Source organism: Calliphora vicina, chromosome 1 (genome assembly GCF_958450345.1).
Source record: "Calliphora vicina chromosome 1, idCalVici1.1, whole genome shotgun sequence".
Lineage (NCBI taxonomy): Eukaryota > Metazoa > Arthropoda > Insecta > Diptera > Calliphoridae > Calliphora > Calliphora vicina.
In genome coordinates this window covers 98,869,462-98,941,550 of record NC_088780.1, presented here as the reverse complement: position 1 = coordinate 98,941,550, position 72,089 = coordinate 98,869,462, and the positions used below count along the sequence as shown (strand labels likewise).

The window sequence follows — 72,089 nt, the reverse complement described above, 5'->3', positions numbered from 1 at the left end:
GAAGATATTTCGATGAAATTTGGTACATATTATTTCTTCAGCCCAAGAACCAAGCCAATTGAAACTGGTTGAAATCGAAGCATTATTTCACCTAGCCCCCATACAAATGTCCTTCCGAAATTGGACTTTATCGGTCATAAATGTTTAATTTATATACGTATCTCCACAAATTCCGCTCCAAATAAGTTTTATATACACAAAATTCATGTCACCAAATTTTGTCCATAGTTAGTCATAGGTCCCATATAGACCCGCTTCCGAAAATCACTTTAACGTGCATAAAAATGTTGGTAACACACAAAATTCAACATAGTTAACTTTAATATAGACATAAATCACACGACCTAATTTCATGGTGATCGGTCCAAATATAAATTATTGAAATTTTAAAAGAAAAATATTTTTGCTCTTTTACTTAGTGTAGGGTATTATATGGTCGGGCTTGACCGACCATACTTCCTTGCTTGTTTTAAATAAAATTACACAATTTTGTAAAAAGTTCATTCCGTTTCCTGGGAAATCCCAAACCCTAGTGGCAATACATAAAAAAAGCAACCTCGTTTATAAAAAAGTGAATGTAAGGTAAATAAAAAGGATATTAAACATTATAATGATGACCAGGCGCAGATCCAGGTCAACCATTTGGGGAGGGTTAAATAAATCAACATTTATTTTACATTTTTCTTTTTTTTCCTCTTTTTATATTAAAACTTTTCGGTTTTGGGGTTATGAATTTCATTGTTTCACTCAACTGGATCCGCGCCTGGTTTTGACAGTTCTACTAAACTAAATAAACAATAAGCGAATAAAAACAAGTAAGAAAGTATGGTCGGTCAAGCCCGACCATATAATACCCTACACCAAGTAAATGAGTAAAAATATTTGTCTTTTAATTAATTAGGTGGTATGATTTATGTCTATATGAAAGTTATTTATGTTGAATTTTGTGTATATACCAACATTTTTAAGCGATTTATGCACGTTAAAGTGATTTTTGGAAGCGGGTCTATATGGGAGCTATGACTAATTACATGGCTTATATACTTTATAGGGTCGGAAAATTATATTGTGGAAATTACAAACGGAATGACAAACTTATGTATACCCTTCTCAAGAAGGTGAAGGGTATAATAAGGGGAACTGACGATTAGTCTACTTACTTATTATTTTATTGGAAAAAGTACTTATTTTGGTTCGCAATGTCCCAAAAGTAAGCTGTTTTAATGTGTCCTACAATAAAGGGATTATGTATGTAAAACAAAATGTTTTTGTCTGGGACACGACTCGAACCCATGTACTTTAACTAGTTTTGTTTGTTAATCTATTATCTTAAACCAAGACCTACTTATTTTGTTATTTCTTATCAACTGGCTTTCACTGACATAGAAAAATCAACATAATTTCCATTTTTTTAAGTTTTATTCTAATTTATTGAGACTTTTTGATTGGAACAGAATAGCGACCCTTAAATTTTGAAAGGGCATGTTGAGTAGATCATTTTTGTAGAATAAACTTATAGTCCACCTGGTCAGAATTTTGTTTACAGTGTGTCAAAGTTTTAATTTTTTGATCGAAGGGAGCATTATACTTATTGAAAAAAATGTTGTAAGTTAATGTCTAAGAGAATTCTTATTGTCAGAGTTATATTATGAAATTTCATGGGGATAATTTTTGTGGAATATCTTAACCCTCTATCTCCTCTCTTTAGGGGTCAATTTGACCCTTTTTCGAGAAAATTTCCTTTCAAAAAGGACATTTAAGAATTAAAATATTAAAAATGTGTCCCAAATAGTTTAGATAGTTTAATCTTTCGAAAAAAAAAAAAATTTTAAATCAAAAACTTTTTGACTTTTTTTTCAAAATGGTCCATTTTTTGTCTTAAAATAAAGCATAGATATTTTTGCTTAGTGGGATATCTATCAAAATAAATATTTTGTAACTCAAAACATACAATTTTTGATCAAAAAAGTTTTTGATTTCGGATAAAAATATTAAAATTTTTTTATTTTTATTTGGGACACATTTTGCTAAGAACAATAGGTAATAAGTTACATGGATAAGAAAAAACACCTGCTTGGCCAAAATGTCAAATTTTGACCCCCTATAACTCAGAGAGTTCTCGATCGATCTTGTTGAAAAATTATGTCTGAGTTACTATAATAGACTAACCTTGGTTTGCACCAATTTCATCGCGATCGGAAGACATCGATTTCAAAAGTTGGTTTACTTGACATGAAATGCCCCATATTTATAAATTAAGTAAATACTAATGATTTATCACGCTGAAATCAGTTTTTTCCCACTCTAAACTTTAACATGGAAACACCAGCCCTTTAATAATGAAATTTTGCGGTTTTTATGCGGGACATTAAAAAGTTAAACAAAACGGAAAATGTCAGTCAAATATTTTAATCGTTCGTTTGGTCGATCACTCGTTTTATTCATTCATACAAGTATGTACCTACATTTTTTATAAAAAAAAAAAATAAAAAATTTACTAACTCACAATAATTTTGTTCATTCACTGGATGCATGAACATTTGCAAATTACAACAAAGTGTAGAAAAAAACCTACAAAAATTATAAATTGCCAAATGTACATTTAGCTCTAGGTACTATTATTGTTAGACAAAAAAAAATCTGTTGATTTTTCATTTTTAGGTTTTTTTTTTTTGTTTTTCTCTATTTTTGCCACCTCATGTTGTTGTTCATTAGATGATGATTTGTTAATTGTACAACGACTTGCATTTACTTCAATTTTTTTATTATTATTATTCGAATCATTTCAACAATAAAAAATTTTTTTATATTTTTGCAAGAATTGAATTTGCAAGCGTGATTAAAAATTTGTTAGTTACGAAAAACTGGTTACTAAATTGCAATCAAGGGTTTGTATTTTATAAATGTATCTACTACTTGTTGCTGTATAACTACGACTAGTTTAAGGAAATACATACTTATTTACTGATTATGAAGTTTTAGATGAGAAATTAATTAATAAGAATTGTAAAACGTAACAAATGAAATTATATAATTTGTTCTCCACGTAATGTCTCTAAATTGAAGTTTAATTATATTGTTACAAATGAACATATGAAAAGGAAATGATTCTTATATACAATGGATATATTTTCAAAACTGGTCTAGTAATGCCCGTAATTTCAATAAATAAATATCTACCAGTGCTTAGTTACCTATGGAGTAAAAATATTTGGTAATTTTTACCCATAGATATTGATCTGTAATTAATGTCAAGTTAACTTTTAGTTAAATGTATCTGCTGGGCATTTTACACCGTAGATATCTATTTCTTGAAATTACGGGCATAAGTGTTAAAAAACAATAAACCCATCTAATTTACTTGTGTTCGAAAATTTTTAAATTTTAATAATTTTAAAGATAAGCAACAATATAATGTATAAGCCCACCCACTGCTTTAATAAACAAAATCTCTCCAAAACCTTAGAAGAAACTTCTTATTGAAAAATACATAAATCTGAGAATTTCTTAAATTTCATAAGAGAGTGTTAAATTTTTGTTTTGTTTTTTTTTTGTAAATTGCTTTTGACAATATTTATTTTCCACAGTGTGATCTTAATTTCATGGCTAATTTCCCTTAACAAACACTGCCTTCTATTCAGAACTTAAGTGTTAATTTATATTTTTAAATATTAGTCATAAAAGTTAAATAAAATTTCAACTATTGATATGACTAAATAAAATAATATTTAAAAATTTTCTCATAGAAACTAATTGTCAATTAACCCCCTTAATGTTTAATCAATATTTATTTAACAATTATTGAATAAATGTGTTAAATCAGTCACTTAACATTATTTGTGACATGTTTTACGCATTACAAAGTATCATTTACATAAATAACTAAATAAATAGTTAAATAAAACACAAATTGTTATCATATTTAGTCGTAGCTATTATAATGTATATTTTTAATAAATTTTTGTCTTAAACAACAAAGTAATTGACAAATTTTAAAAATTTCGTTTGAAAAATTCTTTTCGAAAAAAATTTCATTCTTCTGAATTCGATAACATTTGGTATATCTACATGTTTTCCATTGTTATATAAAATTGAAAGTTCTTCAGAAATTCGAAATTCATTTTAGTTTGCTTTTTATACAGGTTCAAAGTTCATATTTTTTTAGTAGATGCATGCAAAATATCTAAAGTAAAACTTTTAATAACTTTATAACTTTTAGTCAGATTTCATATTCTTTGATCTCATATTAAAGCTAATGAATGCTTAATTTTAAAGTTTTTTTTTCTAGAAATTCATTTTTCATCAAAACAGGATACAGTATAGAAAATCATCCTTGAACAAGTAAGAGAGCTATATTCGGCTGTGCCGAATCTTATATACCCTTCTCCATATTATACTTTATTAGGTAAACAATATTTATTTTTTTCCAAAGTTGTTTTTTTCATTTTTTTGAAAAAAAAATTTTCGAATTGTTTTTTGAAAATTAGTTTTTTTTAAATTTTAAAATTTTTTTTTTTGGTTTTTTAATTTTTTATACCTTCACCATGAGTGGCAAGGGTATATATATGTAAGTTTGTCATTCCGTTTGTAATTTCCACATTTTTCATTTGCGACCACATAAAGTATACATATTCTGGATCGTTATAGATAGCGGAATCGATAAAGCCATGTCCGTCTGTGTGTTGAAATCAACTTTCCGAAGCCCCCAAATAACTTACATACACGATTCATACATCAGTATCTCCGAAATACTTCCGGCTCGGTCGCTATTTAAAATCGAGAAAATCGGTCAACAAATGGCAGAGATATTAAGAATAAACTAGGACAACCTCGATTTTTAACCTATTTTCGACCAATATCTGGATTACTAAGTCATTAATATAGACAATATGGATATCTAATGATAGATATTTCAAAGACCTTTGCAACGACGTATATAAGACCATAGTAAGTTGGACATACAATGGGTCAAAATCGGAAAAAAAATTTTAACCCGAATTTTTTTTTGTCATAAATTCTTTCCAAAAAAATTAATTAAGAAATTTAAAAAAAAAATGTAAAAAAAAACAATTCGAAAAAAAAAATTTTTTTAAAAATTTTAAAACATTAAAAAAAAAATTTTGATTTTGTTTAAATAAAAATATTTAAAAAAGAATTCCGGAGATATTGATGTATGAATCGGAGATATTGATGAATTCAGAAAGAAATTATTAGCTTGATTTGGGTGCTTTAAAGAGACATATTTCGAAATTCATGTCCTTAATTCTATTGGGTGTATGACTTAGAAATGCGGGATTTACTATAGATGGCGTATCTTTTGAACGCAGTTTTTGTTTTTAATAACTTATATGTCATTTTGATGGATTATTTATTCTAACTTAGTTATTGAACATTATAGTGTAAAAAAGAGAGTTTTTTTTTACTTCGAAAATATAGAATTTTGTGCCAACAAAGTGTCATATGCGGGAAGTTTTGCTTTACTTCTGTAATTTGAAAAAAAGTGCTTCTGAAGCACACCGATTGCTCACCAAGTGCTTGCAAAATCATTGGGAGCTACTCAAGCAGCAATTTCATAATGTTTGCGAGCAGCAGGATTCATTTAAAAGAAGAGGAATTGGGTAACATACGAATTGATGCCGAGATACCTTGAAATACGATTGTGAATATGTCCGAAATGATGTTTGAACGCTATAAAAGAAAATCATTTTTACATCGTAACTTGCGATGAAAACTGGATCCCTTGCGATAACCTGAAGTGTATAAGATCGTACGTTAAGCCCGACCAACCAACCGGATCGACACTAAAGCCAAACATTAATGGCGCTTAGGTAATGGTATCCTATTTGATGGGAACAAAAAAGTACTATCTATTATGAACTGCTGAAATCTGGCCAGACCATCACATGGAACCTGTACCGAACTGATTCATTTGAAGAATCAAAATTTTTTGGAAATAAATCTGGAATATCTAAACGGCTGATCTGATTTGGATAAAATTTGACGCGGGCGTAGCCAAGGAGTAATCAAGTTATTTAAATGGGCTCAGGAACGGCGCTATGGGGGCTCAAAGTAGGGTACCTTCGACATGTAAAATTTTTAAAAACGTGCCATTTGTTTTCTCCCATCCGATTTCAAAGATTTTTATATTTTTGGAAAGCGTTGGGTTAGGTCTCCTTCAGAGCAATATCGATTATGAATCCAAAAATTAACGATTTTCAATTTAAGATTTAAAAAAATAGTGTTTTTCAGCGAAATGGTGGCTTAACTTATTATACCCTTCACCTTCGTGAGAAGGGTATCAAAAAAAAATTTTAAATTTAAAAAAAAAAATTTTTAAATTTAAAAATTGAAAGAAAAATTTTTAAAATTGAAAAAACACAATTCGAAAAATTTTTTTCCAAAAAATTAAAAAAAAATAAAAACAACTGGAAAACAAATAAATTTTGTTTACCTAAAAATATTAAAAATTTTTATTTTGAAGTATAATTTGGTGAAGGGTATATAAGATTCGGCACAGCCGAATATAGCTCACTTACTTGTTTTTATTAAAAACAAACTTTCTTTAAGAACATATAACAATTTTATGTTTTTCTGTTAGGTATCTTTACGGAGAACATTTTGGTATAAAAACATGTCCTATTTTTCGCCCTTAGCAATTTGACCTATTTTTTTTTATCAAAATTTCAACTTTGGGCCACATGTATTAAAATCCATATCCGTCTATCCGTCTGTATGTTGAAATCAACTGTCCGTAGTCCTCCCGTCTCGGTTGCTATTTAAAATCGAGAACGACCCACAAATGGATGAGATATAAGGAAATAACCGGGACAACATCGATTTTTTAAATGAAATATATTTGAATTCTTTTATTTATTTGAAAAACTTATTTTACTTAGGATGATTCAAAACAAAAAATTTTGTTTTATTTTTTTTTACCAACAAAATTTGTTTGTCATAAATTTTTTTCAGTAATAAATTTAAAAAAAAAAAATTAAAATAAAAAGAAATTTCAAAAAAAAAATTGAAAAATTTTCAAAAACAATTTTAAAAAAAAAAATATTTTATATTTTGTTTACCTGAAAATATTTAAAATTTGTATTTTACTATTTCTTTATTGTAATGAGACTTAATAATAATGAACTTAAAATTACGACATTAGGCACACATGATCCTGGATATGTTAGAATCTACAAAAGATGTCTTTAGTAATACCTTTCTTCCTCATAACGGTACTTTTGAACGTAGGACAATATCATTACAATACGGAAGGCAAAAGCACATAATATGCTATATTAGAGTGCTCCAACAAAATAAAATTTCAAATTTTGATCTCGCCTCTTCTAAAACACATATAAGCATATTTTTTGTATATATTTTCATCACTTTGCGATTTTTGATAAGACAGCAGATAAAATATCACAAAAATTTCAATCATTGAGACAAAATTCATGTTCACTAAAATGTTTCAATTACAATTTAAAAAAAATCTAAATTTTTGTGATATTGAATTGGAATTCAGTTTGTTAAGTATTGGAGTTATTGACGATCAGTGTAATTTTTCACATTACACTGTTGAGTAATACAACAAACATTTCTTAACAAACACTTTTAGCAAAATTTTTCTCTTTTATTTAAATTTAATTTTCAATCATTCATAGTTTATCTGCTTCGTAGATTTTTTTTCTTTCTTGCGATCTCGATAATGTGCGCTCAAATATTTGCACAATAATTTAGTTGGTAAATACTTACGCGTATTTTACAGCGTATTGATAATTTATGTCAATTATAACTAAACAAAAACTGACAACAACAACAACAACCACAGTAATAACATCAAAATTCAATAATGACTTTATTTGATTTGTAATGACAATATGAAATTGAAAATGATGAACTGAAATAAGCTAAAAAAAACAAAATGTTTGAAATATTCACACTAATATCGTACGATAGATAATAAATACCGCTGTAACTACAATAACACTCCTCTATGGAAATTTAAGTAAATACAAACACATTTATGTACCTATGTATGTGTTGTATATTATTATTATAATTATTTCTAAAAATTAAAATTATCTATTAAAATTTTTGTAGATAGTTTGTCAAATTTCAATTTCAAATGATGATTACTTATTTTGTTAAAAAAAAAAACTGTATATCACATCTCATTTATTGCAAATACAAACAGTAATTGCAAAATTATTGTATATAAATAATTAATAAAACAATGGAAATTTTGGTATTGAGTATTTGACATTTGTCAATTGTCAAATCTGTATGTTTATGAATGAATTTTATGCGGAAAGTTTTGATGAGTTTTAATTTTCAGATTAATGCTAATAATTTTACGCATATTTTAAATATTTTTGTGTTAAAAGCTTGAAATTTATTTATTCTCTGTCAAAAAACTATGCATTAGGATGGCCCTTAATAACCAAAAGTTGGATTTTGGCCAGTCTAACCCCCCAGTTTGGTAAACATTGGTAAAAAAATATCATCCTGAACAATTTTTAGGTAAATCGGTTGGGGTTTGGACGAGCCGCAAGCCCTCCGAAGTTTTGAGATGCATTTACAAGGGGAAAAAATGCAATTTTTCAGTTTTTGTAAAAATTTTGCCATTAAAAAATTACTTTTGCAATTTAATTTAATAGAAATGTGTACGTAATTGTCGTTCTAATGAGACATAAAAACAAGAAATTGGTTCAAAAATATTAAAGTTTTATTTTAACCCCAAGTGCCATTAAGGGTTAATTTCCATTTTTGTGCTGTTCTTACAAATATTAGACTTCATGTTATAGTTTTCGTAAGTTTCATCAAAATCGGCCCAAAAAAATATATAACATTTCGCTATCTTTCCATTAGAAATTCCAAATATTGAAAAATTTAACATTTGACCTTTACCATTTAAGGTTTAACGTTTTCCAATTTTAGTACAACTTTCAAAGCATATTTAGAATTATCTTGACTATAATATTTTGAATAGATTCTACTTAAAATTCATAACAGTAAGAAAATTGAGTTCATTCGACAAAATATGGCCAAATAAGTAAATTGTTTTTCTCGAAAATTACATTATTTAAATCGCAGGTACGGAAAAACTATAGCAGATATTTTTATAATTCTTTAATATGTTTATTCCTTATTATATTCTCAATAAATCCCAAATGAGATGATCAAAAAATGTTTAACAAAATTTTTAAAAAGTTGATAATGCCGTTAAAAAAATAAATTTTTTGGTCATACCTGCAAATAGGTTAATGCTATCCTACGAAGCCAAAAACTCATATACAGGTTAATATGGATATATTTTATGTAAAAATGAGCTTTTATTTTAATATTTCTCAAAAAGTGTTAATTTTGTTCCTACATTTCTTGTTCTAGTGGCATGAGACACGTTAATGGCCTGGGGAATTTTTAATAACTTTAAAATTTTTTAAAAAATTTCTGTTTTTTATGTCTCATTACAACGAAAATTACGTACACATTTTTATTCTTTTAAATTAAATTGCAAAAGTAATTTTTTAATGGCAAAATTTTTACAAAAACTGAAAAAATTGAATTTTTTCCCTTGTAAATGCACCTCAAAACTTCAGCAGACTTGGGGACGTCTTAACCCAATCCAACTTTGGTTTATTAAGGGCCACCCTACTATATATACGCTAATTTAACAATTATGGATGTTTTTGAAGTTGGAAATTTTTAAAAATTTTGTACATTTCCACCGACAACCTTAAATACAAAATTAAATTGTGTTCTCTGAGTGCTGTTTAAGATTTCTGTTAGTACTACAAATTGTCTGTATCTGACTAAAAATTTGAAAAATGGATTAAATTTTCTTTTGATTCAAATAACCATAGTCTGTTTTGTTTGCAGAATAGCAAAATATGCTTTATTTAAGGTGTTAGAATTTATCACAAAATAACACAAAAAAGTAAATTTTAATAGAAAACAAGTAACAGAGCCGAACCTTATATACCCTTCACCAAATTATATTTCAAAATAAAAATTATAAATATTTTTAAATACACAAAATTTATTTTTTTTTCAGAGTTGTTTTTTAAATTTTTTGGAAAAATTTTTTTTTTTCGAATTGTTTTTAATTTTTTTTTAAATTTATTTAAATTTAAAATTTTTTTTTTTTTATTTTTTAAAATTTTTTTTTAATATTTAGCGGAAAAAGCAACTTTTGGTGAGAAAAACAAATTCGGGTTAAAAAATATTTTTTTTCCGATTTTGACCCATTGTAGGTCCAACTTACTATGATCTTATACATATACGTCGTTGCAAAGGTCTTTGAAATATCTATCATTAGATATCCATATTTTCTATATTAATGACTTAGTAATTCAGATATAGGACAAAAATAGGTAAAAAATCGAGGTTGTCCTGGTTTGTGGACCGATTTTCTGGATTTTAAATAGCAACCGAGCAGGAAGAATTCCGGAAATATTGATGCATGAATGGTGTATGTAAGTTATTTGGGGGCTTCGGAAAGTTGATTTCCTCAGATGGATGATTATGTGAGCCATAAAAATCAAGAAGTCGTCTATTTTGAGCGAATCTATGACTGATTTTCTAAGTAAATTTGTATAATTTGGTAGCGTTGTTCAAACGTAAATCTATTCATGATAACTTGCCAGATTATACTGATCATAAATGTCAAAAAAGTGGGGGCAGTATAACAGTTCATTTGACAATTAACCCTTTCGTAATTTCGATCGGGACTTAAAAAAAACACCCTTTACTTTGATCAAACTATGTACATATCAAAACTTGTTTAGTTGCTAAGCTCACGCCTTCTCAACTTATGAAATGTTTATAAACAAACATTAACTGCAATTTGCAAATTAATAAACATAAGTATTATATTTATATATTTTTATTTTAAAATATGTATGTCAACAATGCAAAAGCTATTCAAGCTCTTATTTCAATACATATTCAAAGAATCATGAACAATTATGAAGTTAGAGCAAATAAATAAAGTTGATGATAAGTCACCATATTTCCTAATGAGATTTAAAGTTAGTATCCGAACTTGTATATCCGCCATTAATGTGTGACAATAAAATATTTTTCTGATATAGGGGTTATATGGGGGGTAGGGTCAATTATAGACCGATCCTCATAAACGTTGGTAGAAAGATTTAGGTTCATATAAAACTAGTTTACGTTCAATTTCATCTTGATATTAATTATTATAAGAAAATTATGAGTGTTCAAGTAATTTTCGGAGGGGGGCCTTGTTGGGGAACTAGGGACAAATATTGTTCGATTTTCGCCATACTCTATACTATCATTTTAGAGTACTTAGAACTAATTTGTGCAAAATTGTGTTTGGATTGCCGCATAATCAACATATCTGTGACTGCTCAAGCAGTATTCCGAGGGTACATTTATATGGGGGATATGTGAAATCATGGACCGATATTGTCAACAGAGAGTATTTATGAAAAATTTCAGCCAAGAGTTTCTTTCGTCTGCGGAGGTGAATTTAACTGCTTAGACACGTCATATAATAGCCACTCATTAAGAATACTGGCGGTGTGATTTGGGTCTCTGATGGTGTTGGCGTATGTCAGCTGCAGGACCTGGAAATCTTGCATTCATTGCAAGTACAATGAACAGCCAGACTACTTACAAATTTTAAAGGACAATTTGAAAGTAAGTGTTGAAAATTTAGGTCTTCTGAGTCAATGGATCTTTCAGCAAGACAATGACTCAAAACACACCGCCAGAATTGTTAAGTAGTGGCTATAGTATGACGTGCCTAAGCAATTGAATTCACCAGACGTTAAATAGAGCACCTGTAGGAAGAAAGACCGGAATATTGGAAAACAAACATTTCATCTAAGGACTGTATATTGGCTGTTGACATTTGGAGTGAATGTTCACCTACAAATATTTAAAATGCTTTTTCATGCATTTTAATAAGCAGCTGGCAGGTGTTAGGTACTTTTTCGAAATTCTAAAATTTTAGCCAAAAAATACAAAATTTTGAATTTGGTACTTTTTTTATGACCTTAAGTGGTAAAAATTGTTTTATATATTTTTGGTACTTTTTCCATAAATCCTTTCCATATAATTGTCATTATATGCTCTCACTTCGACACTGAAATTTATTTGAATAAAATTGTTATCATCTCAATGGTGACAAAAAAGTACGGTATCTTACATTTTACTCAAAATTATAAAGCCAATTTTCAGAAAATTTTAAACATGCGGTCTTTCAAATATCAGGTTGTTATTTGAACTCGAGTACGATGGAGTAGATTAGGCAAAATCCGGGTAAACAGTTTGGTACTTTTTATACCCTTCAGCTTCGTGAGAAGGGTATATATAAGTTTGTCATTCCGTTTGTAATTTCTACATTTTTCATTTCCGACCCTATAAAGTATATATATTCTGGATCCTTATAGATAGCGGAGTCGATTAAGCCATGTCCGTCTGTCTGTCTGTCTGTCTGTCTGTCTGTCTGTCTGTCTGTCTGTCTGTCTGTCTGTCTGTCTGTCTGTCTGTCTGTCTGTCTGTCTGTCTGTCTGTCTGTCTGTCTGTCTGTCTGTCTGTCTGTCTGTCTGTCTGTCTGTCTGTCTGTCTGTCTGTCTGTCTGTCTGTCTGTCTGTCTGTCTGTCTGTCTGTCTGTCTGTCTGTCTGTCTGTCTGTCTGTCTGTCTGTCTGTCTGTCTGTCTGTCTGTCTGTCTGTCTGTCTGTCTGTCTGTCTGTCTGTCTGTCTGTCTGTCTGTCTGTCTGTCTGTCTGTCTGTCTGTCTGTCTGTCTGTCTGTCTGTCTGTCTGTCTGTCTGTCTGTCTGTCTGTCTGTCTGTCTGTCTGTCTGTCTGTCTGTCTGTCTGTCTGTCTGTCTGTCTGTCTGTCTGTCTGTCTGTCTGTCTGTCTGTCTGTCTGTCTGTCTGTCTGTCTGTCTGTCTGTCTGTCTGTCTGTCTGTCTGTCTGTCTGTCTGTCTGTCTGTCTGTCTGTCTGTCTGTCTGTCTGTCTGTCTGTCTGTCTGTCTGTCTGTCTGTCTGTCTGTCTGTCTGTCTGTCTGTCTGTCTGTCTGTCTGTCTGTCTGTCTGTCTGTCTGTCTGTCCGTCTGTCTGTCTGTCTGTTGAAATCAATTTTCTGAAGGCCCCAGATATCTCCGGGATCCAAATCTTCAACAATTCTGTCAGACATACTTTCGAGAATTTTGCTATTTAAAATCAGCAAAATCCGTCCATAAATAACGGAGATATGAGCAATAATCCGAGACAACCTCTGAAAATTTCGTCAAAAAACACAATGTATTGCATGCTTTGACAAAAAAGCAACAAAACGTATGTTTTTGGATGTACATGCTTTGCGTATTTTGTTTTTTTTTGTGTTTTGTTTCTTTTGGAGTTGTTGTTGTGTTTTATACAACTAAACGTTTGTTTGGTTGTGTGTTGGTTTTTTTGACAAAAAAGCAACAAAACATGCTTGGATGTGCATGCTTTGCGTATTTTGTTTTTTTTGTGTTTTGTTTCTTTTGGCGTTGTTGTTGTTTTTTATACAACTAAACGTTTGTTTGGTTGTGTGTTGGTTTTTTTGACAAAAAAGCAACAAATCGTATGTTTGGATGGCATGCTTTGCGTATTTTGTTTCTTTTGGCGTTGTTGTTTTTTATACAATTAAACGTATGTTTGGATGTGTGTTGGTTTCATTGGCTTGCGTATTTTGTTTTTTCTTTTGGTGTTTTGTTTCGTTTGGCGTTGTTGTTTTTTGTGTTCTTGATAAATTTAGGATGCTGTACGCTGAAAGTGGGCAATGTACATACATATATACTAATTATAAAAAATAATAATGCATCCACAACAAAGGTGAAGGGTATATAAGATTCGGCATAGCCGAATATAGCACTCTTACTTGTTTAAAACACATTTTTTCTTGAGCACATGAATATAGCTTTGAATCGTTTGTGTCATTAGCAGCAGACAAGCTATTTTTGTTTTGTTTTCCTATTTTTATACCCTTCACCTTCGTGAGAAGGGTATATATGTTTGTCATTCCGTTTGTAATTTCTACATTTTTCATTTCCGACCCTATAAAGTATATTATTTTGGATCCTTATAGATAGTCTGTCTGTCTGTTGAAATCAATTTTCTGAAGACCCCAGATATCTTCGGGATCCAAATCTTCAATAATTCTGCCAGACATGCTTTCGAGAAGTTTGCTATTTAAAATCAGCAAAATCGGTCCATAAATAACGGATATATGAGCAAAAAACCGGGACAACCTCGATTTTTGACCTATTTTTGATCTATATCTGGATTACTAAGTCATTAATATAGACAATATGGATATCTAATGATAGATATTTCGAAGTCCATTGCAACGATGTAGATACGGCTATAGTAAGTTGGACCTACAATGGGTCAAAATCGGGAAAAATATTTTTTAACCCGAATTTTTTTAAAAAAAAAAAAAATTTAAAAAAAAAAATTTTAAAAAAAATTTTAAAAAAAAATTTTTAGAAAAAATTTTTAAAAACAATTTCAAAAAAAAAAATTTAAAAACTATTAAATTTTGTTTACCTAAAAATATTTAAGAAAAATTATTTTAAAGTATAATTTGGTGAAGGGTATATAAGATTCGGCACAGCCGAATATAGCTCTCTTACTTGTTTTTAATCTTTTTGTTATTTTTGCATATTTTGCTAGTTTTGTTGTTGTTAAATGTTAACAACCTTTTTACCTTTTATGTTTATTTGTACAATATATATTTTTAAATTAGTGTTAAAAAAAGTATTCGAGGGCCTATATTCAAAATCCTCTATCTTAAATAAACACAACTTTTTAGGAGAGCCTAAAAACTGTTTTTTTTTCGCGTATTACTTGAGTTATTAAAATTCGGTATTCTACAATATTTTTTTTTAAAGCAACTACTGAATCGCACATATAGTTGGTTTTTAAAAATGTTTCATTACTGACTTTATTCACATGATTGTATCAATCATATAGTATATAGTTACAGTAAATAAGGATATCTTTGTGACAACAATTTTTATGATAAAGGACTTACCATATTATATTGCTCTGATGATTCATCATAAAAATGGTTGTTACAAACATATCCTGGTTTACTGTAACCATGTATATGGTTGACACAATCATCTGATTCGTAAATTAACCATATTACGATTACCACAATCATGTAAACAGTTACTGTGACTATAATATTATTAAACAAATTGTAACAATGTTGAAATGGTTACAGTAAACATGCAAAACTATATTTTTTCTCTGCGTGTAAACACGGCTTTAGGTGTTCTTTGTCTCCTCTGGTCATAAGAAATCTCTCAAGAGTTTTTGAAATTTTAATCTTAGCGGGTGTTTAAGAGGAAAATTGGTAATTTTTCTCTCACTGGTACTTTAACCCTCTAACCGGCAAGGCTGCCTTTACGTATTTATTTTTTTTTCAAACAATAACCTGGTATATTATTTTACCACGAAATAAAATTGGCCGGTTAGAAGGTTAATAATATTTTACTTGATTGAATTCGTATTATAAACTTTTAATAAATTTAAAAATTAATTATGAATAAGGCCTTTAAAATTGAACTTGTCGACATTAATTGTTATGCTTCTGAGTAGGGTTCTTAATCGGGAAAAAAATTTGGTTAGAAATTTCTGTATTTCCAGTATTATTTCAGCACAGATTCATTTTGATTTGTTGGCAATCGAATGTATCCATAGATCCATACATTTTTCTATACAAGAAACAGAAAATCATTTGACTAACAATAATTTCGGTTACCACAACTAAAAAAAATCGATGGATATAATCAACAAAATCACAATGGTTCTCTGCAGCTGAAATAATACTGTAAATACAGAATTCCTGGGAAATGTTTACCGAATAGGATCCCTAAGTAAGTATCAAATATAGGTGTACCAAACACGGATAATGGTACTTTAACGATGATGGTACTTTTAAAATTTTCTATAATAATGTAATAATGGATTTAGACATATGCAATTAAGCATATATAATAATGTCCTGAGTGAGTCATAATTAAGTATCACTGTATTATCATATGTATTCTATAATATGGGAATATTAGAATAGGACTATCCATTTAATAATTACAGATTTATTTTCATTCCCCCACTATGCGTTCCACCAATTTATTCCATCGGGAAATGAATACTTCTTCATCACAAACTAATTTCACTGTTGGAAGAATCCATATCAAAACGACAATGACTTTTTCACCCGAAACCCTCTCCATTTCAAAATTATCGCGATTTGAAAATTGGAAAAGTTGTCTAAAATTATATACACTCAGGTCTCGTTTTATGCGATAGATACGTTCCAAAAAAAAATCGCATAAATTCAATTCGCATAAAACTATACTCTAGCTTCCAAAATTCTGAAAATTTTAATTAAAAAATAAGCTTCCAAAATTCTACAAATTTTAATTAAAAAATAAGAACAAAATCGCATAAAAAAAATCAACAAAAATGTATTTATTTAATTTACTTAAACAATAACAACAAAATACATTAAAAAAAATAAACAAAAATATAAAATTAATTCAATCATTACAGAAAAAGTGAAAATGATCCAAAAAATTAGCTATCACATTATTTAAGTAAATTCTGTAAATATGTATGATTAATCTGAATCATTGAATAATTGTCTGCATCGTTTTGGAATTGGTTCAACGTCACTTTCATCACTAGATGATATAATCATATTGTCATCATATGATAAAATATCATTTTCATCACTAGAATTAATCTAACGAATAGGGGACGAAATCAAAGAATTTTTAGGAGCTTCAATTGCTTATTTTCTTGCAAAATAATTTGTCATTAAACTTTGCGATTTTGAATTTTTAAGTTGCTTATGCAACTCTTTATATCCGGGAAACAGATCAGTCAGTACGCGATGAATCTTTAATGCTCGTTCCGTATCTGAATCCATATTAAGAATTTGATTTTGTAAAAAATAAACTGTAATCATTATATCAGTTATGCAAAATTGGTTTAATTTAAAAAATGGTAAAAAAGCTTTAAAAAACATCTAAAATTTTCTTTTAAATTTTAAAATTCTAAAAAAAAAAATTATTTAAAAATCGCATAAATTTGAATCCGCATAAAATGAGACCTGAGTGTACACATAATTGCCCATAATTTTGAAACTACTCAAAGACCAGCATAATTTTTGAATCTATTTTAAAGCCAAAAATATTGTCCTTAAAATGGTGCTAATAAAATTGTTTACTTCCAAAAGATTAAAGGTCAATTTTTGGATTAAATATTTCAATGTAAAAAATATCAAAGATAGCGGTGTTAAAAATTAATGAAGAACATGCTATGAGGACACCAAAACTCTCTACTATATTCGTGCAAAAAAATGACGATGGAGACTCGATTAGTTCAGGAGTTATAAGGAAAAACGTTATTAAAAGTAAGTTTTTCATATAAATTCATATAAAAATTTAAGCACCTGTGTTTTACTATATAAATTTAAATTGCTTCGAATGTTTTCTGTTTTACTATTTGCTTAAATTTTTTATGAATTTATATGAAAAACTTACTTTTAATAACGTTTTTCTTTATAACTCCTGAACTAATCGAGTCTCCATGCAAGGATATAGTAGACAATTTAGGTGTCCTCATACTGTGTTCTTTATTAATTTTTAACTCCGCGGTCTTTGATATTTTTTACATTGAAATATTTAATTCAAAAATTGACCTTTAAGCTTTTGGAAGCAAACAATTTTAGTAACACCATTTTAAGGACAATATTTTTGGCTTTAAAATGGAGTCAAAAATTATGCTGGTCTTTAAGTAGTTTCAAAGTTATGGGCAATTATGTGTATATAATTTTAGACAATTTTAAAATTTTTTTCAATTTTCAAATCGAGACATTTTTACATCGGAATGAGTTTGTATTGAAAAAGTCACTGATATGAGGAACATCTTGGATATACTATGTATGTATGTGGTAAATTTCATTAAAATCGGAGATGGCAAATCCGACTGCTGTCCGCTTTCACATTTCAAATTTGTATTGCAATTTTATTATTTTTTTTTTCAATAAATTTCATTATATTTTGTTATATTTATAGAACATTTTTAAAAATTTGTTTGGATTACAAAAATGATTATTTCAGCTTTTAATTTTGTTTAAATATTTCTTATGCAGCACATTTTTATTACAATTTTGTATTGCTCTTAATTATTAATTAATTATTTATAGACTTTGGCACACGTCTCTTGAATTAACACTTTTTTTAGGTCATGCATTCTTTTGTTTTAAAATAGTTAAATTTTTTTCTCATATAATAAATTTTTTTTTGAAAAATTTATAAAATTTCTGTTTTGCATTTGGTAACTTTTTACTAATTAAATGTATGATTTTTTTTATACGTAACACTTACTACTTTATTAAAAATTATTTTTTAAAACTATGTATTTTTTATGGTTTCTTAATTTAAATTAAACCTAATTCGCGGTTAGCTTTTTGCGCTATGTATCTGCTCGATGTTTTCGTTAATAACTAAATACTTTAATTTTGAAATTAAGTATTTAATAAATATGAAGTAGGTCTTCTTCTTCAAAAAAAAAGAAACATAATGCAGTTTTTTGCTGAATTGACAATTTTATCATTTTATATTGCATATCGTCAGCTCAAATACAAAATGACGTAACATCATTTAAAAAATGTTTAAAGTGATCGACAAAAATCCATTGCAAAATGAAAACTATATTTTATATTAACTTAATTTCTTCTATTTAATTTTTAAACTGAATGACACACACATTTCCAAAATAAAGATTTTGTTTTTTTTTGTCATCATATGTTAAGTTATTCATCATTACCCAGCAAAAACTTTACTTACTTAGGAAGCCAGCAAGTAATATTGGAGCAAAGGCATAACTACTTATTATTTGACTGAAACACTACTTACCGTTGTTCGAGATTTTTAAAAAATTCATGGGTCAAGCTTACAAATGTACTTACAATCAGTTAAGAAATATGTAGTAAATTCACAACAAGAATATGTAGCTAAAAAAAAAAACACACAAAAAATATTGCCTTGTGTGGGAATCGAACAGTCACATTATTTGCTTGTGTTTGATAGTCAAGCTGCTAACTCACTGCTGTACGAGTTATTTTATTGTAAGTTAACAATAGTTTTAACATCAACATATAAATGAATATGATATGAACAACAAATTAATGTCTTTGACAGGTGGCGAACCACTAACCTCCCGTTTTCCAGTCAAACACACTAGATAGCTGTGCTAAATGCAAAAGTTCATTACCAACCTGTATAAAAATAAGTACTTATTCTAGTATATAAAATAATGTGCTGGGTAACCACCACTCATTACAAAATAATGCATGAAATAACTAGTGGTCATTACAAAAATTCTCAAAATTTTTGCTGGGTATCTGTCAAACATATGATTTTGATATTTTAGTTGTTACGTTGTTTTGCATTTTATGTGACGTTATGTACTTTAATATCGTTTGGTTTACTTAATTTATTTTATTTGCACTTCATTTTAATATCATTTTCTTTAAATCAGTATGTACAAATTAATGTGAAAATATCAACATTTCATCTATTAATTCATAAAGTATCACGTTTTATTTTTTTAAGGAAATGTAACAAAATCGTTCTTTTAGTTTTTTACTCTGAACTGTGATTAATTGAGGGCGGATATAATTTCGTTTATGTGAAAAATACGACCTTCATTTTAAATATAGTTTATTTAGTTTCCGCTTTATATTTCAGGCCTATTCGTTTACATAATTTAAACTTTATATATTCCTGATGCTAAGTGTAAATAGCAATCTATAATTTGTCTATGGGCCTTTGTCATCTTTAATGGGACTCTGATTGTCTGCATCGTATTCAGTTATTATTAAGAATATTCGATCGGTTAATCGTTTTTATACCCTTCACCTTCGTAAGAAGGGTATATATAAGTTTGTCATTCATTTTATAACTTCCACAATATAATTTTCCAACCCTATAAAATATATATATTCTGGATCCTTATAGATAGCGGAGTTGATTAAGTCATGTCCGTCTGTCTGTCTATTGAAATCAACTTTCAGAAACATCCAAATAACTTACATACACGATCCATACATATAGACAATATGGAATTTTAACACGAATTTTTTTTCACCCAAAGTTTTTTTTTGCTAAATAATAAAAACAAATTAAAAAAACCAAAAAAATTTTAAATTTAAAAAAAAAATTAAATTAAAAAAATCAATTCGAAAAAATTTTTTATAAAAAAAATGAAAAAAATCATCTTCGGAAGAAAAAAAAATAAATTTTGTTTACCTAAAAATATTTAAAATTTTTATTTTGAAGTATAATTTGGTGAAGGGTTTATAAGGTTCGGCACGAATATAGTTCTCTTACTTGTTTTCATAACATTTGTTTGTACCTCTTTTTACCGATCGGATTTTTACCATAGTTATTATCTATATTATTAGAAGATAAGTGTTTGTTTTTAATCCATAAACAGAAGAACTACTGCACCAAATTGTTCAAAAGCGTTTCCAAAAAACCGATAAAATACAAAATCGCAGTTTCAGATTTATAATAATTAAAAACCTATCATCAGTTTCTGTTATTTTCGGTCCAATCTATGAGATGTGGGAAATGTTTCAGTTCGAATAACGTTTAGATCCTTTTCAGATAAATATAAAAATATTATTTATATTTTATTTTCTGTGTATCTACTACTATTTTATTTATTTTTTATTCATTCATCGGTTCCAAGTCCAAATTATATAAAACAAGTAAGAGAGCTATATTCGGCTGTGACGAATTTTATATACCCATCACCAAATTATACTTAAAAATATTTTTTTTTAAATATTTTTATTTAAACAAAATTAATTTTTTTTAAAAAAAAAGTTTTTTTTCAAATTTCTTTTTGAATTTTTAAAAATTTTATTTTTTGGAAAAAGAATTTAAGACAAAAAAATTTTATTTATGATTTTTGACCCATTGTAGGTCAAACTTACTATAGCCTTATATACGTCGTTGCAATGGACTTTGAAATATCTATCATTAGATATCCATATTGTCTATATTAATGACTTAGTAATCTAGATATAGATCAAAAATAGGGCAAAAATTGAGGTTGCCTCGGTTTTTTCCTTATATCTAAGCCATTTGTGGGCCGATTTTGTCGATTTTAAATAGCAACCGAGCCGGAAGAATTTCCGATTTATTGATGTATAAATCATGTATTTAAGTTATTTGGGGGCTACGGAAAGTTAGCTATATATACTTTGTGGGGTCGCAAATGAAAAATGTAGAAATTACAAACGGAATGACAAACTTATATACATATACTAGGGTATTCAATTAAGCCGGTTTCTCGTTTAATCGAGCAAATAATTAATCGGGGTTTAGATTTAATCGGTTAATAATCGGTTAATTTTAAATTATTCGATTAACCGAATAATTTCTATTTAAATGTTAAACTGAAACTAAATCACGAATTTTGTGTACTTATTGAAGTATGTATTTTATTAATAAAAAGAACAAAAACATAAAAAATAAACAAAACTTGTTATGTTCAACCAAAAAGTAAATAATTTTCTTTAGTTTTAATAAAACTCGACTTGGAAAAAACTCTCTCGCTGATTGTAGATGTTGGAGTAATCGAAAGTAAGACATGATAAAGAATATCCAATTTGTCAGTTATTTTTTTAGTTTTTTCTAAGCATATAAAATCCTCCATTACACCATTGGAGTCCTTTTTGGACTTTTTAGATTTTAAATACTTTTAATAATTTCGAGAAGTTCTGATAAAAACTCGTTTCTCCAGTTTCGTCTATTATCATGTTCTCATCCGACAATTACATGTAAATTAAATACATATGTATGTATATCAGTTATTATACTCACTAAACATATTTCTTGACTGTTCGAAAAAATATGTAATTTTACTTTGACATTTGTATTTGAATTAAAATGGAATATTAAAAACAAAAAAAATTATGTTAAAGTGCAAAAAAAAGAAATTTCGGTTAATCGGTTAACCGACACAAATTACTCGGTTTATTCGTTATTTGAAAATTGCCGGTTTTGAATTATTCGAAAAGTTAACCGACCAAAATTAATCGGTTAACCGATTGAATACCCAAAAATATACCCTTGTCACTCATGGCGAGGGGTACAAAAATAGCAAAAAAGGCGTTTTTAATTTTTGTATTTTAAGCGGATCCTAAGGTGGGTAAAAAACGCCATAGCTATAACAGTAAAATGCTTATGATATGACTACATATGTTAAAGCACGACTAATTAAAAAATTTGGCATAATTTATAATTTTCTATATTCCCGAGGTACCCGTTTTGGGCCTTCCCTTGGTGTTTAAGGCGCACATTCAAAACTTAAATTCAACTACTCCTCCTCTATAGCCATGGATTCAGCAACGTAACTTTGATAACATTGAAAAATGCGATTCTAATGATGTGTCCCAGCACATAGAGACTACTAGGGTAAAATTCAAACAGAAAAGAACAATTCGCTTTAAAAAGGAACCGGAATGACATTTCGAAGCTAATAGCGGTTCAATTTTCTAGTTATTCATTAATAGATACACAGAATTCTGAGCATGCATATATTGAACTATCTAACTGGATACATTGTGTACCAGACTTTGTAATCTATTGGTTACCTAAATTCTCAGTTAGGTTGTAGGGCGAAACTTTTTTGGATTATTAAAATCGCGATACCGTCATTGTTATCTGCTATCCTAGACTTATATTGAAAGGATTAGGTTTAAATATAAATATCTATTAATTAATTTCCGTAAGATACCTATTTGCAGGTATGATAAAAAAAGAATTTTTTTAATAGCAATTTCAAAATTCCGTTATCAAATTTTTAAAAATTTGTTTAAACTAATTTCAGAATTTTTTGATCATCACATTGGTATTTATTGACAATATAATATAAATAAAAATTTAGAAGAAGTATGGCAATACCTCCCATAGTTTTTCCGTACCTACGATTTAAATTTTTCGTTTTTCGAGAAAAACTATTTTTTTGGCCATATTTTGGCGAATGAGCCCAATTTCCTTACTGTTGGATTTTAAGTAAACTAATTTTAAATATGGTCTGAAAGTTTTACTAAAATCGAAAAACATTTACCCTTAAATTTAATAAAATTGGAAAACGTTAAACCTTAAATCGTGAAGGTCAAAGGTCAAATGTTTCAATATTTGAAATTGACAAGGTTTTTTATGATTTTAAAAGTTTGGGGTAATTTTAACCCCAAGTTAAGGGTTAATTTTCATTTTTGTGCTGTTATTTGGAATTCTACACTTTATGTTATATTTTTCTTAAGTTTCGTAAAAAAAATCGGCCCAACAATATATAACATTTCGCTATCTTTCCATTAGAAATTCTAAATATTGAAAACTTTGACCTTTGACCTTCACGATTTAAGTTTTAACGTTTTCCAATTTTAGTAAAACTTTCAGAGTATATTTAGAATTATCTGGACTATAATATTCTGAATAGGTTTTACTTGCAATTCGTAATAGTAAGGAAATTGGTATCATTCGCCAAAATATGGACAACAAATTAGTTTTTCCCGAAATAGCTAATTTTAAATCGCATATACGGAAAAACTGTAGGAGGTATTGACATATTTTTTTTCATATTTGTATTCCCTATTATATTATCAATAAATCCCAATATGATGATCAACAAATTCTGAAATTTGTTTAACAAAATTTTTGAAAATTTGGCAACTGCCGTTAAAAAAAATAAAAATTTTTGGTCTTACCTACGAATAGGTTAACGGTATCCTAGGAAGCCAAAAACTCATATACAAGTAAATATGGAATTATTTTAAGTAAAAATTAGCTTTTATTTTAATATTTCTCAAAACATGTTAATTTTGTTACTATATTTCTTGTTCTAGTTTCCTGGGAAATTTTTAATAACTTTAAAATTTTTAAGCAAGTTCTGTTTTTTATATCTCATTAGAACGACAATTACGTAAAGATTACTATTCTTTCAAATTAAATTGCAAAAGTAATTTTTTAATGGCAAAATTTTTCCAAAAACTGAAAAAATTGCATTCTTTCCCCTTTAGAGCGCTTGTGGCACATCTTAACCCCAACCAATTTATATAAAATTTTTTCAGGATGATTTCTTTACCAAAATTCACCAAACTGGGATGGTGAGACTGGCAAAAATCCAATTTTTGTTTATTAAGGGCCACCCTTCAGGAGACTCACAAAACCTCAGCTTCTATTGAAGTTTTTTACCAAACATGGTAACCGAAAACTGGGTTTTATAAAAAGTTCTAATTTTCGGTTATCCTGTTTATTATAAACTCTTATTTAAAGGCACAAGTTCTCCGCTGGTTCTGGTATTGGGTCGTCCCATCTGTTTCTGCCAGGTCGATTGATGTTGGTGTGTTTCCAAATCCACATTGAGTGGTCTAATGGTCTATGTTTGACTTCATCGAAGCGGCTGTGTAAGTTTTCTTAAATTTTTTCTAAAGAAATACAGAGTATTACCTTATCGCCATGGATATTTGGCTTTGGTGTCGATTCGGCTAGTTGGACAGGCTTCACTTACGATCTCTTACGCTTCGGGTTATGGTTGTCTGTGTAAGTTTTCTTAAATGTTTTCTAAACAATTTTAATGAAACTCATTTTCTATTACTTTTTTTTTTCAAAAATAATTTTATTTAACTAAATCAGCCGAAAACTATATAAGACAATTAAGTATAAATTTGTTTTACAATTATTTTCTCAACTCATGTTATTTTTCGCTCCGCATTTACATGAATTTTTCTCTATTGAGGAAATGATTTTTGGGCATTTCTTTCTCTTCTTTGCGAGCGAACTCATTAATGCAATCCACAATGGGGCGACCCGTTTCCACAGCTTCCGTCAAACCATTGCGCACCGCAGTGGAGCTTATCGTACGCAAATCCTTGGCCATATCCAAAGCAGCGAATACTCGTATCATGGCGGTAATGCAGCCAGTGGCATAGTTGCCAAATTCACCACTTTGATAATCATTGGGCAGCATATAGTGATATTGGGGCCAATAGCTTTTGGTAATAAAGAAAACACTATTCGAATCGGAGGGCTTGAAAGTTTTATCCAAACCCCAAACCAAATGAGCGGAATTAATGAGCCAGCAGAGGTTAAGAACAATCATGTAGCGCAACGAAAAGGCCACCACAATAGAGGCCGACAACGAATCACCCCAGTATTCGAGAGGGGAATTAATGGGTATTAAAACATGGAGGATAATGTATAAAACCCAATAGAATCTGTTAGGAATCAGGATGATATAGAGAGAGTTATTACAATTTTAAATCTATTAAATGAGTCGTACCTTTTTTGAAACATTACTACACCATCTTTTTCCAAATCACTCATGTCCACTTTTTCCAATAATGCCTCCTGCTCGGGGTGATAGTTCAAAAGTTGAGCATAAACATGAGCCGACATAAAGTCACGATTGCTGAAGTAGGGGTCTTCATTCTTACGGAACTTTTCATGGTGCAAACGATGAGCTCTTACCCAGTTATAAATGGAACCCTAAAATTGAATTGAAATATTTAAATAAATGAAATTGAAGAATAATCTTTATTTTTTCAATTATTGCTAACAATTTACTGAATGAGGTGAATTTTGAGGGTTCACTTTTATGATGATAAATTTTTCTATGATCCGAAGAAGGTAAATAAAACTATTCTCCCAGTAATTCTAGAGTTTCTTACTCTAGATTCAATAAGCCCCTCCCAACACCTATTTAGTTGAAAACAGTTGCTGGGAGGGCTTACTGAGACCCTGCTCTTATACAGGAAATTCAATTATTCAACTGTCTTGTAAATTACTTTGTATATTCCTTTGAAAACGAAATCTAAACATAAAGATTTTTAACTTTTCAGCAGTTGATTAATCATTTCCTAATCATGGAGATAAAATTAACTACCAAATACCTTGACCAATATTATTTTTTTTATTTTTTTCCAAAGTTATTTTTTAAATTTTTAGGAAAATTTTTTTTTGTTTTGTTGAATTTTTTTTTAATTTAAAAAATATTTTTTTTTGTTTTTAAATTTTTTTTGTAAAAAAAAAATTCGGGTTAAAAAATATTTTTTCCGATTTTTACCCATTGTGGGTCCTACTTACTATGGTCTTATATACGTCGTTGCAAAGGTCTATGAAATATCTATCAGTAGATATCCATATTGTCTATATTAATGACTTAGTAATCCAGATAAAGGTCAAAAATTGAGGTTGTCCTGGTTTTTTCCTCATATCTCAGCCATTTGTGGACCGCTTTTGCTGATTTTAAATATGAAACTTCTCGAAAGCATGTGTGACAGAATTGAATATTTGGATTCCGAAGATATTTGGGGTCTTCAGAAAATTGATTTCAACAGACAGACGGATAGACGGACATGGCTTAATCGACTATAAGGATCCAGAATATATATGTATACATACTTTATATGGTCGGAAAATTATATTGTGGAAATTACAAACGGAATGATAAACTTATATATACCCTTCTCACGAAGGTGAATACATAAACATTTCAAAAATATTTAAACCTAACACCATTTTGAACAATAATTATGCACAAACAAAGCATTCTAGCCATGCACCAATCTAAGGTTTTGTAACAAACTAAAGGTTTTTGTCTTCACTTAATGAAAGAATCAGTGTTGTAAAATGTTAAAAGAAATAGAAAAAACGATAACATAAATCAAATCGATCACAATTTACCTGGCCAGCTATAGTTTGGCACAACATTAAGAAAACTCTCAATGTGGTTGAAGCGGTATAAGTACCATGGGCCCATAGTCGGTGGGCTCCAGCTGTAGCGCCCAAAATACCCAATACTGTTAAAGTGAAAGCTGAAATTTGAATTAAAATTAAAGAAAATTGTTGTTAAATTATTTAAAAATAAAATTCAGGCCCTCATTTTATAAAACGAAACGACAAACGTTAAACAAATTTTGTATGGAAAATATTCAAGTTTCAAACCCTTTTCCCAGTATTCTTCATAGAAATTGCTTACGTTTCTGAACGCTTCGTTTTATAAAATGAAGCCCTCAAATTAAGATTTATTTTAAATCTGTAACCCCATATTCAAACAAATTTTGTTTTATAAACCTTTGATACATTTTGAAACTGTTTATGAATAAAGGGGGAGGGGGATAGTGTTTTATTTTCTACTTACTGAAAATAATCGTCAGCCACGAAGCACTTGTGAACATTACAAATATACCATAGAGTCCAAGTATATGTAAATGTATGTAAAATAATACCGATGGCCAACTGGCTTCACGTTTCAAAGTAGTTTTCGCATTATCGACCGTCGTTTCTGGTTTGTTTGCTTCCGCTACGTTTGGTTTCTGCTGCATTGTGTCCATGGTTCTGAATGTGTTTTGTGTGATTGATTAAATTGTTTTCTGAAAAAAGAAATCGGTATTATTTTCTTTTTTTTATTATTGTGGTTCGTTGAATTTCTTTAAATTCAAGGTGTATTGGCTGACCTCTTGCTTTGGAATTAATTAATTTTGTTTGAATAAATTCGTAATTAAATGAACTTTTTTCAATATGCATTACATAAATATATTACGTATTGTGTTTATTTCCAGGAAAATTATAATTTAAATAAAAAGCGAAGAAATGCTTTACTAAAATTATTTAAATTTTTATAATTTTTTTTCACTGATAAATATTGGGGGTATGACGGAATTTTTTAAAATTTTTAGCTTTTATTTTGAAACATTTGTCTATAATAAATTTATTCAAGCTATGACCTGTTCCCACTTTTCTAGCAACATATGGATTCCGCTAACTGCTAATTTTTTGAAACCACATAGAGAAAACAGATTCGTGATAGCAACCGAATTTGTTGCCAATCGAATGATTCTATCTTAGTGACCGAATTTTACAGTTATGAATACAAAATTTTAGAAGTGGTACCAAAACTTTGGTTGCTTCTATCGAAATTCTTCTTTCTTGACTGACAACAGAATGATAGAACCGCAAAATTCTATGTGTGCAACTGAATCATTCGATTGGCAACAAATTCGTTTGCTACTACGAATCTGTTTTCTCTGTGCAAGAACGAATCAAGCCAATTTCGGATACTCTGTTCTGAAGAGAGAGCAGGCTACATCGATCGTGACAAATATTAGTCGAACGTGCACGGTCTGGACTATAAATAGGGTGAGGCAAAGCTTCCCAACCACTTCATTCTAAGCGCCTCATTTTATGAAACGAAACGACAAACGTTAAACAAATTTTGTATGGAAAATATTCAAGTTTCAAACCCTTTTCCCAGTATTCTTCATACAAATTGCTTACGTTTCTGAACGCTTCGTTTTATAAAATGAGGCCCTAAATACTTTTTAACAGGTATTACATAATGTGGGCGAGCGTTATCATGCGTTATGGAATTATAAGTTTTCATTATGTGCGTTTTTCAAACGAATCAGTTCCGTTCGGTACTGGTTCCATTTGATGGTCTGGTCAGATTTCAGCAGCTCATAATAAATAGGACCCCTTTGTTCCCACCAAATACAGATCATTACCTTATCGCCATGGATATCTGGCTTTTGTGTCGATTCGGAAAGTTAGCCAGGCTTCACATACGATCTCTTACGCTTCAGGTTATCATAATGGATCCATTTTTCATCTCAAGTAAAGATTCTGTGGAAAAATGATTTTCTTTATAGCGTTCAAACATCATTTCAGACATGCAAAATCGCTCGGCTTCAATTCGTATGCTACTCAATTTCCCTGCTTTTGGATGAATCCTGCTGCTCGAAAACGTTTTGAAATTGCTGCTTGTGTAGCTCCCAATGATTTTTCAAGCTCTTGTTGAGTTTGACAATAATCTTCATGGAGTAATGCCTCCAATTCTTGGTCATCAACAAAGTTCTTTTGGCGATGACAAATGTCAAACCAAACATTGTCAAGTCATGCCTTGTTCTTTAAACATTCTGGGCATGATATTTTATCAGTACACCCCTCATAATTCAATGTATTTTTGGATATTTTTAACAATGTGACTTAGGGTCTCATTTTATAAAACGAAACGTTTGAAGCGTAAGAAATTTGTATGAAAAATACTGGGAAAAGGGTTTAAAACTTGAATATTTTCCATACAGAATATTGTTAACATTTGTCGTTTCATTTTATAAAATTAGAACCTTAATCTTCTATATATAATTCATGTTTGTATGTTATTTGGGGGCTTCGAAAAGTTGATTTGAACAAATTGACAAGCGGTCATCGCTATCTATCAGGCCTGGAATACATTTTCGATTGATATTGGTTTCATTCCGAAAAAAATTTCGTTTTACTCTTTCTGTTACCCCACTGTAACAGAATTATATTTCAATCGAATAGAATTCTATTACAGTGGGGTATATTTTAATACCACTCATGGTGAAGGGTAAACATTTACTTTGATTATTTTGAATGAATTTTATTGTGAATTAATTTAACAATGAATGAATTCTATTCCAATAAAAGCTTTGAGCTTAATCCGAGGCAAAAATGTCAGCAATTAATTAAAATAAATCAAATTCGGCTTTTATTTGAATATAATTATAAATAAAATTTAATTAATTCACAATAAAATTATTTCAACCTCTAACCTAATCCAAACTGAATGAAAATGTGTGTATACCCTTCCCCTTCCGAAGCCCGCAAATAACTAACGAACATGAATTATCAATATATCGGTTACACTCCCATTGCTATATCGCTTGCAGATCAATCAAATTTTAAATTCTGAAGCCAAAGATGTTTTAAAACTCTTCAGTATATAGGGTTGTCATTCGAATAAAAATTATCGAGGAAAAAATATATTTCTTTATTAAAATGAATAAGATTTTTCCAATGTAGAATACAAAATTATTCGATCAGTAATCGTCGATTAATCGAACAAATTTATTTTCCATTCGACATAACTGACCAATATCAGAACATTATGAAACTAAAACGTTAGGCAAAATTTGTATGCAAAATAGTCAAGTTTCAAACCTTTTTCCCAGTATTCTTCATACAAATTGATTACTTTTCTGAACGCTTCGTTTTATAAAATGAGGCTTGTAACGAGACTTAGGAACTCAGTTTTTAAAACGCAACGTTTGGATGCGTAAGCAATTTGTATGAAGAATACTAAGAAAAGGGTTTGAAACTTGAATATTTTCCATACAACATTTTTTTAACGTTTGTCGTTTCGTTTTATAAAATTAGACCCTTAGGATATCAGTTTATAAAACGCAACAAAAATATTCAAGTCTAAAACCTCTTTCCCAATATTCTCCATACAAATTGCTTACGTTTTTCAAAGATAGGGCCTCATTTTATAAAACGAAACGTTTGGAAGCGTAAGCAATTTGTATGTAGAATACTGGTAAAAGGGTTTGATACTTGAATATTTTCCATACAAAATATTGTCGTTTGTCGTTTCGTTTTATAAAATTATACCCTTACCCCCATTTTCTCCATCTCTGGTTATTTTTTATCGTGACGATAAACTGACAGTTCTCATACAAAAATAATGTTAATTGGAGGTTTATCGTTACGAAAACCAATATCCAGATATTGAGAAAATGGGGGTTAGTTACTTAAATTTTTTCGAGGAAATTTTAAAAATTAAACGATCACTCGAATAATGAAAAACATATTAAATTGAATTCCATTAAAATAAAATTCATCTGATAAACAATGCTATTAGTATTATGTCTTAAAATCAAACAAATGAGCCCATAACTGGTCGAGATATAAAAGAATATTTAGGGTCTCAGTTTATAAAACAAAGCGGTCAGAAACGTAAACAATTTGTATGAAGAATACTGGGAAAAAGGTTTGAAACTTGAATATTTTCCAAACAAAATTTTTTTAACGTTTTTCGTTGTGTTTTACAAAATGAGGCCATTTAAAATGTTGTGAGTGAGATGAGATATTTCAAATTTTCAATTAAGAACTTAAGCCCCTATTATTTTTATACCCAACACAAAAAATATGGGGAGTTTGTCATTCGGTTTATTGAATATCGAAATATTGGTCGTTGAATTAAAATGTTTATATATTCTTGGTCCTTCCGACTGTCAGTCTGTTGTTTTCACTATAGGGTTTCAAGAAATGTTGGAAATGGGCAAAAACGGTCAAGTAGAACCAGAGGTATGGACCAAAATGTGGAACAACTTAAATATTTAATATTTTTTTGAAATTTTGTTGCTGTTTTCTTCAAATATATTGCAAAAAATATCATGAAATTTTGCACACATTTTTCTTTTGATAAAAATTTTGATAAATAAGCTGTGTTGAAAATGAAAAGAATCGGTTCATGATTTCTCACAGCCTGCATAGAAATATATTCCAGGAATATGGCTCTATGGTACATAAATGCAAGAAAAAAACAAGTTCCATGTAAAAACAAATCACAAAACGTTGGGATCGTTCCATATTTGACTATAGCTCAATCTTTAATCTCATTAAATACGCATAAAACTCTTAAAAATGTCGATTGGGTGCCCCGATAGACCAGTCGATAGTGTACTGAACTATTAATCTGAGGGTTGCGGGTGCGATTCCCACCAGAGACTCTGGGTGTATCTGCAGACAAGCAAAACGCTTCGCAGTTTGTGTTTGTTTTAAAAAAAATCGATAATATATATAGAAATCGTCGTGCCGAATTTTATAAAGATCGCCTCATAACTGATCATAGCTCTCATATAAGAACCACTTCCGAAAAACACTTAACTACACATGTGAATATGGATCCATAATTATAGGTAGCTCATATAGAAGACCCTATGTTGGAAAATACATTCTAGGAATGTTAAATTTACCAATACCAAAAATGGGATTTTGCCTATATTGACGATAAATGACGTCTGCATAATATTTAATAACATATTGGAACATTTAAAACAGGTTTAAGAAATTTGTAAGCTTCTATGCGATTAGAGAAAATTTTAAATTAACATAAAAAACTAGGTCTACTACTCTGTACCACGTTCTACAGTTCTACAAATTGTTTCTTGTAATCATCACATCACCTAAACTCAACTACATCTCATATCCATGAGAAATTTTATTGAAATTGGAATAGCCATTTAAAAAATACAGATTTATTTCAACTTCTTTTTAAATTCCCCCACTGCGCATCGTTTGCGCAGCAGATAACACATTTTTATACCTTTAATTTAAAGCAAGGATCTTAATGAAAAAAACAACTTTTAACACTCTCTAACACTTTTCACTATTGCGCCACAATAATCCAACCCAACCAGCACACGTCCAAGTTTAGTAAAGAACTAAAGTTTAAATTGGAAATTCCAACATAAAATTAAAACAAATAATTAAATTCTAAAATCGAAATGGAATTCGATTTAAGAATATAGCTTAAAGTAAAATGAAACAAAGCTTTATTTTCAATATTTAATTCATTTGGTTTCTTGTATATATATGTACAATAATTTAATAAGTTTCATTTGCAAATAGGTACAAAAACATTATTCATTTATTTATATGGAAAATACAATACAAATTATTTCGTTATTTGGTTGTTTTAATTTATTATTTTTTAAATGTTGTTGAATTTGTTTTCTTTCTTTTCATTTAATACACAGGCTTTTTAAATTAAATTTGGGAATGTTAATTTTGTGGGTTTTCTTTCACACTCAATTTTTATAATCACACACTTACGAAATCTACAAAACTTAACAACAATTTAAATTAAATAGTAGTAATAACTAATTCATTTAATACAATACAATAAAATACATATACAAATAAGTAGCAGAGAAATTAAGATTTCATTTTCTTTAGCTCTTGTAAATCTTCTTGTGGCAAATCTTTATCGCCATAGCCCCAGACTTGATCTTTGTGGGCGAATTCATCGCTAAGGAAACGAGTTCCATCACCGCATTTTAAGGCACGTCTTTTGATCATATCAGGCGAAACAGATTTACCTAGAGGAGAATAGAAAATACAATTAAAAATCGAATTTTTAAATTACAGAAGTTTATTCCTCTCAACATAATTTTTGATCATCAATTTCATTAAGCCAACTTTTCACTATTTGAGTAGATATCTGTATTAAATGTCAAACTAAAACTGTCAACCAAATAATGAAAGGCGCTTCGAACAAAGTCCCCAAACCTTAAATTATTTAAAACCCCTAAATTGAGAGCTTAATTCGTTATGAATTAAAACCCAAAAGTTATAAATGAAATAAATCTCAAACCAAAGGAACTAAACCCCCAACCAAAATTAAAAAGCAACCGTCTTCGCATGCTAAAAAGTTTTTGCATTGCCGGTCTTCGGCCGGGCGTAAAGTTTTTCTCCTCTGGGGTGTATCAAAAACCGGCTTCGCCCAGAATCCGCAATGCAAAAAAACTTTTTTGAGCGAAGCCGGTTTTTGATACACCCCAGAGGAGAAAACCTTTGCGCACTGCAATGCAAAACAACTTCTCTGAGCGTAGCCGAGAGGAGGAAACCTTTGTGTCCGGCCGAAGGCCTTCAATGCAATATAACTTCTCTGAGCGAAGCCAATTTTTGATACACTCCAGAGCAATTTCATTATGAATTAAATCCCCAATTTTAGAAATGAAATAAATCCAACAAAAAAAAACTAAGTCCCTAAATCTCGTTGTTGGTTTCTTCTATATAAAATATTGGGGCCTTATTTCATTTGCGGTTTGAGGACTTTGTTCATTGGGGACTTAGTTCGTAGCGCCTGTACTTCTTGAACTTGGGTAGTGTCAAGGTGCTTTAATTGATTTCAATATCAACACCCCTCAATTAAATACTTACGTCCTGTGGCCAAACCCAAACGAGCACACACATCAATAAAAGCAGTTGTCACATTCAATTTATAGCTGCCAAATTCACCAGTTTTATAATCCCAGGGAAATACATGATGATAGTTGTGCCATCCTTCACCCAAAGCCAAAAACGATACAATGGGACTTTCAACTGGGCTAATGCTCCTAAAAAAAATACAAAAAACCCCAAAATTCATTATACAAAATTTCTTATTTTTCATTTCATTCCTTTGAAACCACTTACTTATCATACGGCTTACTACCCCACATATGAGCCACACTATTCACAAAGAAGGCCACATTAAGGGTGCAAGTAAATCTCATATTGAAATTAATCCAGAACGAACTCCACAAACATTCACCCCAGAAATACCAGGGCACCAATACGGGCAAAGCAATCGAGCAAACGGCAAATAATGGTATATAATATTTACGTTGGAACATCACCACACCATCATTTTCCAAATCAGACATATCGATAACCTTGCGTTTCTCCTCCACCTTAGGATGAGCGGTTAGGAACAGCCAACCGACATGAGCAAAGAAAAAACCTCTCTTGGCATTGTGAGGATCTGCCTCAGTCTCCGAAAATTTATGATGAATCCGGTGATCCAAGGCCCAAGTGTAGGCATCACGCTAAAGGAGGTTAAAATGATAACTATTAGTTTGGTTTTAAAGAGTAATTTAACCACGAAACACTTACCTGACCCGCTATGGTGAATAGAAATACTAATAAGATACGCAGAGGTAAAGAAGCGTTGTATGATTTGTGTGACCAGAGACGATGTACTCCGGCTGTGATGCCAATACCCGAACCCCATATGGTTAAGACAACTAGAAAAAAAAAAGAAAAATGGAATTTTTAGATTTTTTAATCGAGGCGACATATATTATTCCTTATTATACGGCCTCATTTTATAAAACGAAGCGTTCAGAAACGTAAGCAATTTGTATGAGGAATACTGGGAAAAAGGTTTTAAACTTCAATATTTTCCATACAACATTTGTTCAACGTTTGACATTTCGTTTTATAAAATGAGGCCCATAGAATTTTAAGCAAATATGGTAAAAATATTATTAAAACATTTTGTTTTGATTACTTCTGCAATCTGTCACAAAAGTTATCAATTTACCCACTCCTAGGACATCGTCATATTCAAGTGACAGGATCCTTTCATATAATATGTTAGAAGTAGAACCACTCCCCATATTCCTATCCCCATGGAACCATTCTGATCACTTCCCTTCTCTCCAGGGATGTAATAAAATAATTGAGGTAACTAATAATAAATGTAACTAAAGACAGTAGGATATATAATCACCATTCCCTCGAAGGGAAAATTGCTATCGTGATACTCCCATGAACTTTTCATTCACAATAGTCGATATAGTTCGTAACAGCTGTTTCAATCTAAAAATGTCAAAACTTGGCGAATTTTTTCACGTGAACAAAGTTTACGAAAATGTTTAATTTTAATGTGAACCAATATATTTGGTTTTTGCAACCAAATAAGAAATAGAACATTTCAAGAATAATTTTTTAACCTGTAATCATTCCATCCCATATCTGAGTATAATGGAATGATTAATTTGAAAAATAGATAAAATTAGCAAGAGAAACAATTGGAAATATGTCAAGGATGCCTTTTAAAAGAGAACGCCAAAAGATTGATATAGAATACTGGAGATAATATCATGAGCAAAATAGAGTAGACAATAGATACCTCAAGGTCGCCAAAAGTAGATCATTTGTGAATGAGTTGTTAGGTCTAGAACACAAGAAAAATTCACATTCAACTCAAAATCCGCATCGATTTTAATAGAAATAGGAGAAAGGCTAAATATACTGCAAACAATTGGAAAACATATGACAAAGTACTTTAGAAAATGCAGCTTCGGAATCCCTAGGAAGCCGCTTCACTATTGTGAATGAAAATTTCATGGGAATATCAAGCTCTACTTTTGGCTGCAAAATGAAAGAACTAATATCTTCATTGACTTGGTTTAAAACATGGCAAAAGGAACGACAAAGTATTATACAAAGACAATCAAACAACTGGAATATATTCCGGGTTATTGTAGAACTTGTGGATGTTTTCTGTCACTGCCTGAGGTTCCAAGATCGTTTTGGATCGTTTGGATGCAAATTAGAAAATATCTGCTGTTCCATCATTATAATAAAGTTCCTTAATAGCAAATAGAAGGTTACTTGTGATAGAGATTATTAACTTATTTTGTCTCCGCTGAGGCATTCATAATGGACTCATTACAGGTCTCCGAGTACCTCCTGTGAGCTTACAATTTTTTTTTCTCCATTATCCCTCTTGGGACCGTTTGACTTCCACAAAACATATCCATCTTATACGATTTGTTTGCTGTTATTTTTCGCGTATTTCCCATGTAGATTGCACTGCCGTAGTTATTGGAGTATCGTGCGTCTCCATATACGTTGTTGCCATTAGAACTAGTCTATTGTTATTTTAGATCAGTTCCGTTAAACGGTTGTTGTTCCTGCTAAGAAGATGATTGGTCTGCTGTCGCGGGTTCAAGGATACCGGTACGATGTTGCCATAAGATCCAGTCTATTATTATTTTTGCCTTGTGTCAGTTTCGTTAATCGGTTGTTGTTCCAACTAAGTAGATGATTGGTCTGCTGTAGCTGGTCTATAATAATGGGGCTGCCATCTGTCGTTGTCTAGAAACAACGTCCTCTGTGTATTTGGTGTAGTGGTGGGAAACCTTGCTTATTCTTTGATTCCTATCTTTTTCCCTGGGGGCTTCTTGGATGGATTGTTTTGAGGGGGATTAATTTTTAAAAACACGAAAACCATGATGAACATTTTTCGTCCTCTGCCAGGGATCGAACCTGGGGTGCTTGGTTTTGTAGGCAAGCACTTTAACCACTACAACACACAGAGGAATGGCTTCATACAATTTTTTGCAAAAATTATAAGGAGTGGTAGTAGAGCGCTGAAATTTGGCACCGATAATTATATGGACCAAACTAAGAAAAATATTAAATTTTATCAAAATCGACCACGCCCAACGCCCACTGCCCATACAAACCAAATAGATATTTTCGCATAAAATTGTTCCTATCCAAGTAAAAGTCTAGAAATTTAGTACATATATTTTCTGAAACAAAAGATGAACGTATGCTGTTTTATTAAAATCGGCCATGCCCACCGCATACCGCCCATGCAATACATTTTTGTGCAAAAATTATAAGCAGTGGTCGTAGAGCATTGAAATTTGGCACCGAGAATTATATGGACTAAATTAAGAAAAAAATGAAATTTTATCAAAATCGACCACGCCCACTGCCCATACAATCCAAATTGATTTTTTTCGCATAAAATTGCTTATATCCAAGCAAAAGTCCAGAAATTTGGTACATACATTTATTGAAACAAAAAAGGAACGCATGCCGAGTTTCACGAAACCCATACATAGATAAGAATTTTTTTGATATTTCGTTTATTATTCGAAAACTATTTTTTCTTTTAATTGAAACAAGACAATCCCACCTTTCATTTTATTAAAAAAACAGCTTGGGGGAAAGTGGGGCAACATTTTTTTTTCTCCATGGAAAATCAAAAATAAAATAATTTTTAGAGGCTTATAAATATGGCCATATCTTTTTAACAGTTTATGAAATCCCCATAATTTTTTTTTGGTATTTATGGAGAAATGCTATATTTGTGTTAAAGATAAATGGTATTATTAGGAAAATTATACATAAATAAACCACTGAATTGCGTGAAAATATAAGTAAATTATTGCTTAACACCCTTGCATGGACTTTACTTCAATTTTTTTAAAAAAAAATAAAATTTTTCTTAAAACTATCAGTGTACATTTCATCTTTAAACATTTCTCTACAAAACTGCATCATTTTATTTTTGAAATTAAGTGTTTGAAAAATTGACTTTTTGACACCAAAATCCCTCTGTACACCATGTCGCCATAAGCTTACATGAAACGCTTTCCAACATGGCCTGCTTTTAACCTAAATACAAAGGCTCGTGAAAGATACGTCCCTAAAAATACAAAAAGGTGTACTAATAACAGAGTGAATTCTATATTTTCGTTTATAATAAAGCTCTTAATCTTCATAGTAATAGATAAAGAGGCTAAAGGTATTTAGGAACTGCCTGAAAAAATATTTAAAACAGATGTACTGGATTCGGTCTAATCATGGAATTCAAACATCATAATGTTTTTTTATCAGAGACCGAAAATAACTTTTCTATACATCCAAGTTTTTCCGTTACAAGTATTTAAAAAAATGGAGTAGAATCATTGGAAACAAATCCTTAACATTAAGAAGAAAACTTATAATAGAATTTCCAAAATTTCCCAGGGTGTTCTAAAAAATCATTCCCGGAACATTTTTCCCAATTAGGAACCCTATTTGGTATATGTTTGAGAGTGAAAGTAGATGAGTTTTTATAATTTATTTATTTGTTCTCTCCAATAAAAATCAATAACAATTATGAACTTTCGGGTTAATAAACAAGACTGAGTATTATTCTATATCAAAGTTTATCAAGTCCATTAATAACGAAAAACCATTATCAGATGAACTGTTATTTAAATAGATTTCGATTAACCATAACTAAATAATGTTAAATTTAAATTATTATTTATTGATTATTTAAAATAAAATATAAAAACCAAACTAGTATATGCTTCACTTTTATAGAAATTAATTATTTCTTCGAGAATAAAAAAATACATTGGTTACAATACATTGATTATTTAAATGAAATTTAAAAAAAAAACTACACTCTCACACAAACTAAAACAATCAAATTGTTAATTATTGTGGTTAAAGTTCACATTTATTTTAAAACACACATAAATATACATTTTGCATATTTTTATTTATTTTCTATTGTATTTTTTCTTTATCAAATTAAAAAAAAAATATCACTAAAATTTTGTAGGTCTTAGATCACTCTCAACTATTACAACATCAGAAATGTTATTGTTGTGTCATCATTTAATTGTACAACAACAACAACAAGAGACGTAATATCCAAAAGGTGGGCTGTACTATTAGTAATGTTTATGTGAAAGTGAGGTTAAATGGAATACATACATACATTTTTAAGGTTAAATAGACTTTTTAGAGGTTAAGTTGAAATTTGAGAGCATCTTTAAAAAATTGTATTTATATTTTGTAAAAGAAACAGTTTCTTGCATGAATAGAAGTAATTTGTAACAGTTGAAAAATACAAATTTAGATAAGAATGCAAAATAAAACTGCTGTAAAAAATGTAAATTCAATGCTTTACTAAATGACAACAAAATAGCTAGCTAGCTGAAATTTTCCACAAATACTCTCTGTTGATAAGGATTTGTTTGGTAGTTCAAAATGGGCAAAATCGGTCCATGATTTCACAATTTTCTTCTTGAAAAATTGTGTCTGAATTACTATCCAATACGACTAACCTTTGTGCAGATCTTCCGATCGGAAGGCATCGATTTCAAAAGTTGGTTCACTTGACATGAAATCCTCCATATACTAATGTGGGTCTGCGACAAATAATTTGATGTGTCATAAACGAAATGAAAAACTAAATATACCCCCTAATCTACTTTGTTAAAAAAGTGAAATAAATTTATTTTGGTGAGATTTTTTAAAATTTTGAGGTTTTATTTTGAAACGTTTTTACAACATAAATTTATTCAAAGTACTGGCCATTGTTAGCTATACCCTTTCCCATTTTTCTGGCAACATATGAATTCCGAGCAAAAAGAAATATTCATCTTTTGAGGTCAAGAACGAATCAAGCCAATATGGGATACTCTGATCCAATGTAAAGCGTATCCCAGAGAGAGCGTTCTGCTTCGATCAAAACAAATAGTAGTCGGACGGGGCAAGGTCTGCACTATAAAGCGGGTGAGGCAAAACGTCTGATTTCAGAAGCTCATAATAGAGCTCCTACCAAATACCTTAGCGCCATGGATATTTTTCTTTGTTGTTGTTGTAGCAGTGTTTACTTCTTTTTTTTTTTAAACAGACACAAACTGCGAAGCGTTTTGCTTGTCTGCAGTTACACCCAGAGTCTCTGGCAGGAATCGAACCCGCAACCCTCAGATTAATAGTTCAGCACACTATCGACTGGTCTATCGGGGCACCCTGAGTTGACAGCCCTTGGCCGAGTGAATTCGGTTCTAGAGTCCCTACGCGGGAAAAATTTCCCGGAAATTCTCGGGAATATTTTTTTGATAATTTTCGGGAATTTCATCAAAAGTTTTCTTCTAAAATTTACAATTTTCAGATTCGTTTCGATGGCCAAATTTGTTGCTAATTGAATCATTTCATTATATCCATAGATTTTTTCGGTTCAGGCAACAGGTAGTCAGTTGGCAAAGAAGTATTACGGTTGAAATAACCGAATTATAATTTAAAGTTTATACTCTTCAAGGAATTATTAAGATGCCTAAGTTTTAGGGATATTCAATGAATATTATTCATATTTAGAGAATATAATAACAATAATAGTGGTTCAAATTTGTTTATCTACAATCAGATATGAAAAATGTCTCTAACTACGCATTTTTTTATAGATTTAACATAGTCGAAATTCGTAAGTTTTTTAATTAAACAAAGAATTTATTGATTTATACTGGTTAAAACTACGACTGTTACAATACCAATAAAATGCCACTATTAAATTAGAAACCCTATGCTGGACCAACATTGTACAACCAAATATTGTTATTTTTCCTTTAAAACCCTGGTACAATTATAAGTTAATTTATTCGAAAAAAAGTTAAAAATTTCCCGGGAATTCCCGGGAAAGAAAAAAGTCCGAGAAATTAGAAACCCTACTCGGGTCACTCCGGTGCGTAGAACCGGCTGTCGTGGGAATGGCTTTGGCTTTGGTGTCGATTTGACTGGTTGGCTAAGCTTCACATTTCATCGCAAGTAATGATTCGGTGCAAAAATTATTTTCTTTTGTAGCGTTCAAGCATCATTCCGACTTGCTAAATCGTCTTTCAAGTCTCTCGGCTTCCAATCGTGTGTTACCCAATTTCCCTGTTTTTGGATGAATCCTGCTATTCGCAGACTTTTCGAAATTGCAGCTTGAGTAGCATCCAATGATTTTTCAAGCTATTGATGAGATTTTCAACAATCTGCAAGGAGTAATGCCTTCAATTCTTGGTCTTCAAACTGTTTTTTGGCTGGTCTGCGCGATTTTTGCTTCCGTGGCAAAATTAGCATTTTTGAATTGTACAAACCATCTCTCGCACGTTGAAACACAGTCACCATAAGCTTTGCTAAGCAATCGGTGTGCTTCAGCGGCACTTTTTTTAAATTAAAGAAGTAAAGAAAAACTTCTCGCATATGACGCTTTGTTAGTATAAAATTCGACATTTTCGAAGCAAGAAAAAAACTTTGTTGTTGGCACTATAATTTTCAATAACTAAGTTAGAATAAATGACAGATATGTACCCTTCAAAATGACTTAAGAATAAGTTATTAAAAACAAAAACCGCATTCAAAAGATACGCCATCTATACACCCAATAACACATTTGAACAAAACGTGTTCATAAGTTTAGATAAAGCGAAATATAAGATGCGTTTTTAGTAATAATAAGCAGTGTATAGTTGATTGTCAATATCTCTAGGCTTGTCAAAAATTTGCATTAATTTTAGCCTTTGAATACGCGTAAACAATATTTATCTACAAACTATTTTAACTTTTTCCATAATGCTAGCTAGTAACATTAATGAAATACATACAAAGTTTTATCTATATTTTTCTTTCTTTATTATTTCTTATTTTGTACAAATAAGTATGTTGTGTTATAATAAAAATGGCTATAAAAAAATGTTCATTATGATTTAATTTTTTCTCCATACATATTTTGTAAATTATTTTAGTGCCTATACAAATACGAGTGTCTGTGTGGCATAAGAGTGATAATTGAAACTGTCTACAATTTAAAGCGTTAAAGAGTTGGCAACATTGTTCCACGATCAATGTTCAGTTTAAATATTCAGACATACAAATTCAAATAAATGTAGAGCATATAAGCAAATGAAATAAATATAACAGAAATAAGTGTGTAGAAAAGAAAGAAACTATAAAATAGAAAGAATATTTATTTATTAATGGAATTTAATTTAATGGTTTCCAATTAAGGAGTCTTGTTTGCTTATAAATTTATCACATGCCCACAATAATGATTGAATAGATGGAAAACATACATAAAATTAAAAAAATGATACATTAGATGTTCACGTGTTCTTGTATGTGTATTAAATTGTTTAGAGAATTTCACAAAATACTACATTTTGAAAATAATTATAAGATTTGATTTAGCTATGGCTATGGCTAGAGCAAAATTAAGTATGATTCTCTATTAAAGGTGTAATTAAAGTAGTTCCCAATTATTTCAGCTGGCGATTTAAGCCTTTAACATTCGAGACCAAAATTTAATGCAATCGACTCAGCATCAGACTCATATCGAAGCATAAAGCTGAGAAATATGCATAAGCGGCATATTCTAGTGATATTGATATTTCTATGGATATGCAGTCTTAGGGTTTGGAGGAGTCCTTTTACTAATCAGCCTAAATAGCAGCATGTTCCACTGAAAGATATATTCAGTTGGTATTACCACAGAATTATCTTTAACCAGACTATCAAAATATTATTGAAATATAAAATCACAGATTAAGTTTCATGCGAGGACTACTTTAGATTATGGATCAACTCTCACAAATTTTAGTTTCATGTAAATATGAGCCTTTTTAATCCATCACAATTAAAACATTCATGAGTATTAAATAGTATTCCAGGAGTACATTTGTAGGGAAGCTAAGTGTAATACTAGACCCTTCAAAATACGTTTCTATATAAAGAAACATATATGTTTCTTTGCTGGATCAAATAAAGCTTTGTAGCAATGAATTATTTATTTTCCAAGCTGCCAATAATAAACTAAACTGGAACTTGAAAAGCTACACTGCATTATACTGCTGCAAAATGGCAATTGACCTAAACTGGGTCATAAACCCGAAAACTGGTACACTGGCAATATGACTTTATTATCAAACGAACTCTATTCTACTCGGTTTGATGGTTAATGTTGCAGAAGAGAAATAAAAAAACTGGTTCAAACGGATTATGAGAATGGTGGAGATTGTGATAATAGTAGCATTTAGGAATACTTAATTTGAAGCAATGTTGACTATTCTAAATATGGTTAACACAAGATATATGAGGTTAAATGCAACGATATCATGGAAAGATAAAAATTGTCATCATACCTGTTAACTGTGCGATACCAGAACCAGGTTTTAAGAAAAATGTTAGTTGACAATGGTCTCCACCATTCGGAGAGTGTCATCCAAATATTCACTGACGGATCAAGATTACAAAATTAGGTCGGTTGGAGCTGCTGAATCTGAGACTGACTCTTAGACTGTCAGACACGGTAGCATAATTTAAGCTGAAATAATGGCTATAAACGTAACATCGAAAATCGTCTAGAAATAGAGAAACATTCATCGATTTCCATTTCATGGGTTCCTGGACACAAGGATATTGAAGGTAGTAACAGGTCTGATGCACTTGCGAAAGCCGATATCACCATAAATTCGAATGAATTCAGACGAGATAGTAGCATGAAGGGAAAAGAACCGTTTTCACAAAAACTTTATTTAAATGTCATGGAAAGATGGGAAAGAAAATCCTCTTACAAGGCATATACTTCATTAATTTCAAAAAAAGTGCAAAATGAAGAATGTGTTCCATCAGTTTCAACGTGCGAGAGAGGGTTTGTGTGGTTCAGAAGTGGTGATTTTAACACGGAAAGCAAAGGTCGCCCAGGCCAGCAAAAAAACAAGAATTGGAAGCCTTTCTTCATGAAGATTGCTGTAAAACTCAACTATTGCTTGGAAAATCATTGCAAGCAATTTCAAAACTTGCGAGCAGCAGGATTCATCCAAAATCCGGGAAATTGGGTATCATGCGAATTAAAGAAGAAAGAACTTGAAAGACGATATTCCATGTACGAAATGATGCTTGAACGCTATTTTTACACCGAATCATTACATGCGATGAAAAATGGATCCGTTACGTTAACCCGAAGCATAAGAGATCGTATGTAAAGACCGGCCAACCAGCTGAATCGACACCAAAGCCAAATATCCATGGCGCTAAGGTAATGCTCTGTATTTGGTGGAACCAAATATTATGAGCTGCTGAAATCTGGCCAGACCATCACAGGGAACCTGTACCGAATACAACTGATTCGTTTGAAGCTAGCATTTGCTGCAAAATTACTAGAATATTCGGCCAGACAGGAAACTGTAATATTGCATCATGACAACGTGTTAAAAATAATATAATAGTGAGAGAGTTCAAAAAAGATGATGATTGATCCAATATGATATTTTGTGTGCCTAATTCTACGGTCAGCTACATGCTAAAAAATAAAAACTGTGGAAACTATTCACTGAGGCAGTCTACCAAAATACACAACAGCTGAGGAAGATGCACGGATTGTGAGAGAGTTCAAAAAGGATCCATATACGTCAGCTTCTAGAGTAATAGATTCTCTCAATCTAGAGTTAAGTCTACGGACTGTATAAAGAAGAGCAGTATCAGCAGGAAACACGTTAAGCTCGCCTTTAATTTTCTCGAGAATCCTTTAACTTTTGGACAATGAAATGCCGTTTAATTTTCCGATGATTCTACATTTAATTTGGCGTATTTTGATGGAATGGGGATGAGAATTATGACGACGTACGAAATCCCAAATACTGTACTGGAACAATTAAGAATGGAGGCGGACATGTTATGTTGTTGGGTTGTATTTCTGGTGAAAGCCTTTACACAAAATTGACAAGCAACTGCTTAAAAATATTTTGCTGGAAAAGATGCTGACTCATGGAATCATGGATATTTCAACATGACAATGACTCTAAACTCATGCAGTGGACAGCACAGTCACCTGACCTTAACCTAATAGAAGATGTATGCGAAGTAGTAAATAGAAAAGTAAATCGGGAATTGGCACATCGAGATCCAAACAAATTATATCAAGCTATATTGTAGTCAGTGGAATAGATGACCATAGTCCAATGACTACAATATAGAATCTTATTAGTTCTATGCCTAAAAGAAGTGCGGTAGTTTTGAAGAATTGCTGTTGAGCAACAAAATATTAGTATCACTTGTCTACCAGTTTTGCCCAAAGATGATGCACTTTTTTTATGGGCCCCCAAAAATTTGGGATCTCGCGAGGCTCATAACTTCCAAACAGTTCGAAATTTAGATTTACTCTCTGAGGCAAAGTTGTAGCGTTTGTGATAGAGAACAAAAATAAAATCAAAAAACTTCATCTTCAAGATCAAAATCACAAAAAACATTCGATTTTTTTACGTTTTTCCCCCTGTTCAGGTCTATAGGTAACAAACCGTTCAAAATTCAAGGAAATAATCAATTACAAAAATGTACCTAAGATCTCAATTAACAACTTTCTAGAACATTTGAACTTAGTAGGAATGATTTTTAACACCGTTTAGGTAGGCCCATATAAGTTAGTAAGAAAAAACTAAAGGAATTAAATGTTTTGGGCCATAAACTATTAAATAATTATAAACTAAAGCATACTTTTAGGCAGTTTAAAAATGTATTTCTAAATTTATTTCGAGTTTTTTGCGGTTTTGATCTTGAAAATTATGTTTTTGATTTTATATGTTCACACTTTTTGTTCTTTATGACTAGGGCTACAACTTTGCCTCGGAGAGTAAATCAAAATTCCGAACTGATTGCAAGATATGAGCCTGAGAAAATTAAAACTTTTTTGCAAAAATGACACCGAGGCCCCAAATCTTTGGGGGCCCATAAATAAAAGTGCATGACTTTGGTCATTGGACTTGTGATTTCATTTCATTAAGATTACTTATAACTTAGTACTAGAAAATATTTAAAATTTTCCTGTACTCACCCCATAAAAACGTATAAAACTTGGCGGAGAACAGCAGATAGAAACCATAAAGAGCACCCACATGCAAAAATAATTGTGCTATTAAATCCAACCATCGTATTTCTGGTTTAAATTCCTTCTCGGCCTCATCCATCTTTTGTTGCTGCTTTAGTGTCTCTTTGGCTTCAGCTATTTCTTTGTACACAGCATTCTCCTCCTTATAACCTAAATTATCGACTAAATCTTTGGATGCTGTTGCATTTTGTGCATCAACTGTTGCTGTTTTGCGCTGTTTAATACTGTTGCTATTGACTGTGGTAGTGTTGCCATTGCAATCACTGTTTTCGGTTTTCTGTTTGTTTAAATTCGTACCACATGCGGATACATCACCGTTGGCGGTGGCGCCGTTGCCAGCGGTACATGGACTAGACGAACATGCTGTTGAGGTATTGTTACCGTTAGCTGATGACGTGGGTGTTGAAAGGCACATTGTGTCACAGTGTATATTGTGTGGGGTAGTTGGGGGTTTTGGAGAGAGGAGTTACATTAACTGGAAATAAGAAGAAATTGGAAATTTGTTATGACGGAAATTAACTATTATTAAAAGCGAATTGTTAATTATATTAGTTGTTTAAAATGAAAATTACAAGTTCTACTGCACTACAAAATAAAATCATGTCTATTCCATAAAAATATAATTTATTAAGTCATTTTACTGGGTGCAATAGAACTCATATATAAAGTAAAAAAAAAACATAATTATAGATTTATAACTCTTCCATATTCTTGGTAAAATAAATGGCCAAGAAACTAAAAAAACAAATCAACTGATAAGAAAACACCTGCTTATCTTTTGACAAAACTACGCGGAATGAAAAAATAACGCCATCATAAATACAACCCAACCAACCAACCCGCCACCACTATTCGTTCCATTAGTTACTCGAAATTATAATCTATTGGATTTTTATCTTTAAATGGAAAAAAAGCATAAAGACATGCACACACTAACATGACAACCACTCTAATAAATCACAGACATTGGACACTAAAATAATTATTTAATCGATTTTTGGTAAAAACCCCAACAGAAAGAAGCCAACCAAAAAAATAGATAGAAGCAAAGTCCTAATTCATATAGAATTATCCTTTTGGTATTTAATGTTACGCTAGCAATTTGCAAATGTAAAATTAAATCTAAAAAATAGACATTTATAATGAATATTTATTTTAGATTCACCGACAGACATTCAGATACATTCAATTCAGTTAATAATTAGTTGTAGTGTGACCCATTAACTACAACTAAAAAGGTATTCATTCATTCTGTTAGTTACTTATTCACGTGTCAATTTTGTGTTTTTTGTTGTTGTTTGTTTAGAATTCTCAGTTTTTTTATGACTAATAACGGTGTTTGTTTTTTAACATTATAATAATGACTTATTTCACTACACGTATTCCAGATAGTTTGCATATACATAGATACGGATAGACAGACGTACACAAAAATATATAAATAATCGACTTGGCAACTAAATGCTCATTTTCAAATGCTTTGTATGTATTTAGAACTAAGTACGATAGTTAAAAATCTAAATTTTAATGATAATTTGTATATATACAAATTCTCAGAAATCTGTATATACAGGGTGGTTTATCCGTGCTAAATCTTGACTGTCAGTATCATACTCCGCGGAACCAAATGATTCACTTTACACTTGTACAACGTTGGAAAATATTGCTAATTTATTTCGGTATTGATAGGCTATTCTCCACAAAATTTCTCATAACTTATAAACACATAAGACACAAGGATATATTTGTTAACCTTTGACCTCCAATTGACAAGTGATTTATGATGAAGTAACGCTAATTTGTAACGGTAATTGCTGTTATTTTGGTAACTTAGACCCCTTTCACACTAGGCAATTTAGTTGCGCAAGTCTCTTGTGTTTGTAGATGCCAGAGGTAATGTCGGGTTAAGCAGAAGAAAATTTTACATGCTGTTTTGTTGTTGGGCAAGAGACTTGCGCAACTAAATTGCCTAGTGTGAAAGGGGTCTTAGCTTAGCGTTAATGGTGATTGTAAATAAAAGCAGTTTAGTAGTTTAAAATTGTAACAACTCTTTATTTATTAATTTTTTTTTTTATAAAACCCAAAATGTGCCATTTATTTTTTTTTCTCAAAACCTTAGGTCTATTCCTTTAATAGCTTTTTGGTCTCTTAGTGGGATGCGAGTGGATATATATAAAAATAAATGTTTTAACACAAAAAATTTATGTCTTGAGTTACAATTATATGAAAAAAAAGGTACAAATTTGTCAAAGGGGCAAGTTTGTGGAACTTCTGAGGAGTAAATATAGCCCATTTATATATTTTTTTTTTGATATTGGTGAAAACGTTATGACTTGAGGATTAATATTTTAGTAAAATTAAATAATTTTATAAAATTTTGGGACTTTATTTACCTTAAAAACTAAAAAAATTATAATATGGTGATTTTCCACGAATGAAAATATAAAATTTGGCTTAATGTAAAATTTTAACAGTTAAATATATCATAACAATATTTGGAACCAATATAGACTCAAATATCCTTAAATCAATGGCATTAGAATTTTTGAAATTTTTTATTTTCAAATACCGAAATTCCTAAACCGTGGAAAATGTGTTCCAAAATCTGATTTTTTTTAGAAAAGTGCCTACTGTGACGTTATTTACCGTGTGATAGTAAAAACATTTAGTAAGTATTTAAGAAACATATGGGGTTATACAAAATGCAGCTTTTTCATGGATCGGTTTGCCTTTTTAGAATTTTTTACTCAAACCGAAATATTTTATTAAAATTGGCCAAGTTTGGATAGGTCTGGGGGATAATATGTCCGCTTAAGTGAACCAAATTTTTCTTTACACCCTTTTGCATTAAGTTATCTTTCCGGATCACATAAAAATTCTATATAGTCCCGAAGAAAATTTGTTTCTACAAAAAAAAAATATATGGGCTTTTTTGGGTAAAAACGTAAAAAATACGACCCTTTTTACAAATTCCAACTTTGGATGCGTATAACTTTTTATAGGGAATAGATAACTGTTAGCAAGTTTTCTTTATTTTATTTAGAATTTTATCGCCAATATAGCTGATATTTTATAAATAAATTTCGGTTCTCCGTAGGACCGCCATATCTAAAAAACCATAAAAAGAGCGAGCAAAATTAAAAAAAATAAATCAATAAAGCTGAATATCTCTTCAACTAATAGAGATATCCTACACTTGTAAGCGTATTTTTTGTAGACCTTCTCAAGGACTATTTATATTTATATTAGTTCATCATAAATGGATTTTTGGCAAATTTTTTAAAAAAATTGAGACCCGAGGTGACCAACTTTGAAGGCTACGCACTGGCCCCCATTATCGCTAGGAAGCTGAACAAATGTAAATCGACTGTGAAATTTCGTAACAATATCTCCAATAGTTTCCAAGATACCGAATTATTTCCAAAAAAAAAAATTTCTAAACCACTGTTCGATCTTGTTGAAAAATTGTGTCTGAATTACTGACTACTGCAACAGCAATCACTATTTATGCACAGCAGGCGCGGATCCAGGTCAACCCTTTGGGGGGGGGAATTAAAATTTGTTCTACATTTTTCTTTTTATTCCTTTTTTATATGAAAACTTTTCTGTTTTTGGGGGGAAATTTCCTATTTCACCCCCTCTGGATCCGCGCCATCTTTATCCGAGTAGCCTAAATTGTTCTTAACAGTCAAAACTCGTATATTCGAATTCTAGAGCTTTCGACGTTAATGTTAGCAGCTTAAACATTTAGCGTTGCCATACTTGCAAACAATGCTAATAACAACATTGTTGATAAGTGGATGTTTCTACTGATGGACATGTTTATAAACATGATGAATGTTGCAGGCTATCGTTACAGACCGTTAAATTCAAATCGCTATTTCAAATTCGTAACACTATATTTTATTATGAGAAATGTGATTGGTTACGGGTTCTAGTATCCACGTTGAAAGGACTCTGTTTAATAGGAAATCATACAAGGAGAATGAATCTTCCTGTCATGATGAAGACAAGGAGAAGATGGTCGAACACCTCCTCCGTCTTTATCCTGCTCTATCGGGGACTAGGTCTTAGATACTGGAGTTGAGTTCTGATTGGAGGAACTTATCATGCTCTTTCTAGAATATCACAAAGGAACCAATTTATGGAACTAAGTGAGCCAGCTATCACTTAACTAACCATGACAATTGTGTCTCCCAAACTATTCGTTTATTCAAAAACGTTTAAGCCGAAATGAAGACTGTCCCAATAGATTGTAAAATAAGATTTCTTGTGGGTTTAAACAATAAACGATGGCAAGAGGTGTTGAGATATATATAATGATGGTCACGACCATATTGAAATCGTTAGTTATCACCGCACATCTTGAAAGTGAGAAGTCAAAACAAAATGAATGTGGAAAATCCCAACATAGGACGATCTTTCCTCTTTATGCCTGTTTGTTGTTAAGCACTAGATTACATACAACTCCAATTAAATGGATTTATTCACCAGCAATGCGGTAAGACTAGCGCTCTCTGAATGCTGGAGATCAAGAACATATCGACAAGCACGGATCTTGGATATGTTTTCCTAGCTCTCACATCAAATATCAGACTACATAACGCCTTTGAGAACTTTTAGATAATGTCCAATGTTCTTATTCATTTCAAACGTAAATGGAGGGACGAAAACATGATAAATGGATATGACACGGATGGTTTGATTTTGAACTTTGGTTTAGGATCTGATGATTTCAGGCTTATATATTGGCGATTTGGCAAATATGAAAAGTTGTTCCCGAAAAGAAAATTCAAGAGATCAGTGGAATCTTTGTCTCCTATTATACAGGTATCACAACCAGATCATCAGCGGTGTCAATATAGCCATGTCCATCTGTCTGTTGGAATCCGCTTTCCGAAGCCCCAAATAACATACTTGATTGATACATTATTATATGCGCTATACTCCAACTTAGGATGCTATTTAAAATCGATAAAATTGGATAGGAAACAGTGGATTGGAATGGTTTAATATGGACAGGGATTCCAAGAGTGTGATATGACAGTTTGATTAGGTCTCTCCAATACGTTTTTCCAGCGTAACTTATAGGGTAATGAGTAACTTAAACCAACCAACCATGACAATCTAATGGCCTCTGGTGTACATACAAATAATATTTCAACGGGATCCGGAGCGAATTAGTATGGCTATTTGATTAATTATTGAAATTGGAAAATTTTGATGTGAAAAAAGTAAAATTTTCAGCAAAAAACAGACCATTCTTGGATGAAATAGAAATTATGAAAGCAAGATTAGGTACCGATTTGAAACGATAATTACAGTTATTTCAGTAACGATGGCTTAGCGGTAACGAAAGTCGAACTGAAAATCTATTAGAATTCCATCTCTGATTTCTGTTTCACTATTAATATAATTTTCAATTAAAATTGTAATATGTTCCCCTACATGTTTGTGTATGTAAAAGCACTCTAAAAAGAATTATTAATAAACATTTAAATAAATAAACTGTGTAGGATGTTAAGTACACATGTCAGTACAAAATTAAATAAACGTAGTTAAATATTGGCGGCAAAAACAATTCTTTATTGAACCTCACAACATACATATTTACAATAAATATTACGCTACGAGCATTTAGTTCTACAAAACATTTGTAGAGCTCGCATCTCTATTCATTTTATTGTCGTCAATATCGCAGTTTTACGATAAGAATTACAAGTTTATTATGTGTGTGAAGATAAATTCGTATTTAACTAGCACAGACAAAAACCACATTTTTTAACATTTCTCATTTTACAGTCAACAGAGCACTGTTAATCACTTAACAGTCTTGATAACTGAATTATAATACAAAAATACGTCTGAAATAGGTATCAGAAATAATTTCAGAAACAATTTCAGAAATATAAAAAATTAAAAAAAAATATTTCAGATGTTTCTTTTATAATAATATAAAAAAAAACATTTTGAAAAAAGTGACTTTTATGATGAAGTTCAGGCGAATTTGGAAAAATATGGAGTTGCACACGTAACCCACTATATACGAATGGTAGTCCAATGAGTCCTAAATGCGACTGCATAAGTCGAATTTCTGAAATAATTTTGGAATTTGAGAAAAACAGTTTTTAAAAAAAGTCTATTTCGAAAAAAGTCACTTTTATGATGAAGTTCAGGCGACGAATTTGGAAAAATATGGAGTTGCACACGTAACCCACTATATACGAATGGTAGTCCAATGGGTCCTAAATGCGACTGCATAAGTCGAATTTCTGAAATAATTTTGGAATTTGAGAAAAACAGTTTTTAAAAAAAGTCTATTTTGAAAAAAATCACTTTTATGATGAAGTCAGGCGACGAATTTGGAAAAATATGGAGTTGCACACGTAACCCACTATATACGAATGGTAGTCCAATGGGTCCTAAATGCGACTGCATAAGTCGAATTTCTGAAATAATTTTGGAATTTGAGAAAAACAGTTTTTAAAAAAAGTATATTTTGAAAAAAGTCACTTTTATGATGAAGTTCAGGCGACGAATTTGGAAAAATATGGAGTTGCACACGTAACCCACTATATACGAATGGTAGTCCAATGGGTCCTAAATGCGACTGCATAAGTCGAATTTCTGAAATAATTTTGGAATTTGAGAAAAACTGTTTTTAAAAAAAGTCTATTTTGAAAAAAGTCACTTTTATGATGAAGTTCAGGCGACGAATTTGGAATAATATGGAGTTGCACACGTAACCCACTATATACGAATGGTAGTCCAATGGGTCCTAAATGCGACTGCATAAGTCGAATTTCTGAAATAATTTTGGAATTTGAGAAAAACAGTTTTTAAAAAAAGTCTATTTTGAAAAAAGTCACTTTTATGATGAAGTTCAGGCGACGAATTTGGAATAATATGGAGTTGCACACGTAACCCACTATATACGAATGGTAGTCCAATGGGTCCTAAATGCGACTGCATAAGTCGAATTTCTGAAATAATTTTGGAATTTGAGAAAAACAGTTTTTACAAAAAGTCTATTTTGAAAAAAGTCACTTTTATGATGAAGTCAGGCGACGAATTTGGAAAAATATGGAGTTGCACACGTAACCCACTATATACGAATGGTAGTCCAATGGGTCCTAAATGCGACTGCATAAGTCGAATTTCTGAAATAATTTTGGAATTTGAGAAAAACAGTTTTTAAAAAAAGTCTATTTTGGAAAAAGTCACTTTTATGATGAAGTTCAGGCGACGAATTTGGAAAAATATGGAGTTGCACACGTAACCCACTATATACGAATGGTAGTCCAATGGGTCCTAAATGCGACTGCATAAGTCGAATTTCTGAAATAATTTTGGAATTTGAGAAAAACAGTTTTTAAAAAAAGTCTATTTTGAAAAAAGTCACTTTTATGATGAAGTTCAGGCAACGAATTTGGAAAAATATGGAGTTGCACACGTAACCCACTATATACGAATGGTAGTCCAATGGGTCCTAAATGCGACTGCATAAGTCGAATTTCTGAAATAATTTTGGAATTTGAGAAAAACAGTTTTTAAAAAAAGTCTATTTTGGAAAAAGTCACTTTTATGATGAAGTTCAGGCGACGAATTTGGAAAAATATGGAGTTGCACACGTAACCCACTATATACGAATGGTAGTCCAATGGGTCCTAAATGCGACTGCATAAGTCGAATTTCTGAAATAATTTTGGAATTTGAGAAAAACAGTTTTTAAAAAAAGTCAATTTTGGAAAAAGTCACTTTTATGATGAAGTTCAGGCGACGAATTTGGAAAAATATGGAGTTGCACACGTAACCCACTATATACGAATGGTAGTCCAATGGGTCCTAAATGCGACTGCATAAGTCGAATTTCTGAAATAATTTTGGAATTTGAGAAAAACAGTTTCGTATATAGTGGGTTACGTGTGCAACTCCATATTTTTCCAAATTCGTCGCCTGAACTTCATCATAAAAGTGACTTTTTCCAAAATTGACTTTTTTTAAAAACTGTTTTTCTCAAATTCCAAAATTATTTCAGAAATTCGACTTATGCAGTCGCATTTAGGACCCATTGGACTACCATTCGTATATAGTGGGTTACGTGTGCAACTCCATATTTTTCCAAATTCGTCGCCTGACTTCATCATAAAAGTGACTTTTTTCAAAATAGACTTTTTTTAAAAACTGTTTTTCTCAAATTCCAAAATTATTTCAGAAATTCGACTTATGCAGTCGCATTTAGGACCCATTGGACTACCATTCGTATATAGTGGGTTACGTGTGCAACTCCATATTTTTCCAAATTCGTCGCCTGACTTCATCATAAAAGTGACTTTTTTCAAAATAGACTTTTTGTAAAAACTGTTTTTCTCAAATTCCAAAATTATTTCAGAAATTCGACTTATGCAGTCGCATTTAGGACCCATTGGACTACCATTCGTATATAGTGGGTTACGTGTGCAACTCCATATTTTTCCAAATTCGTCGCCTGAACTTCATCATAAAAGTCACTTTTTTCAAAATAGACTTTTTTTAAAAACTGTTTTTCTCAAATTCCAAAATTATTTCAGAAATTCGACTTATGCAGTCGCATTTAGGACCCATTGGACTACCATTCGTATATAGTGGGTTACGTGTGCAACTCCATATTTTTCCAAATTCGTCGCCTGAACTTCATCATAAAAGTGACTTTTTTCAAAATAGACTTTTTTTAAAAACTGTTTTTCTCAAATTCTAAAATTATTTCAGAAATTCGACTTATGCAGTCGCATTTAGGACCCATTGGACTACCATTCGTATATAGTGGGTTACGTGTGCAACTCCATATTTTTCCAAGTTCGTCGCCTGAACTTCATCATAAAAGTGACTTTTTCCAAAATAGACTTTTTTTAAAAACTGTTTTTCTCAAATTCCAAAATTATTTCAGAAATTCGACTTATGCAGTCGCATTTAGGACCCATTGGACTACCATTCGTATATAGTGGGTTACGTGTGCAACTCCATATTTTTCCAAATTCGTCGCCTGAACTTCATCATAAAAGTGACTTTTTCCAAAATAGACTTTTTTTAAAAACTGTTTTTCTCAAATTCCAAAATTATTTCAGAAATTCGACTTATGCAGTCGCATTTAGGACCCATTGGACTACCATTCGTATATAGTGGGTTACGTGTGCAACTCCATATTTTTCCAAATTCGTCGCCTGAACTTCATCATAAAAGTGACTTTTTTCAAAATGTTTTTTTTTAATATTATTATAAAAGAAACATCTGAAATATTTTTTTTAATTTTTTATATTTCTGAAATTGTTTCTGAAATTATTTCTGATACCTATTTCAGTCGTATTTTTGTATTATAATTCAGTTATCAAGACTGTTAAGTGATTAACAGTGCTCTGTTGACTGTAAAATGAGCAATGTTAAAAAATGTGGTTTTTGTCTGTGCTAGTTAAATACGAATTTATCTTCACACACATAAGTTTATTTAACTGTTTACACAAGATAAGCAATTTTTCTAATTTATAGATGGGAGTGTGTTTGTGCTTTTTACCGGCATTTTAAACTTAATAATAAAACACAAAAAAAAACTTCAAAGCCGATACCATTGATGTGTGGTTTTAAAACACACGTTGAAATATTTCTTTAGGGATATGAAGAAATTGAGCAATGGGGAAGGTAAACTTGCACAAATACTTGGTTTAATTGTATTTAAACGTTATTAATGTTTTGAAGCATATTTTTCTATATCTGGAGGAAAAATAAGGTTTCGATTTCATTTTGACATAAAAGTAATATGTTCGATAAGAGTGTTATTAATATGTATATCTAATTCTGATGAGATAGTTTAGAAATCTGTCGAAAAAAATTTCTCATTTTTAGTTAGATTCCATTGTCAGCCGCATATCAATCTTTAGATTCATATGCTTTGGTTGCCTTACCCTAGAATTATGTTATCAAAAAAAGTCAAGCATTTTCATTAGGAATGGGTCTCGGTTAGTCCGAGATCTTTGAAAGATCTTACAGGCAGAAAAAACTTCTCAAATAATGTATCGCCGCTTCCTCTTCCTTAACATTTTGAAAACGTTTGCAGTAGTCATTACAGATTAGACTAATTATCTTGACATGCTTCAAACACAAAGAATTAAATTTAAATTTCCTAATTCGAGTTAACAACCAAACCACCACGTTGCACGTGATCCGTCAGATCATGCAATAAAAAGTTAAAAGTTTCGTCTACATCGACCAGACAGTGACCAATCACTGTCATTACATTAAGCAGTCGATCATGCGAAACGTATATCAATGTTAAAGATCGACGACTGTCATATTCATATCCATCAATTATACGATAAAATCAATATGTCAACCTCATCCAAGAGCGAAACTCTCCTTTTAGGCAGTAGAATGTCTCGCTATCTTGTTCAAAAATGACAGGTGTTAAAGGAAAACATGTCATATAATGTTGTCCCGGAATATAGACCCCAATAATAGATTTCAGGACGGCCTGACTGTCAGTGTAAATTCAAATATTATTCCCTTATACACACTAGCAATTCGCATCCCTCTGATTGTTCTGTGTTCCAGTACAGATTCGAATTCCGAATAACTCCCAGATACTTTGCGCTAGCGGACATCTTATTTCTATGTCACTTAGATCTCGTTTTTTCTGGAGATCGATTTTTGGTTAAAAATATGAATGACACAGATCGAGCTCCTTTTCTCGATTAAACGCTTATAAACAAAGTTATTAAGGCTTTTAGGTTTTTTCATATAAAAAATATGAGTGATCGAGATTATTTTTTTATATTAAAAATCGATTTTTGGTCAGAAATATGAGTGATCACATATCGATCTCATTTTTTCATATGAAAAATTGATTTTGGGCGATTAAACGCCCATAAACAAAGTTATTAATGATTTTAGATTTTTTAGTTTTTTCATATGAAAAATCGGTTTTGGTAAGAAATATGAGGGATCACAGATCAAGCTTCTTTTCTCTATTAAACGCTTATTTGCAAAGTTATTAAGGATTATAGATTTTTGAAGTTTCTCATATGAAAAATTGATTTTTGGTCAGAAATATGTGTGATCACAGATCGCGCTACTTTTCTCTATTAAGTCAATAAGATCAGTGTTCGCGGGGTTCATACTAATCCCATTGACAATTTCCCATACAGAGAGAGTCCTATTAGATATTTTCCAGACACGACTGCCAAATTTGTTATGAAATGTTATTCTATTCCAAAAATAAAATTTTAGTTTATGAAATAACGCTTGTTTTCTCAATTTGACATCAAATATTATTATGTATTTTCAAATCAATCTAAAGACAAGTCTAACTTAAAGTGAGGCACTCATTTACTATAGCTTATCAGTTTAAAATTTCTCTATTAAAAATTGAACCAAAATTTATTTAACTACATGTTTTTTATAGCAAAAATATATAAACATTTTTAGTAAAACTTTATAATATCTAGCAAGACCTTAATGTGATAAATATTTTTCGAAATTCCAAACAAATTTAAACGTTGGACATTTGAAAAAGTGGTAGATTTCACATCATTCTTAATTTGATGTCATATAACCGGAAACTATTTAAATAAACATTGTAAAAATAATAGCATTTTATTGGAAATTTATTTTCAAGTGAAATGGAAACAATATACCATTCGAATCGCTTGAGTTTGACCTGCATCTACTTAGATCATCTACTTATTGTTTGTTAGGTTAGCTGTGACTTTTTATTTTACATACACCCACTAATTTGTGTCACAGCCTGTCTGTCTGCTTATATTCTATTTAAAAGAGACAGCCACTCACTAGTAATGTAGTCCCCTGAGTGTGATTAATTTTTAAACACATGTTGTGTTGTTTTTTGTTTATATAATTCTCAATTGGTTTATGATAAAATATTTAAGAACTCAAAAACAAGTGTGTTTTTTTGTACAAGAAAACATTAAGTGATTTATAATAATCATAGTTTCTAGCAAGCAATTCCCTTTAGATTAATCCTGGCATATAACATGTTTGTATATGTTTTTTTATATTTTAATAGCAGATATAAGTAATTTGTTACATAATTGCCTTATAAATTGTAATACTTAATAAATGGGGTTCGCTCATTTACCCCGTAGCTTATTTTTGTTGACAAAAATGGTTACATTCCACAATGCAACACGAAAAAAATAACCATATACATACGGACACCACTACTTGATAAAAGACCAAAAAAAGTCCTGTGTCTTCCAGTATTGCCCAAAGTCATGCACTTTTTTTATGGGTCCCCAAAGATTTGGGACCTCAGTGTCATTTTTGCAAAAAAGTGATAATTTTCTCAGGCTAATATCTTGCAAACAGTTCGGAATTTTGATTTACTCTCTGAGGCAAAGTTGTAGCCCTTGTCATAATGAACAAAAATTGTGAACATATAAAATCAAAAAAACATCATCTTCAAGACTAAAATCTCAAAAAAACTTAAAAAAAATCGTTTTTTTTTCCCCTGTTAAGGTCCATAGGTAGCAAACCGTTCAAAATTGTAGGAAACAATCAACTACAAAAATGTACCTAAGATCTCAATAAACAACTTTCTAGAACATATGAACTTCATAGGAATGATTCTTAATACCGTTTAGGTAGGTCAATATAAGTTTGTAAGAAAAAACTAAAGGATTTTTATATTATAAACTGAAGCATAAAAAAAAATTAGTTTTTTTGATTTTATATATTAACAATTTTTGTTCTTTATGACAAGGACTACAAATCCGAAAAATCCGAACTGTTTGCAAGATATGAGCCTAAGAAAATGATCACTTTTTTGCAAAAATAACACCGAGGACCACAATCTTTGGGGGCCCATTAAAAAAAGTGCATGACTTTGGGCAAAACTAGGAGACACGGGTATTTTTTTGGTCTTTTATCACGTAGTGATGTCCGTATATGGTTATATTTCAAAGACTCAAAAAATTACACGCAGTGTTCTTTACAAAAATGGCTAAAATGTTTTAAATAAAAAACCCATCAATATAAAGACAAGTAAGGGTGATGTATTCGGCTCTGCCTAGTCTTATATACCCGCAATTAATATTTGCCCAATTCACAATTGGTGTCGTAGTGTTGTAGCATTGTATGTCATAAATATTTTTCAAACAAATTTTTCAAAACAAAAACAAATCATTAATAAAAAAAAGACGACATACAACGATACAACGCAACGACACCAATTGTGAATTGGACAATTATATTGTGGGTCTACGACCGGAAGTCGGCCATATACAGGAGCTATTTATAATTATGGATCGATAGTCACAAAATCCAGTAATAAGATATTTGCATAAATGAAACAAATTTGTGTTAACTGTTTATCAATATCGATATTTATGCGCATTAATATATTTTAGTGGAAGCAATGATCTATTAAGGGACGATCGTCATAAAATAATATGCTTTGATCTACAGTGGGGAGCTCAAATGAGTACATGTTTCTATTTTGTGCACTTCTTATGGAATAAAAATAAAACTAATAAAGCAAATCCAAACATTTTTTCATTTATTTTATGTTTAATATGTAACAAAATGAATTGCAATTCAAAACAAAAAACATCCAGTTCTAAATAAAAAAAACAGACAAAACTAAAATAACTCGCATGTACTCAATTTTGCACCCCACAATAACTTTAGGGAAGAATTGCATTTTTAAAAAAAAAATTTCAAAATCCTTTATTACGTAAATAAAATTTTACACGCATTGGCATATTTTCTATAAATTTTTCATTAACTTTTTTTGGAATACTCTCTCTCTCGTGCTCAATCCGCTGTTAAAGCTCGTACAAATTGGTAGGAGTTAATCGGTATTGTTTCAACCGCCAATTCACGATTCATTAAAAATTCTCAATAGGATTGAACTCAAGACATTGAGCTGATAACTGCATTAATAAGAAATTTTTCTAGGAACACCATTCTTTACGATTTTTGACATGTGCATTGGGTCACCATCCTATTGAAAAATGCTTTATTAGTTTTATTTTTATTCCATAAGAAGTGCACAAAATAGAAACATGCACTCATTTGAGCTCCCCACTGTATATGTAAAAGGTCTTTCATTGAGGGCATCCTAACTTTAAATTTAAATAAAACAAAGTGTGTTTGAGATATCATCGAAATGATTGATTCCTTTGAACGGATACCAATATGTGTGAAATCTTGCAAATTGATTACGATATTTATAAGAGATTTATGCTTATTTAAGTGATTTTCAGAAGTGGACCTAATATGGGTGCTATGATCAAATATCGGCCGATATTCACAAAATCTAGCAGTTCGATTTTTACATACATATTACTTATCTGTATAAAATTTTGGTTCAAGATCGATAGTTACAAATTATTTATGTACTTTATTGTGTTTTTCGAAAATTGACCATATATCATCAATTATTGGCAGATCTTCATTAAAAATGTATTTGAAATCATTTGAACTAAATCTCGAGTATATATACAAACATATCAGGTTTTATTTTACCAAAGAAATGATTTGGATCGATGGTACTTGAAGAATAATAACATTACTTCAAACATTCAAAATCATTCTTCATGAAACCGATTCACAAGGTATCCTATCATGTGATATTGCCATAATGTTCTAAAATAATACTACTCTTTATAGTACGATTATTGTGTTATCGTTAACAACCAGCAGAGACCTGCGACGTACACCTATGAGTCGGTTAAGCCGAGCCGCCTAGTCGTGAAGCAACATGACAAGATACCTTGTGAATAGGGTTTTTATCCCGGGACAAATTTCCGGGAATTTTGCCAATTTTTCAATTCCCGATTCCTGGGATTTTTAGTCGGGATTCCCGGGAATTAAAAACTGACAAAACTACAAAGAAAGCATGTTAGAAATCTATTTTTTTAAAAAAAGTGAACATTTTTTTTACAGTTTTTCTTTTATGTCTCGGCAATAATAGACCGCTTATTATTATTTATTTGGGGTTTTTCGAATGAACATTTAAAAAAGCATATGGAAAACTTCACGATCTAGAAATAAAAGTGAATAATCTTCAATGCCAAGATTGACCGGTGCGAAATATTCCAGAAATCACTAGTAGAACAAAGGATCCTATTTTTGATGGCGGCACACCATTTGGTATTTTCAAGTACATAATTGATTTTGACCTTGAAAGGAAACACAGCAATAGTCCTTGGTAACAATGACTGCATTTTAATGAGTGTGTTTGCAGATATTGTATTATAAAAATTCACCTTTGAATCCAATAATTTGGAAATTTTCGAGATCAACATAAATTTGATCTCTTAACTATTCAGTTAAATGTGTTGAATTCATTCCTTTTACTAAAAGCCTTAAGAAATTTTCTTTCTATTCTATTAAAAGCTAAATAAATTTGAATGAAGAAAAAACATTTTAACTCAATTTGTAGTAGATTGCAATCAACAAAAAATTAATCATTCAAAGTTTGAATAAATTCTGTTATTAATTAACTTCAAAATCAATTCAATTTAAATGAAGCTTTTGAAGGAAGCTAAAGAATTAGATATTGGGAATGGATTTATGAATGAAATTTTTTAATTACGGATTAAGATTTTAGTGAATTAAGCTCAAATTTAATTAATTAATACGAAGCTGTATATATAATGATTATAACACTAAGTTTTTATATGAAATTTTGATATAATATTCATAGTTTACAGTATTATTATATATTTCGGGAATAGCCGTGTACCCGGGAATGTAGAGACAAATGTTACCGATTCCCGGGAATCAAAAAAGGTCGGGAAATTAAAAACCTTACTTGTGAATCCACCATATGGTTTTGAATTATGACCTTCCTGTTGCAAATGTTTTATATAACAAATGTTTTATTAAAAAAAAACCATAAAAATAAAATAATAAAATGTTGCTTAATAAATATTTACCGCAATTTTAAAAAACCGCAATTTGTAAAACCCACTTCTAAAATGATTTACAATCGAGAGAATTTTTTTATTTTTATATTTTTCTAAAAGTTTAACCACAAAAAATCGATTTAGGCTACCGATTCGAAATGGTTAAAAGCTAATTCGGACTATTTCAGTAAGGGTATTTAGCGGTAACGGTATTTTAATGATTAAAAATAAGTTGACAAAAAGTGGTTTTTAATATATTTTAAATTTTGTAGATTTCAATAAACTCAATTGTTATAATCAAAAATTAATAAGTTTATAATTTAAATTATAATAAAATTATAAATGTCGGTGGTATTTACCAATGTTGGCTATCGACTCGAAACGGGAGCTTTTGTGAAGATAAAACTCGGGTTAAAAATATTTTTTCCCGATTTTGAGCCATTTCGAAATACTATGGTTTTGTATACGTCGTTGGAAAGGACTTTAAAAGATCGATATTTAAATATCCATATTGACTATATTAATGATTTAGTAATCCAGATTTAGGTAAAAAATCGAGATAGTCGGGGTTTTTTACTTATATGTATCTCAGTCATTTGTGGGCCGACGAACAGACGGACATAACTCTATCGACTCCGCTATCTCGAATGATAAATGCAGAATTACAAACGAAATGACAAACTTACCACTCATAGTAATGAATATAATATGCTCAAAAATATATATAAATTTTGGGGTCTTGATTGATAAAAACTCAAAAATTATATTTTCTTTAATGAAATCATAGTCGAAGAGCGAAATAAGCTCTTCTGAAATATGCAAAAGCTTACTGTTTGATAAATTTAATTTATAAATAATCTTTAAATGAAATTAATTAATATTTAAACTTAAACACGTGAATATTATTTATTATTTATTTAGACTAGAAATGATGTAATAATCTTGCATCTTTATAAAAAAAATTAAAGAGTAAAAATAACTATTCTAAAACAATTCAAAACTCACAAATGTTGCTCAACAACACTTGCTTGCTAATTTATTAAATTGTTAATAATCGCATTCAAAATGTGTGAAATATTTTTAAGACAGAAAAAAAAAACATCATCAATCGAATGATTAGTCAGTCTGTCAGCTGTAAGTGTCGATTTGCAAAATAAAAACAATCAAGTTTGAATGAATAAAATCATTCTTATTTATTTCCAATAGATGGCAGAAACAATTAGACAGCTGTATGTGTTGTTTTTTTTATATTTTAGAGAATGAAATTTCTTTCATAAAGATAGTTTTAGAGGAAATTAACAAGATTCAGCCCTATTCCAAGAAATTAGCATCACTTTTTCTAGAGAATAAATCACTTAATTACTCTTAAAACGAACCAATAGTGGAGTGTAATAAAGGCACACGCAGAGAAAAAAATATAGTTGTGCATGTTAACTGTAACCATTTCAATATTGTTAAGTTTTTTAACAATATTATAGTCACAGTAACTATTTACATGATTGTGGTAATCGTAATATGGTTAATTTACGATTCACATGATTGTATCAACCATATATATGGTTACAGTAAACCTGTATATGTTTATGACAACCATATATGCTGTTTTCAGATTATGATATCCATTAGCCGAGAGCAACATAATATGGTAAGTCCTTCATCATATAAATGGTTCTCACAAACATATACTTGTTAACTATAACAATATATATGGTTGATACAATCATGTGAATCGTAAATTAAACATATGATGGTTACCACAATCATGTAAATATTTACTGTGACTATAATAACTTGTAACAATATTAAAATGGTTATAGTAAACATACACAACTATATTTTTTCTCTGCGTGCAGACGACTATTGTCAATATTATAACCCACTGCAATACTGTAAGCCACAAATAGTGGAGCACTGCAATATTGTAGAAATATAAATGCAATCACAAGCAAAAACAAGTAAGAGAGTAATATCGATCAAGCTCGAATTTATAATATCCTATACTCATGAAATTAGGTCTCAAAATGTTCCAGCAGTTTGAAAAGTGGCAATTGAAACCTAGTGGCGGAGGGTGAAGGGTATAAACAGAGGGAAATAAATCACCTCTTTTTATACCCTTCACCTTCGTGAAAAAGGTATATATTATAAGTTTGTCATTCCGTTTGTAATTTCCACAATATAATTTTCCGACCCTATAAAGTATATACAGGCAAATCCCTGTATAACGAACGATATGTTGTCAGGCCCATTCGTTAAATCGAAAAATTCGTTATATCGAGATGTTTTTTTTGAATAAATTTTAAGCGGTGTGACATTAGCTTGACTTGAGAGGCAATATCAAGGATTAATAAAGCCCTCATTGAATGGGATTTCGGTTCAAAAATTGATCCTACAATTAAAAATGTCCATTATTTCAATGAAGATAATTTACGACAACACTTTTTTACGAAAAGAGCGGCGTTTATTTGCCTTTCAATGAAAAGATTAAATCAATTTTGTTCCACAGCATTTTAAGAGTATCCTTCGATAACATTCTTCCTGGAGCACTAGTTTTCTGGTATCATTTTACAATATATCGCTATGAGAATAACACCAGGAGTTAGATTGGCTCAACTATAATTGCACGCTGATTCTTTAAAAAATCTTACACCGTATCTTTTTAAATACAGATATCACTTGCATGAAATCCACCATTATAAAGCCTTTTTTATTTCTAGGGCTCTGGATTTTAAAGCAATTCTTTTAACTTGAATGTGTTTTAACCTCTGTTCTGCTAATCAACAATTAAATGCCTTTTCCACAATGGGATACACATCATTCTTTATAGATCGTTGATTATTTGAGCCATTCTTGATAGCTTGTTATGATTTTCAATGTTGAAAATTTTATCGTTCGTTTGTTTTTGTTTTTTCTCTCAACATTCGTTATATCGAGTACAAAATGGTTGAACGTTTGTTGTATAAGTTAATGTTAAAATTATGGTTGTACGTTATAACGGATTTTCGTTTAAGTGAGATTCGTTATACCGGGATTTGCCTGTATATTCTAGATCCTTATAGATAGCGGAGTCGATTAAGCCATGTCCGTCTGTCAGTCTTTTGAAATCAATTTTCTGAAGACCCCAGATATCTTCGGGATCCAAATCTTCAATAATTCTGTCAGACATGCTTTCGAGAAGTTTCCTATTTAAAATCAGCAAAATCAAATGTCAACAAATATCTGAGATATGAGGAAAATACCAGAACAACCTCGATTTTTGACCTATATCTGGATTACTAAGTCATTAATATAGACAATAAATATATCTGATGATAGATATTTCAAAGACCTTTGCAACGACGTATATAAACCATAGTAAGTTGGACCTACAATGGGTCAAAAAATTTAAAAACAAAACAAAATTTTTTAAAATATAAAAAAAAAATGTTTAAATTTAAAAAAATTAAAATTTTAAAATAACAATTCAAAAAAACATTTTTAACAAAAAATGGAAAAAACAACATTGAAAAAAAAATAAATTTTGTTTACCTAAAAATATTTAAAATTTGTATTTTGAAGTATAATTTGGTGAATGGTATATAAGATTCGGCACAGCCCAATATAGCTCTCTTACTTGTTTTTCTATACCATTGTGTGACATGGAACAATTTTAGACCTTCGAAAAAGTGCTAAATAAGGACCACATTATATATACCTTGTCTAACATTGCACAGTGGGTTCGATCGAAATAAAAATGGTACGAGTAATGCATCTGAATCTTCTAAAATGCTGGTTCGATTTCAAAATAATGAATGAACAAATCACAGCTTTAAGAAAATTAAATTTGTAACCACCCGGTTGGAATACAAACTGAAATATAAAGTATCATAGTCGACCATCTCAGGGAAACTTTGTATATCTTGTAACTAGAGCTTGTAACATATTCATATACACAAAGTAATTTACAAGTTGAATCATTTGAAACCAAGTGGGAACATGACTGTTAATATAGATTATTTCAATGACATCAATATTAGATGGGTTTTTTTTTAATTTTTTATTAGAATTCCTCTAAACGGAAATTTTGCGAAATGATCAACTCGAGTTGAATATAAATTTTACGTCTAAATATGTATTTATAAAATATATGAACACTTTAACGTGATGTTTGATCAATTGTAGGCATTAACGTATCAAATTTCGAATGGATATATACCCAACTATATTTTGAGCGGTAATTTAAGCCATCATAATATGCTCTGCTAAGAGTTTAAGAAGGATATTAGGGGGCGTTAGGATATTTATTATGTGAGATAGCCAGAGGGCACTTAGAGCCTTATGTTCCTAAAAGATGAGGTCGTCATGAACTGCATTACATCCTATTATGAACTCGGTGTTCATTGAGCTGGGGACCGAATCGGACGATTGCTTGGCCAATAGAGTACTTTTGGAAAGAATTCGATCTTGGGTTCAATCTTGTGTGGACTAAGACAGGCCAAACGATTCTTTACTCTGTTCAAAATTTTACCCCAAATGAGCGATTTGAGAATACTTACTGTATTATTTATCGGACAATATCTTAGATACCACCAATTAACTTTACTTTATAATGTTGGGACAAAATAATTAAGATTTTGCGAGCTGCTCGCGTGGTTTGTGTTGGCGACAAGCATTGCAAAATGGCTGGGTATGGCCGTAATGACCCTTGGTGGTGTTTTTGTTCTTTCATTAAACAGGTTAATTGGCTTCATACGTAGCCTGAACCTGTCTTGATAAAGTTAAGGGCTGCACAGAAAATCCTATTGGTCGCAATGCTTCAATTAGGAGCTAGCGATTTAGTTAGCTAATAGTAATATAAAGTGTAATGTAATTTACCAAGCAGTATTGTTAATGCTCTCTTAAAAAACAATGCTTGCAGTTACATGGAAAATTTTAATTATTTAAAATTATTGAATTAATATATGCCAAAATAAACACAAATCTTTTTAATTTTTGACTTAAAATCATTTCATCGAAAATCATGCATTATTTATTCTTATTAATCAATTTCCATTTCGGTTTATTTAGAAACTATAGAAATCACTTTGGAAGCCAATTTATTTCCATTTGAGATTCATTCATTTGTTTTCTTAAAATTATTAAATGATATATGCCATACGTTCGAAAACAAACAAATTAAAAACATTTGCGAATTGTGCCATAAATTTTGTTATTCTTTTTGTTTTTAAATGGAAATATTTTGATGGATATGCATATAAACACAAAATTGGAAAACATTTAGTAAACATTTTATTAAATATTTGGCATTGTTACTTGAAGAGCTTTTAATGCAATTTTTGGTAAAAATGCACAAATTACACAACCTGACAGGTTGATTTATTTTTATTCGAAAATTTTTGAATTTTTATTGGAAATTTTCATGATACAAGTAATAAAAAAATGCTTAAAATAAAAAAGCTATAATTTGTATAATACTTATGGTTTTCTGGTTTTATATTTAAAGTTTGTAACCAACGACAAAACGTTAGATTATCTCTAAATAAAAATGTTTATTATTGTCATTTGCCCCAATTAACTTACACAACTATTTGAAAAGTTTTATTTTTCTAAATAAAACCAAAGTTGTAATACTATCTCACAAATTAAACAATTCCTGTGTAGGCTTTTTTAAATTTCTTTTTAAATATGTTATGTACTTCTTATTTTCTACAAAAAAAATAAAATCTCTAATACATTTTAGAACAAGCCTTAAGGAAAAAACTGTATTTTATCCACGCCCACTTTGTAAAATTTTAAAAGTGGGCGTAAGAATCATTTCTAAATTTATATTTTTTTGGTTCTAAATAAGTTTTGACTACGATTTAAGTTATGTTACAAATATTTTTCAAATAAAATATGACAAATAAAATCAAAATTTTTGGTACAACCTTAAAATTTTGAGATACATTAACATTTAAAAAATGGACTGAAAAATTCTCAATGTGATCTAAGCTACACTAACATAAGAACAAAACAGTTTTTTTATGCATTTCCAAATTTTCGAAAATTTTGTTAAACTATTTATACCCTACACCACCATAGTGGGGAGGGTATAACGCCCAAAAATATTGGTCTAACACCCACCTTAAAGTATACCGATCGTCTTATAATCACTTTCTGAGTCGATTAAACGATGTCCGTCCGTCTGGCTGTCCATGTAATACCTTAAGATATTACGATAAAATTTGCTACATATAATTTTTTCGGCCCAAGGACGAAGCCTATTGAAACTGCCTGAAATCGGTCCATTATTTCACATAGCTCCCATACAAATGTCCTCTCGAAATTGGACTTTATCGGTCATAAATGTTTAATTTAAGTTTTATATATATAAAATAAGTTTTATATATACAAAATTCATGTCACCAAATTTTGTTACGATCGGTCCATAATTAGTCATAGCTCCCATATAGACCCGCTTCCGAAAATCACTTTAACGTGCTAAAATCACTTTTGGTATATACACAAAATTCAACATAAATAACTTTCATATAGACATAAATCACACGACCTAATTTTATGGTAATCGGTCCATAATTAGTCATAGCCGCCATATAAGGCCCACTTCCAAAAATCACTCACGAATATAAATTATTGATATTTTAAAAGAAAAATATTTTTACTCATTTACTTGGTGTAGGGTATTATATGGTCGGGCTTGACCGACCATACTTTCTTACTTGTTTTTTTTTTGAAAACCTCTAGGTCAATAAATATAAAAAAGAAATTGGACGATTCCTTTTCTGCTTTATTTAGATTCGAAATAGATTTTAATTAAAAACATGTTACTAACTCAAAATTAACATAACTGATCAAATCTAAGTCAAAAAACCTTCAGGTCTAACATTAAATTGAGAATTATTTGAAATTAAAGCCTTTCTCAATAGGGCAAAGATTATGAAACAAGAAGAGTATTTTTCCTGTTTGAGAAATAAATTAAACAAATAATTGGACAAACAATTTACTATCTTCTTGAACTAATTCAATAATTCCAACTGAGAGAAACAATACAAATTGTTCAATTGATTCTCTAAAATTGTTTCAAGAGTGACAATTTCACAAAAAATTCTGAATTTAGAACTAAACCATTTTCAATTGTATTTCAGAAATTTCCAATTTTTCACAATTAGAAAATTCTGAAATAATAAATGGAAACTTCTGAAATATAATTGGAATATTCTAAAATTCAATTAGAAAATTCTGATATATAATTGAAAATTTCTGAAATTCAATTGGAATTTTCTGAAATACAATTGGAAATGGTGTAGTTATAGAACAGATCCAAGTAACGAGTTTGTTCTGTTAAGGTTCTGTAGAAAAAATGACAATTACAAATACAGATCACTAGTTAAAGAAGTTATTTCAGAATGGTTCCAAATAACAAGTGTTAGCTTTGCAAAACTATTTGAGAATAATTTGCAATTAAAGTTTTTCTCAAGCATTTTTGTAAACAGAAAAAGGAGAATATTTTTTAATTTAATAGATATGTCTATTAATTGTATATGTTTTAAACAAAAAATAAAATTATTCCAAGAGAGTCATTTTCACATAAAATCACTGATTTAGGAACTAGTTATAAAATACTTCCAAATAAAGTTTGGTCTATTAATGTACTCTGGAATTAACACCAATGGTGATAATTTCTAACAAAGTTAACAGTTTTAAGAACTGACTCTACCACCGTTCCAAATAACTTCTCTAAAACTAGTTTTGAAGTTGACAATTTCAAACCAAAATCTTTGACCATTTGCCAAAGTAGCATGCCTTCTAAAAATTATTGTGGAACTAATACATTTTTTCCTGGGATGTTTTTAATTATACCCTTCACCATGAGTGGCAAGGGTATATATAAGTTTGTCATTCCGTTTGTAATTTTTTAAAATAAATTAAAAACCAATTTTGAAAAAAAAAATTTAATTTTTTTTTACCTAAAAAAATTTAATTTTTTTTACCTAAAAATATTTAAAATTTTTATTTTGAAGTATAATTTGGTGAAAGGTATATAAGAATCGGCACAGCCGAATATAGCTCTCTTACTTGTTTTTCTTTTAAAATATTAAGTCAGACTTTTACGTTTGAGAATGACTGGAGATATATTTTTGGTATACATTTTAGAAAGTAATATTTCTCAATAATTTTTTCTTAAATACAAATTTCAAGATTGATTTTTTTGATACAAATTTTCTATACAATTAATTGCTTTGTTCGTTGAATCTATAATCAAATATAGATTTGAAAAAATACATTTCCATTTTTCAACCTCAAATTTCATTTAAATATTAAAGTTTGAGAGTCCTTGGAGAATTACTTTGGATATCAAATAAAAATATTATGCATAGAACGGATGGAGAGAGGAAAATAATACTCTCTTTTCACACATACGGGTGATACAAAAACAAAATACATGCAATACATTCTCATGAATTAGGTTTTTGACAACAGACTTAGGTTTCTGGCTCATGAATTTTCAAATATTTGTCCTTGAGTTTGTTTGAGAGCACAAAAATTTAGAAAGCACAATTGGAAAATGACGCTGATGGGGTGGGCGAACGCCTTTCTTCAAAAATTAATTTACAATCCTGTCATTCATGTTCAAAGTTTAATTGAAAATACTCTGATTGGACAGTGCTGTTGGAATCGATAAAATTACAATGTATTTATTCTGCTATTTTCCTCTAATTCATGGCTTTCACTAGGTTTTCGGGACCAATTAAATAGTTTATATAGCGTTATATATTGTATATCTAATACAGCCTATAGTTGTAAGTTCTGTATATAAATAATACATTTTTGAACCCGGCTTTAAAGAAAATCTTTATATAAAAATCCTATATATAAGTAAATAAATTGTTAAAAACATTGTATGGTTGAGACATTAAGATTCAATTTACATTAAGTGTAACTTTAGCATTCTTCCGATTCCATGGATTATTTTAAAGCCGTTACAGTAATAATATTATTTGAAATGATATTATTACTACAAAAATCTACACAGTTCACTTTCAATAGGTCAATAATGTAAAAATAGTAAATGATATAACAACTTTCGAAATCTAATCAGGAGATAAATAAAGATGGTCCTTAAAAAATTAAACACGAAATTCACTTGTTTCACTTATTCACTAATTTCATTAAAAATTCATACATATTAGTAAAATATTATTGAATTAATCTTCAATGACAAATTTTTATATAGATATTGCACTTCAATCCTTCAATTTATAATTTAATAAAAAAACCACGCCCTTTTGAATTGGCCTTCAACGTATGACCTAAAAGTATGCAGCATGGTCTAAATTATTTAAAGAACTACTTCATTATGAATTGTGCTGGTCATCTGCATTCATCATTTAATCTAAATGCAATTGGCGGATCTTTGATTTCTTACTGGTTTTTTTATTTCACCACAAAAATTAACAATTATTTTTCTATTTTTAAATTAATATGTATTTTCTATTTCATTGTTTAATGTATGCATATTTTTTTTCTATTTTCAATTTAATAATTACCATAAAAAATCACAAATTAATTAACACTGATTTGAAAACTGTTTCACGAAAAGTTAACAACTTTTGTTTGTTTTATTTTTTAAGAGCTTTTACTCTTTTTTTTAAATTTATTTATTTGCAATATTTTTCTTAAGTTTACTATTATTTATATTATTTCGTTTGTTTTTAGTTTTCACTCTTTATTTTTTTTTTTGTAGCGTTAAAAGCGTCTTTACTTAACGAATTCTCTCCACTAACTGCCGGTTTTAGAATTTGACGTTTTTTCTATTATTGTTATTATTTTGTTGTTGTTGTTGTTGTTGTCGTCGCTTTTATATTGTTATCGTTTTACTAACAACCCAACCAACCATGTGTTTGGAGCAAAACTATTGTACAAATGTCTGTTGGTCTGTCACACAAAGAGCAGAGCGGAGCAAAAATTAATACAAATAAAAAAAATTATAACAAACACTCACACACATGCAAATACAGCACCCAGCTGTTCTGGGTGACTTTTCCGATCCAGTGATTTTACTTATCATTGACCCTACATAGATTACATAGATACTGTCTGATAGCTGGTTCAAAGTAGTCAACGTCATTGAATTCACATACACATTCGCAAAACGCTATAACTTTTGCAAATGGCGTCAAATGTCAATTGGGTTTTGACATTTTTGAAGTAAACAAACCCAGAATACAAATCGACAAGCCATGAATCGGTTTACTCCGCAAGACCGCGGAATAATTGTTTCCATTTTTTTGCACAACAGTTCGTCGGTTGTTATAGAGCA

The 72,089-nt window shown here is 30.3% G+C and overlaps 2 protein-coding genes across 2 annotated transcripts; both read right to left on the bottom strand.

Annotated features, from left to right (window-relative positions):
- Positions 1 to 24,684: 24,684 nt before the first annotated feature.
- LOC135963398 (acyl-CoA Delta-9 desaturase) lies at positions 24,685 to 32,369 on the bottom strand. The gene is made up of 5 exons (XM_065515230.1): positions 32,229 to 32,369; positions 27,240 to 27,471; positions 26,783 to 26,913; positions 25,380 to 25,585; positions 24,685 to 25,314 (listed from the first exon to the last, which is right to left on the bottom strand). Exons 2-5 carry the CDS (start codon positions 27,430 to 27,432, stop codon positions 24,813 to 24,815), a joined length of 1,032 nt encoding a protein of 343 aa, XP_065371302.1. The 5' UTR covers positions 27,433 to 27,471; positions 32,229 to 32,369; the 3' UTR covers positions 24,685 to 24,812.
- Positions 32,370 to 32,530: 161 nt separating this feature from the next.
- LOC135963397 (acyl-CoA Delta12-desaturase) lies at positions 32,531 to 71,629 on the bottom strand. The gene is made up of 6 exons (XM_065515229.1): positions 71,317 to 71,629; positions 45,840 to 46,368; positions 34,562 to 34,692; positions 34,103 to 34,494; positions 33,848 to 34,023; positions 32,531 to 33,003 (listed from the first exon to the last, which is right to left on the bottom strand). Exons 2-6 carry the CDS (start codon positions 46,306 to 46,308, stop codon positions 32,840 to 32,842), a joined length of 1,332 nt encoding a protein of 443 aa, XP_065371301.1. The 5' UTR covers positions 46,309 to 46,368; positions 71,317 to 71,629; the 3' UTR covers positions 32,531 to 32,839.
- Positions 71,630 to 72,089: the final 460 nt, after the last annotated feature.

Bases quoted from the DNA above. Each gene is read 5' to 3' on its own strand.
- LOC135963397 (XM_065515229.1), bottom strand. From the start codon at position 46,308: ATGTGCCTTTCAACACCCACGTCATCAGCTAACGGTAACAATACCTCA. The intron at 34,693-45,839 runs GTGAGTACAGGA...TTTTTTTTCTAG, and splicing joins GTTTTATACGTTTTTATGGG to TTGTCTTAACCATATGGGGT. The intron at 33,004-33,847 runs GTAAGTATTTAA...ATTCTCCTCTAG, and splicing joins TTTGGGTTTGGCCACAGGAC to GTAAATCTGTTTCGCCTGAT.
- LOC135963398 (XM_065515230.1), bottom strand. From the start codon at position 27,432: ATGGACACAATGCAGCAGAAACCAAACGTAGCGGAAGCAAACAAACCA. The intron at 26,914-27,239 runs GTAAGTAGAAAA...TTCAAATTTCAG, and splicing joins GTGGCTGACGATTATTTTCA to CTTTCACTTTAACAGTATTG. The intron at 25,586-26,782 runs GTAAATTGTGAT...ATTCAATTTTAG, and splicing joins GCCAAACTATAGCTGGCCAG to GGTTCCATTTATAACTGGGT.